The sequence below is a fragment of the Varanus komodoensis genome, unplaced genomic scaffold (genome assembly GCF_004798865.1).
Source record: "Varanus komodoensis strain SLA01 unplaced genomic scaffold, ASM479886v1 scaffold28, whole genome shotgun sequence".
Classification (NCBI taxonomy): domain Eukaryota; kingdom Metazoa; phylum Chordata; class Lepidosauria; order Squamata; family Varanidae; genus Varanus; species Varanus komodoensis.
In genome coordinates, this window is record NW_025335727.1 from 1752397 (window position 1) to 1813344 (window position 60948).

Sequence of the window (60948 nt, forward strand, 5' to 3'; positions counted from 1 at the left end):
ATTTCTTTTCAGCAAAGCTTGTTACATGTAAAATATATAGGGATATAGATCATACTTGCATTTAGGATTATGAATTTCCTTAACTCTCATGTCAATATGTGGGATATACGAAACTGCGAAGCAGGATCTGGCTTTATTTAGGCCACTGATATTGCCAGAACTTCTGCAAGGTCTCAGGAAGAGAACGGTTATTTCTAACACTGGTTGCCCAGGATCCTTTTAAAATGGCACCTACTTTGGCATGCAAAACATCTGTGCCCCCCCCCCACCAGTGCTGGCCCCTGTCTTTCTAGGCTCCTCTCCTTTCTTTCCAGGAGGAGACAGAAAGAACTTAGCGGGGGAAGTTCCAAAGCTAATTTGCTATTTTTGGAACATGCATATTTCTTTGCCTTTCCAAAATCTTACTCTGCTGCTAACAAAACTTTCTCAAATTCCCTGGTACCTGAGATAAGAAGATGCTGTTTACTGGCAAGCCAACAAACCTGTTTGAAGTAGCTCCAGGAGGGATGTGAATGGTCTAAAGCAGGGGGCCTCAAACATTTTGAACAGGGAGCCAGCTGAAAGGCTGCAGTGACCGTCGCGGGCCGGTGAGGTGGGGTGCCTGGGGGCACATGCGAGGCGCCATCAGGCGTGCGCAAGGCAGCATCGGGCATGCACGGCAGTGGCTCGCTCACTTGGAGATCTCGCAGCGAGTCCAAAACCATCTCCGAGCAGGCAAGCCACCACCTCCGTGCCTGTGCTGTGGGAGGCAGGTGGTGGCGGCTTGCTCGCTCAGAGACCATCTCCGGACGAGCGAGCCACCACCTCCCCGCCCTCGCAGCAAGCACGTGCATGGGCGGCAAACAGCGGTGTGGGCCGGATCCGTCCCGCGGGCCGCAGTTTGAGGACCCATGGTTTAAAGGCACATTTTCAGCCATCAGGACACAGAGACAAGCGGTCCTTCCGTGCCTGCAGTTCACTGACTGCCCACTGTGATGGCTGAGCAGCCAGCTATGGCTGCACAAGCTGCACTCAAGCTGAGCAACAGCGCCACCCTGAGAGCAGCTGCAGGACTGCAACCACACATTTTGGGGACAAACTTCCTGAGGCTGCAGTCATGAAGGGAGTAAAATAAAACATTGAAAACCTACTTTCCAGAATTGCCCATTTGAGCTGTGGGGAGGAGGGGGGAGAGCGAGAGGCTTGTATGGAGAAAGGGGGAAATGTGAATAACATTTGCATAAGTGTCAAGCTGAGAACCATTTCTCCTTAATCCCCCTTTCCTACACTTGTCAGTTACACTCACGCTGGAGAGTTCAAAGATGTTTTAGCGGATGAATAATTTACAGGAAAATGTGTTTTGTGTAACTCTCAGATTTCACTTCACCTTCGACAGAACATTTGGGGTGCATTTACTAATTTAAGATTTGACAGGTGGTTCTCCAACGCAACCCAGTCTTTAGCAGAGTTTTGGTTTTGCTGAGCGAGGGCAGGCGTGCCTTGCAAAGACAGGCGGGGCCTTTGCACCAAGTATCCCCTGTTCTGCTGCGTCACACTTCCCCCTCAGTCTCTTGTGTCTGCCTGTGGAACAGGACTCATCAGGCAGATTAGAAATACGGCAGATAAATAAATAACACAAATGTGATTTAGGAATGGCGAACTGGACATCCGAAAGGCTTGGGGCCCCAAGGAATGTCCCAGTTTGCTTGGTCCCCCAGTTCAGCTTCTAAGATACAGTTCAGCAAAGGTGGTCAATCACCAATTGTCAAGAATAGGAAAGACTAAAGCAGAGAAGACGATGCCGGAAAAGACAATCATGCTAGGAAAAGTCGAAGGCTGAAGAAGAAAAGGAAGCCTACACAGAAGATGGATAAACTCCGTAAAAGTAGCCACAGCCTTGAGTCTACAAAGGCTGAGCAGGGCTGTCACGGATGGGACATTTTGGAGGGCTTTCGAATTCATGCAGGCACCATAAGGCAGAGATGACTTGACAACACAGAACAGCAACACAAATAGAGAGCTGCATTATGAAAAGGGGGACAAGGCCACACACAGATTTGCATGTGCTAACTCACATGTCTAGAAATACCTACTATAATTTAAATAAAAACACAACAGGACTGCAACCGGAATGCCCTGTCCTGGTGCTAAGGACTGAAGGACATCTTCAGGCTCCCTCTTCATATGAATCGGTATCTTTTAAACCAGACTTGGACTGGACTGGCCTTCACATAGAGCAGCCTTTGCCAACTGGATGACCTCCAGGTGTTTCTGACTTTGACATCCGCCGGCTCCAGCCAACCTCACTGATAGTCCAGAGACAGTGAGCTGTAATCCTAATCTATATCTGGAGGGTTTAGAAGGCTGAAACAGAGGGCTGTTTTCTAAAACAGGACGCTTGGACACCATAAGAGGGAACCCCAAGATGTGGGCTGTAAGCATGCAGGGAAAAACAAAGTTTAAATATCCTTCTGTGTGTGTTTAATATATGCACATGGGTTTGTAAGCATTACATGCAACTTAACAACAATTATACATAAGCTTCAGCAAAAACATACCAAATATCCAAATAAGTATCTATTTCAAATTGGCATCTATAGGATGACAGCAATTATCCTTCCAATGTTGTAATATTGGTCTTTTAAGTTATCTTTTAAGGGTGTAGAGAACTGGGTTTCCCTTCCATTTGTTTGTGTCCGAGAAGGAGGTAATGCATGTATGCCAGTAATAATAAAGACTTTTCCAGTATAAAACCATTATATCTTCCTTCCAAAAAGAAGCACCTACTGGATGCTGTCCAAAACCTATGTTTTAAAAAAGCATTAGCTGCATCGCACAACTAGCAATTAGCTGAGAATTAGACAACCCGTCATTAAGGAATATTTGTGGTGTCCAACAGATGCAAAAGAAAAGTATTTGCTGGATTTTGGGTGTGCAAACTGAGCAAAACTGCTCCAGGTTTGAGCCTGTTGCAATACATAAAGAACGCACGATCTCTTTTGTGTTGGGACTGACCCATCTCGTGAGAAATGCGCTTCCCACAGCCAGGTGTCCCTGTGAGGAGCACAAGCAGGTGCCATGGGGCTAGCCACTCTTGTTCGCCCCTCCATCTGGTATATGCTGCACTGGAACAGCCAAGCAGCCATGCTTACAACAAAGCAGATGTCCTCCATAAAAAGATGCTGCAGAATATGCACGCCGAGTACAGAAATCTGACAAGGATGCACATCCCAACGAAGGAGTGGACCACCATCTCTGGTTTGGCCTTGGGTGGCAGCTTCTCTTCTTCATAGCCTGTCACTTGTCGAGTGCTAGGACCTTAATCCAAGGGATTAACCCAAGCTTCCTTGCCACAGCAGTGACTGGACTTCACTCTTCCTAGGTCAAGAGGAACTACCCGTGCTGGCTGGCTGATGGGCAAGGTCTGGGTTCATGGTCCAACCCTGATTTTCTTTCTCCCTTAAACCAATTGTCTCAGACAAACCAACTCCAAAGTCTTGAACTGTGATATGCAACCCAGGAATATATTTGAAGCAGTATGACGGGAAGAACTTTATTTTTCATGTTAAACTTTCACATGCTTTTCTTAAACAGATTGCAAAATGATAGCAGAGGGTGGAAATAAAACACTGCATCAAAAGAACATAAGCCAGAAGCAATTTCCAGAAGGGGTAGTAGCCATGTTAGTCCATTGCAGCAAAAACAACGAGTCTCACAGCATCTTAAAGATGAACATATAAAATGGCAACCAATTTTCATCTCTAAAAATGAGCTCTTTCTAAATTGCAACCGTAATGGAAAAATCCATTCCTGGGTGAAATATGTCAGGGCAAGCACTGGCTTTTTCCAAGAGCTATCCAGTCTTTCTCGGAGCGAGGTAGCAGCTCATCCTTTCTAGCAGAATGCAATTCTCCAGTGAATTTCCGTAGACTGGCAAAGATTTCTGATTCACTCTCGTTTAACAATACCAAGCAACAAAATTATTATGCCTAGTCCCAGGTTGATATTATACTGCTGAAATGAATAGAGCTTGCGACAAAAGTGTTTGGGCGAAAGGTCGTAAGCGGAGCTCCTTCCTGGTACTGAAATTTATTTCTTGTGCTTTAATTCTGCCTGTCTTTCACACCAGGCTTTGGTTGGTGGATCTCAGGGTCTGGTGAAAATAAAAATGCACACACAGAAAGGAGATTCTGCAAGCCAGAATTCTGCCCATCCCTGCTTCGTGTCCTTGCAGATGGCAAGGGCCAGAATTGCTTCTCTGAAGTCATGCAGCAGCTGTAAGTTATGGCTGTGTGATCTCTGGTGGAGAATGGAGACGCAAGCCCCTAACAGCAATCCTGAGACAAACTGGGCATCCCCTACGTGGTGAACCGTCGGCAGAATTTCAATGGAAGCATAAAGGGGTTTGTTTCAGGAAATATTTATAAGGAAGTCCTAGAATTAAGTCCCTGTTCACGAATCAGCCAAGCATACCCAGTCTGAACCTATGAATATGGACACACGCAGGAGGGCAATTCTCAAGAAATTCCTACAATTTTCCAAAGCTGAGGTCACGTTCAAAAGTGTGCAATTGTGCAAGCAATAAATCTATGCACAGGCACATTTTTGCACAACTGTAAATCTACGTTCTCCCCCCTCCCCAATTCCGCACGAACATTCTTTAAACTATGGGGGAAAGTACACATTTTAAGTGCACACTTTTTAAAAATGTGCATTTCCCCCAGCCAGGGGACAGATTGGCTTGATAGGTTTAGGGTCAGATTCTGGCGAACCAGACCAAAGTTTCTCGCAGTTGACTAGGTGGCTCTGATGGCTCTCAGCCAGATGCTTCTAGAAACCCAGGAAGAAACCTAAAGAAAACTGCCCCTCGCTTCTTGTTTGCCAACAACTCTGGGGATTCAGCAGCCTCTGAAGATGAGATTTGACCAAGCTGTTGGAACAGTCACAAATACCATAGAGCCTTTTTACACCTAGTTGGAAAGCAAGCACAGACCTCCTTGTGGCGTCCTTTAAATTACAGAGACTGTCCACCCCAGCTCTTTGACTAGGCAACCTGGTGAAGCGTTAATCCACCTGCAGCCTTGGTAGCTCTGTGATAAGAATTCGATATGGTGTGGCTAGGTTTCCTCGAATGCAGGGGTGGAGACCTGTGCAGGTTTCCTTGGCATTACCAAGGGAAAGCTTTCCCTTAAGCAAACTATTTCTTTGCACGCATGTGCAGCCCCTGACAGACACTCCATGCAGCCAGCAAGATCAGGAAGTTGGGGATCTCTCTGCTGATCAGCCAGTGTAGGGGTCAAACTCTCTGGGTCTTGTTTTTCAGGCACAACTTTGGAGGAGGAAGCACTGAATGTGCAGTCAAAAATATGGACCCTAAGATAAAGCTGCAAACTATGTAAGAGCTACAGGCAATTGGATCTTATTACAGTCATAAGAGGAACATGTGAATTAGTTGATTCACTTCTATATCTAATCTATTCTTTTCCAAGGACTGAGCATTGGCAAGGAGACTTAAGAAGTCAATTATAACCTGATGAAATAATGATAACATTCCTATTAAAATACATGTATTCAGAGAGAGCGAGCGAGCGAGAGAGCGAGAGAGCGAGCACCTAAAAACTGCTCAGCACTGACTATTAAGGACAGAAGTACAGGTTAGGGCTGAAACAGGAACAACAGATGAACAGAGGAATGTGGTGTTGCCCAATATTAAGACACAGTCGGCACTGTCATGATATCATCACGTGTTTTCGCATTTCCAGCTTCTACATAGTTGTGTAGCAGAGGCAGGGAGATGCAGGCGATCACAATGTAAGTAAATATGCCTAATGATTAAAGAGGAAAGGAGAGAAAAGCTGCTCTGAAATTCTGTATCATCAGGTGAGGTATACATTCATGAAGTATTTTTACTGAGCCACAGGGGGTCAACTTAATACCTTCCCCAACTAGGTGCCCTCCAGGTGTTTCAGACTATACCTCCCACTAGCTAGGCTGGCTGAGGCTAATGGCAACCGAAGTTCCAAACATCTGGAAGGCACCACGTTGGGCAAAATTCATTTAGAGATCTCTCAGGCATCTCTCCCCCACATTCTCCCAACACTTCCGAGGTGAAATGAACCTTTGTGCTCATGCTTTGATGTGTCACTCCAAAAAATAATGTTGAATATCAATAGCTTATTAACGCATGCCACCTTATAACTGGAAAAGCAGTGACAGCTTTCCTTGAGGGAGGGACAAAATGTTGCATATGGGATTGATTGATTGATTTAAAACTTTTATATCCTGTCCACTACTGAAGTCTCAGGACAATCTTAGAATAAATAGGGTGGGACACAGCATCCAAATTAATTGCTATACAATAAAACCCCACATTAAAATCATACTCAAACCTTAGAATACTGGGAAAATAAAAAGGTTTTGACCTGGGCTGAAAGGAATAATGTGTTGGCACCAAGCAAACCTCTCTGGGGAGCGTGTTCCATAAATGGAGCACCACCACAGAGAAGGCCCTTCTCTGGGTAGCCACGCTCCTAATCTCCTTCAGGGAGGGCTCCCAAAGAAAGACCTCTGGCCTCTGACAGGGGGAGAGCAGGTATATAAGGAAGGAGACATTCCTTCAGATATCCAGGTATGTTGTTGTTTCCTACTGGGCAATCCACTCAGCTCGGTAATTTTATCCCACATCAGCTGTGCATTATTATCAAATGTATGTGCATCGTCCTATGAGCCAGAAACTTTTCCTTTTTAAAAATATGACATAATTAAAAATACAGAGTTAAGAACATAAGAATCATACCAGACCAGAGTAAGGGTCCATCTAGTCCAGCACCCTTCAGCCCATGTTCCACAGCAACTAGCCATTTTACATTTCCAGGGTATCACAAACAATAAAAAGCCCAATTTATTCCATACAGAGACTGAAAGAATGACTCAAACAGAGAAAAAAATGCCACAGAGTGTTTGGGGGGGGGGGTTGGAAGTAGTTAATAACGCTAGGAGCAGAACTCTGGAATACTTCTCCCCACCCCAAAAATCAAGTCCGACTTTGTATATTTAAGACAAAGGCCTGTTTGGCGGATTTGACAGATGGCAAGAGGCTTTCAGAAAGAGGCTTGCATATTTCAGGTTTCCTGAGTGAACATACCGCTTGCTAATATGACAGGTTACAAACATCAGAAGACTTTGCTGTTAATTAGCCATTTGACAAATACCACATCCCAGAATCATAAATACCTTTCTGTGGCACTTGGGTGACCTCTGGTGGCCAAACAATGCTTCTCTCCTCCCCACCTTGCTTCTCACACCACGGTTTTTTGGGGGGAAAGCATTAGAATGAATTAAGCGAGAACAGTTTTCAAACTGGAAGGCCAGAAGGCATCCTGGATCCAATGCTTAAGAAGAGTGATATGCAGGATGAGAGTCCACAAGGACGTCTGTGATTCCAGGTACCTTCTGAGGTGCCACGCAGGGTGGAAATTTCCCTCCCACGAGCTTGAGAATGGCATCTCCCGGGTCCAATGGGTTGCTTTTCTGCACACTCGGTCACACTAGGACATGTAATCTCTGGTTACAGGACACCCTTCTAGCCCCCAGGGACTACCTAGCCCCAGGTGGTGCAAGTACACCTCTGTCATGCAAGTTCTGGTCTTCTCTGAGGGGAAAGGGAGAAAGCAGGCAAAGAGAAGGTAAAAGGTACAAAGCAACCATCACGGGCCCAAGTGACCGTGGAAAGGATGGGGCAAGAAACAGCATTGCTTCCCCAGCGTTTCAGCGTACACGTGGCTGCTTCTCACCCATACTTTGGACCAACTGGTGATCCCAGAAGACACAGCTGCAGGGTAAACCTTTGCACACCAATACCCTTTGCTCAAAAGGCAACAGCAAGAACAAAGCGAGAAGACGAATGATCCCTTGATGTGTTCGTTACATTCTGTGATTGCTTTATTGCAGCGGCATAAGATGCTCTTTAAATCTACTGCCTTTTTTGGGAGCAAAGTATCCGAGAGAAGGCCTCACCAAGAATGCTGAGCTTCCTTTACCGAAATGGCAAAGCTGTACACACACCACTCTCAAGAGAGAAATCTAGACATTTTACTGCCTGGAGCAAAGAGCAAGTTGGGTTCTCCCCGCCCTCCCAACACACACATGCAAGCAGACACACGCTTTACTCTCCCATCCTTCTGTAGCTCTTCGGGAGCTGGAACGGTATTTTGTCACACTTCTCTAAAATCTTAAAAATGTAAGAGCTGTACTGGATCAGACCAAAGTCTGCCTGCAGCCGTGTCCTCTATCCCAGGCTCCCCCAGCCTTGTGCCTTCAGGAAACCCAGAACTCCCAGTCAACGGCCCTGCTGGATGGGAATTCTGGGAGTTGTGGTCCAAATGCCTCTGAAGGCCACCTGGCTGGGGAAGGCTGCTCTGTCCCATGGTGGCCAACCAGAAGCAGGATGTGAGAGTCAGGGACCACTTCCACTGTTGCTCCCAGTGACTGGAAAGCACAGACATGGCTCCTCTGATCCCGAAAGTAGGATAGAGCCATTGTAACTGGTAGCGAGAGCCTTATCCTTGCAAAGCCAACTGAACTGATGAACAACACGTGACATCTTGTTGAAGTGAATTCCATCATTTCATTAAGACATGCTGCTTGTTCTCTGTCCTGAATCTCCCACCCAGCAGTTGTGTGGGGTGATCCTGGGTCATTCCCAGAATGAAGCGGCAGGACCATCCTCTTCAGCAGCTGGTAGACAGAAGCGCACCTGTGACGCTGGAGGCAATACGGAGCCCTCATGGCCAATGAAGACAAAGAAGATGAGGAAATGCCATTACTGGCCATCAGAAGACTCCCCAGCAGGCTAGCAACTCTAGAAATGGGGAACATTATGGTGGTCGAGGGTTGTCTGCCCGGACTTTGCAAGAGCTGAGCTGAGCTAAGCTGAGCTGTGAAGGACAGAACACATAGGGAATCATAGTGTTGGCGAGAGCCAGAGATGACTTGCCAGCAAGTGACATGTCTGAGCTGGTCTAACAGGAACATACTGTAAGTCAGTTGTCTACAAGCATGTACACCCACGGATACACATGGCCTTGCACACTGCGTGGAGAGAGGCGCATCACATGGAAATGTCTACCTCGCATGGAACTCCTCAGCGGGAAAGGGTGCATTTCAGTCTGGAAGCCGCATCCCACTTTCCTGGAAGAGACGTGCAACCGAGTTGGAGAATGGAGCTGAGCCACAGCAGTCCAGATGTTGGACATTCATGAACCAAATCAGACTTTATTTGAACAGAATTGCCACAACTCAAAATGATCTACAAATCCAATATATCTATTAAAAAAAACAGTAGCATGGTGGCGGTTATGAAACAAGGCCCACTAGAAGGAAAACAAGATGCGACTGCATTGTGTCCCAGTGGGTATGTACACTTGTGGGCCTGTTACTTTTTCAGTCAAAATGCTGTTTAATTCCACCAACCCCCTTGGAAAATAGGTAAGAACTTTATTCCCACTGCACCTGCAACTCTCAGATTATTTGGTCAGCTTGACCTGAAGAAAGAGATGTCATTTGTTAAAGTTATTTCCCCTTTCAGGTCTTGCCTTCTTTCCTTTTATATGTAAAACAGTATTTGCATTTGTTTTACTCCTATTTTTAAAAAAGTACTTTTCTTTTACATCTTTCTGAGATTAATCACAAGGATGCAAACCCACATACATACTGAGAACTCAAAACAACTGACAGTACATTTGTTCTATTTTTAAAAAGTCATAAGTCAGAGGCCCAATTTCTGTATAAACTGCAGGCCTGCGGATCTCGTATGGCAACCTGCCCAGGCCTGCAAAGCACAAGAGCAGCACTGGAGGGGAGTATTTAAGTATCTAGCAGACAGCAGTATGTGGCCAGTGGAAGGTATTCTGTCTGGCCCACAAGCTGTAGAAACCCTACTCAACTGGCTGGCAAACAAATATCATTCTTCCCTTTTTAGCCATGTTGTCCAACTCTCTAGAAGAGTACCCATCAGTTGTCTTTTTAACAGTGCTTTTAATTTTTTTGTTGTCAAGCCATGTTTTAAGATTTTCATTTGCCCCCATGGTTTGCTGGAGATGCCAGGTATTAATTGAATCAAATGACATTAAATACGAGTATACTGCTTCAGAAGGATAACACGATCACATCAAATAGATATAGAAAAGGGCACCAGAAACTTCCTAGAGGTTGAAACAAGCGTCAGGCTGCATTCTTTTCTTGCTTACCTCCGGCTCCTTGTTTACCTCTGGCTCGAACGGCAGTGGTGAGAAATGGCAGCAGATGCCACGACATGCATGCTTCCTGATGCACTGCAAATCGAGCAAGCAATGAAGGGGACGGGGAGCAAGAGCAACTGTTGACAATGGCAGTGCGCAACTCGAGTCACTGAAGGAGGGGATCCATGGAGGGTGCCTTGAGCAAGCTCACGCCAAAACTTGCAGTCGGCACCAGATACTTGGAAACTTGGACCCGACTGGCCACACCAAAAGATGCAGGATGCCAATTAAGGGATGGATTTTAAGTACTAGAAGCATAAAATGCTGGATTATGAACTTCGGCCTACTCCAAGAAAGAACGATTGTGGAAAGACGAAGCAGACCTGGTCTCAGTGAAGACCTGGATACATTCACTGGTTGTTGATCTTTATCATTAACAGCATTCTCTCCTGCTCTTTGGCACTTCCATCAGTTCAGAAGTCTTGTCATTTCAGATGGACCCACAAACTCATGCAAATTCTCTGCATCCTTACAAATTGAAACCATCTGAATAGATGCTCACTACACAATCCTCAATTTACAGAACGCAAAAATAGCAGCACTTTTGAGGTCCTGAAGTGCTCTCTTGCCTCTTGGAGTTTGAGTTAGGAGAATTTAGAATCAAATTGTCAAGAGATGTGATAGCGAGATATTGCAGTGGTGGGGCAGTCTAACTTCTAACAAGAACTGCAACCCATCCATTCTGTGTCTTTGCTTCTCTTAAGACCAGCAAGACATCCCCACATGCTGATAAAAGGACACAGAAGACTGACAGATGGGCACTAGTTTCCTTGTGCAGAATTTGGAAGGTTAGAAGTTAATGGCAACAGTTTGCTCTGCAGATGATAGAAACTAACCCGCTTGAGCGATTGCAGAGGCACTGTGCAGGGAAATTCTAACTCTTTAGCCAACTTACGGAAACTCACCCATGATTTCCCCTGTGTGCAGCTGTCCAAATTGCTCTGATGGATGAAAAAGAGGTAAGCAATGTAGTGCTACCCTGACCTATTGGAAAAGATGGACCAGATGGCTCAAGTTCAGTAATGTGTTAAGAGGATGCTGCAAAGCAAAGCTCCAAGCTCAAACTTCAAGGACAAGCCTGTGCAGCTTACGGAAAGAGTTACATGAATGCCACAACTCCCTACAAGTATAAAATGTGAGACAGAGTGCCTGCATGTGGCTCCCAGAGAATTCCAGCATTTGATGCCTTTAAAATCAAGTTTCTAAACCTCATGGGTGCAACAATGTTTCAAGGTATCTAAGCAATACCTGAATAAATCCCAAACATCCATGAAGATTGAAATGGTCCAAAGAGTGCAGTACTTCTTGATTTGCACAATTTATATCATCTATACTGGATGAATCATCTATATAGTTTCAGTTGCAACTATCCAAACCTCCTTCAGTTGCCTCTGACAAAGAAACCCTGTATTTCTCTCCAATTAAACAAATTCAAGGCCCTTTAGATTGCTGATGCCACAGACAACCTGTAATCCATTACCTATTCAAACAGAATCAAGTATGGAGAAGCCTCAGATGCTGTATCCGAGTAATTGCTACAGACCAACAGGCAAGAGAATGGCCAGTAGGCCAGAACAAATGCTTATTTTTCTGGGACAGCTTGGAGACCAACAGATGCTTCCATATATAATTCATTGTTCTAACCCTGAATCTTTCAGTCCCATTGCAGAGATATGTGCAGAATTACGTGCTCAAAAGAGTGATTTTCTGGGAAAATGTGGGGATGCAGGCTCCTCAGTTGGTTTGCAGCTCTTACTCAAAATGTGAAACTTTGGGAAAATGCATGTACGAGCATCTCTCCATGTGCTTCTCATTTTAACTGGGGAGAGAAAGCCTCAGGCCTCCAGAGTCTGGGAAACATCGCTCTATCCAGCCTTCCCCATCCAGTCGTATGGGACTGCAGTTCCCATAATTCCCTGGCAGCATGGCTATTTCTCAGTGTAGAATTTGGACTGCCTGGGAGAAAGATTTTGTTTTCTTTTTAAAGCAGGGTGGGACAGTGCATAGCATGCTGGGTGACACAAATTCAAATCCACACGCAACTGTAATGCCCACTGGGTAACTTTTAGATATCCTCAGCGATACACTGTAAGGACAAACTTGGAGGAAGGGAGTAATTTTAGGGGGGAAGTAGCTTACTTATAAATATGCAAGCTTCCCATGTGCAGATGAGTTCTTGCTGACTTCGAGTGGAAAAAGCAAGAAAAAACAATAGTTCTACTCCAACTTCAGGGGTTTTTTCCCCCTCTCCAGACTACATGGACTATAGTAACACAAATTCATGCGATGACATGCAGGGCCAAGATTCTTCTAGACTGTTCCTTACAAAATCCATTAATCTTCAGCACAATCAAATGCAACTCGTCTTTTACTGCTGATCGTCATTATATATACATAGCAATTACTGTTTCTGGCAAAGCCTTGAGTTGCCTCTTCATGATTTTGTATTTCAATCATCTGGTTTTTCAGCACTCACCCTCTGTAAGAAATATTTCACAAGTGCACACAATTTCTCCTCCAAGACTGGCTTAAAACACAAAAAACAAAGAAACAATGAATGCAACGAAGACAAGAGTGTTACTGGTCCAAGGCTTGCATGATGAATTGCTAGAAGGCAGCATCGGCAAGAAACCTTTCCTACTTTGCCAGAGGTGTGGAAGCCACATGTGCTTAAACAGCCTGTTCAGCAGGTAACAAGTAAAGCTAAAAAATGAGATAGGCATTACCATAAGCTTGTAAAATATTTTTGCAGGAACTTATCTAATGGAATCTTGTGTGTCTGTAGGACATTGCATATTGTTAGCAATTATATTTGCATAAAATGCTGGGAAACAGCAGTTCTGTATTTGCCTGCCCAGAAGTAAACACCATGGAATTTAGAGGTGGTCCCAAGCGAATGGAGATAGGAGTGCAGCTTAAATTCTACTATTTTCCACTGAAACCAAAGCAGAGACAGTATGTGCGAGTTATGCAGAGGTGTTGTAGCCATTCTGAATATGGCGGAGCCACCTGTTCAGCTTGACAGAACATGCATTGCAGTCAAACGAAGCAGTGCTATGACCATTAAACAACTAAGGGGCCACCACAGCAGTGCAGCCAAGCTTCATTCCGTCTCTGAATTCCCTTTATATACATATATTATAAAAGGGGAATTCGGGAGTTCTAAGCCAAATATGACCAGGCAAAGCAATTTGAATGCCAGTGCTCTCACTGTGCCAATGTGACTCTTTCCAGATATCTTTGATCACATCTCCCATCATCCCTGACCCCTGGCTAAGGGCTGATGGGAGTTGCAGACTAAAACATCTGGAAGGAGCCTGGTCTGGGAAGGCTGCTATAGGAGCTGCCAGGATACGGAATATATCACTCTCCTGCAGACTCCTAAAAGCATCAGTCACCATACCTGATCAGTCAGAGATGGGCAGAGGCCTGTCCTCCCCTGCAGAGGAAGGCAGGATGCACTCCAACGGAGCAAAGCTCAGGGAACCCAGGTTCCATTTGGATGCCAGGAAGCACTTCCTGACAGTCAGGACCCCGAGGGTGTGGAATGGGCTTCCCCGGGAGGTGGCTGAGGCCCCACTGGTGAGGGTGTTCAAGGATAGGCTGGACATGCACATGGTGGGCAAGTCGTGAGCAGAGCCGGCTGGAGCCAGGGGTCAGATTAGATGGCCCAGGAGGCCCCTGATGACTTGCTCTGTTTCTCTGTTACCAACTTTCTGTCCAAGTTTGGTCTGGAGGTTTCACAACTGAGATGACCACAGGTGTGCCAGATAAAGCAACTGTGCTGTTTGGCAGCTAAGTCAGCATCCCAGAAATCCAGCTTCTTAACACAGAATGCAGAACCAAGTTACCAGATCTTACCATTCTTATTCCTCACCATATCCCTCTTCTGTGCTCATTAGCAATACAGTATCTGCCAACCCTCTCGAAGGACCTAACTCTAAGGCCCATTTTTCCTAGAACATCTGAACAGAAGATCATGCATTCCAATCATGCAAGGGAACTTTAACCATATTTGCAAGAGTTGTTTCAAGAATACAGAATTGCCGCTGGGAGAAGTGGTCAAATTTGTTCTAAGCTTGGTGACAAGCAGGCCATGGAGAAAGCGAAGAGTTGGCAAAACCAAATGTACGATGCTCTGCACATCCAACCAAAAATGCTGCACCTGGGCACTGACTGGCAACACACAAGCATAAAAGGAAGAAAAGGGGGCCAGAGGAAGCAGAAGAAGGCAGAGGGTCTCCGGTGGACCTGGATGGCCTACGAATCACGCGGAGAACAGGACTACAAGAAGTTTCCAGAGCAAACCTATGAGCAACACCACCAAATCAAATGAGCATCTCCATGTTTTATTAGCACTAAAGAGTCTCTTGTACAAGGGATTGCTTCTGAATTGTAGGAAGATGGCAATCTAGTAGCTTTTAAAAAAAAATGCAACAACCGACTCGAATGGATTTCCACAAACTAAATATACTGGGCAGTTTCCAACACATCTTTCTTCCAAATTTAATGGGACCTGGGAACAAAAGAGCAGGGAGGAAGAACTAGTCTGGTTTTCAGAAAAAGGGCTTCTAGCTTCTCTCATTATGGCATTGGGTTTCTTTGTACATTCAAAACATTATTGCATCAGAAAAAAATGGATCATGCACATTTTATGTTTTCAGACAAAAAGTTTAACCTGTATTATTCTTGTCATTTCTAGCTACGGTTCAAAGGTGCACCAATTCTACAGTTTTATACTTCTCTCTTTTAGTCGCATGCTTTGCCTATGCACATGCGTTAGATAATAAATATTAAATACAGGAAAGAACATTAGAAAAAAAAAACAACTGACATCGGGAATATTTTGTGGCAGGTCCATGGGATAAGGAGCATGTCAGAAAAAAGTTTGAGGTAATTATGTTGGCCACACCGCTCCACCAAGACTTGTTTGAAATTCACGGAAGTTTTTCAGAAAATTCAAGTACACAAATACCAGCTGGGGCTCTTCAAAAATGCCAAAAGCAGTAGCTCTTCTTCGTCTTCCTCCTCCTCCTCCTCTTCCTCCTCCCCCGTTTGTATTAGTCTATTAGCCGGCATTCACAGAGCTCCTTGTAAATCCTTTTTCGCACTCTAGGCATGTCTTCCTGGGAGAACTGAAAAGGCTGGTCTAAGGCGAGGCACTTGCAGTACTGTGGGAAAATATGGAGAGAGCGAGGGAGTAAGTCTTAGGAAACAGCACGAGAAAATATAGCAAGCAGATTCTAAAAAGGAAGAGAGTCAGCTTCTTTTTCTAAGTTGCGTCCTTACCTGGAGCACAAATACTCCACAGTCACTGTCATTTTTCTGTTGTGGAATGCACTAGAAGGAATTAAACAGAACACAGTTTAACACAGGCATACACTGGAAATGCTTGCCTGGGCAGAGGCGGGGAGATCCGCTTTCTGTCATTCCTCATTTCCGCAAACCACACCCAGCATGGGGATGCCAGTGCCTCAGAGGACAAATGCTGGAGAAGAGCCACCAACTGACGCCCTCCCGAGTCGCTAGGGCAGGGCAACAGCGGAGGTGTCCCCAGCCAGGTGCCCTGCAGGTGCTCTGGATCACAGCTCCCAGGAATTCTGACCACTGGCCATGCTAGCTGGGACTGATAGGAGTCAGAGTGTGAAGCAACTGGAGGGGGCCATGCTGGGGAAGGTCAACCCAGAGCCATGCCGACACCATTCACCCACAGCTCAGGGATGAAGGGGCATGGTCCAGTCTTGGTTCTCTTGTTAAAAGTTTCTCAGGTTGCCAGTGATGTGAATTTCCCTGCTTGGGCCCTGGGACCCCTGGGCATAAGTGCGCCCCCCACCCCCGAATACAACTCCTGGCAATTTGGTCAGGATCACGAGCCCTGTTTGTTCCTCTCCAGAGCAGGATCCCTGACAGCCCACCACACAGCTGCTTGGCTTGCTCCAAGAGGCCCGATTCTGCCGGGAAGCAAGGTGAGCATGCCCTACGTCCCAGTTTCCCAGCAGAATCACGACTTTTCCAGCATTCCTGCCGGCAGCAAGGAGTGGTGCGGCCCTTGCCGGGTTCTGGAGTGGCCGATGCAGCCCACCCAACCCTCTGCACTTGCCCACTCAAGTGCTGAAGCCTGGACAGCTGCTGCCAGTCAGACCAGAGAATACCCTGACAGACGATTCAGAAACCATTTGGCTTGCTCTACTACTGCAACTGGTTTAAGGTTGTGAAGTCGATGTTCTATTTCAGTGGTGGGTGGAAGGTAGGCACTCAGTCCGAGCATCCCTAATCAGGCAGGGGCTTCTGGGAGTTGAAATCCGAAACATCATGAGATCTATCTTTATTCTATTTTATTTGGTATGTTATACATCATGGCTATAATTTCTGTTTGTGAACAATCCAGAGAACTTGGGCAGTACAAAAGATTTTGAATCACAGCTCTACCATGCAGAGATTTACAAAGGGTTCCGACACCCACCTTCCCCTGCAAGCAGCATTTGTGTGAAGCCTGTTCAAGAGATAACCTCTTAGAAGAGACTTAATGCATTTCCCAGGTGATCTGGCAGTAATCAACAAGGGTACCCAAAAGCTGCTTTTCTAGATGACCTATCTGGGTTCTCACTGCTCAATTCCCATCTAGAGGAACAGTCCTAGGAAAAATGTGGGGCGAGAACAGCCCAAACGTTTGTTTGTTTATTTCCACACATGTTTATAGGCCACCTATAACTGCCGAGGCCTTCCTAGGCGGCTGCTTATGAAAGGCACAGGTGTGGTGGTCCTGCTCCTGGGATAGCAGAGGAATGCAGAGGGGTGGTCACGGAGCGGCCACTGCAGACTAGGGCCTTGGGGTGAAGTGCGCACCCACCTCTGGACTAGAGATCCAGTCACCATTTCCAAGGCAAAACATTTTAAATTTCACTTGGAAAGTGGAGAGCGAAGCTGTTTAACAAAGAACAGACTGCAGCAGGATTAAGCAGCTCATTTTCGAGGAAACTGTTCCTCTGAAGTCACCCGAGCTGAAAACCATCATGACAGACTGGGTCAAGTCACACAGCATACCGCAAGGGCTCTGTATTCAAAGGGCTGCTCAGATCCTTGTTTGAATGAGGCCAAGTAATTTAACACAAATACATATTTTATAACAGGACACAAATTACATCTCCCAACCGAATACCAGATTTTTAATGACCTCGGCAGGATAGTTTCTTCTCAATTATTTAAAGTAAATATTTGAAGACGGCTATCTGCTTTGCACAAGAACGATTTATTTTGCGCCCACACAGAAGTGCATGCACGCACACGAGCCAAACGTGCCAGCTCAGAAAATGTGTTTCTCGGTGGTGTCGCAAGGAATACAGATTGCTGCTGCTCACTGCCTTATCAGATTCAGAAAGCCACAAAGGCATCCAAAGGGGTAGTTCCTTTGGCTTGCTAGCCAATCATTCCTATGATAGCAACTGTTGTTTACTAGGAAGGGCCGGGTGATTCCATTTTGTTCAAGAGACACCATCCCGCTCAGGAAATTACAGGAGCTGCAGGTCTTTCCAGGCTAACATTCTGTTCCCTCAGCAGCCAACTAGATGCACGTACAAAGCTGACAAGCCGGACGTGAGAGGAACAGCCCCTCCCTGCCTCTTTTGCCCCTTAACTGGTACAGAGGAGCCTGCTAGAGTGGAGACGATATATAGCCACCATGACCAGCAGCAGCTACTAGCCTTGTCCCCTCAGCATTTATTGTACCCACCTTTAAAGCCATCCAGATTGCTGGCCATCACTACATCCTGCAGGAATGCATTCCATAGTTTAGCTATGCACCACTATTTATCCATCCCAGCACTCCCACTGTTCGTCTTCATGGTTTCTAGGACTATTAGGGCGAGAGAAACATGACTATCCATTTTTCTCCACACCACACCCAGATGCATACCCCTTTATTATCTCCCCTCTCGTTCTCTCTGAGAAGCAAAACATTCCCAGATGCTGTAAGCATTTCTCATCCCCCTGAACATTTTAGTGGCCCTTTTCTGCCAATACGGCCCAATCTGGGATATGTTTCATCATAACAGCCATGTACTGAGTCAACAGTCCCAGGATCCCTGTCACGGTCAGCCATGACCAGCTCGGCCCCCATCAACATGTAAACGAAATCAGGAATGTCTGCCCCTTTGGACATCATTTTTCACACTTACAGTGAACTGCACCTGCCATTTTAATGCTCATTCCTCCAGTCTGGGAGGATCCCCTTGGACCTCTTTGCTGCCACTATTTGCTTTAGTCACCCTTAGTAATTTGGTGTTGTTAGCAAACTTGGACACCTCACTGTTCAGCCCAAGCCCAGATCATTATGAGCAAGGTCAAAACCACCGGTCCGAGCACAGGTTCCTCAGAGAAGCCAGTGTTTACCTCCTCCTTGGCAAGAACCCCTGAAGCCTGCAGCAAGTGCCCGAGAGACCAACAAAAACCTCATCAGCACCAACTTAATCTCCAGCTCAACTGCCACAAGTGTTCCAGGCAGCCGTGCTGGGAAGAAAAGAGAAATGCTGGCCGCCGAGTGAACAATGCACACTTTCAATAGCCACTCCATCACACTTGTCAGACTGAAGGGCGGCTGTGGAGATGGCGCGCCATCGGGAGCGCTAGCTCCTACGAGCAGCTCGGAGGCTGTTTCTTCTGCTAAGTCTCAGTCTGCAACCCGATTAAGGCTCCTCAAGCACCTGCAGCCAATTTCGGTTCTCCAGCAAGGGCAGCGATGGCACCACTTGACAGCCCGGCTTGGCAGAAAATTCCCCATCAGTAGCCTTTCCACTGGGCCGCACTCAAGGCCCCTCCAAGGGCTGAGCCAGGACCAGCTGCCCTTTCTTCCTCCTGCCACCCACCCCAAATGTCCACAGTGACCCCCAAACAGTGTTTTGTGAGTGGCAGAAGAAAACACCCTGATTTGGTGCTGAAGTGGCATATGCCAGAATCCCAACATCACTCCCAGTCTGTCATGGGATTCAAAGAACCTGGCAAGGCAGGGAACTGATTCTCAGCAGGAGGAGATCAGCAAAATGCCCACATTTGCCTTGATGTTAGCCAATTCTCTCCAAAATTTTTGCATATTATAATTTTTAGAGCCAACGTTTATAAATGTGGAGGACTGAAATCAAATGAACTCCGTTTATTTTTCAATGTATACTTGAAAAAAAGTGAAAGGGTTGGCCCGAAATGTTCTGGCACGGGGGCACAGAAAGACAAAGAGGGGCACCAACAGACCCACGTCGCCTCTAAGCCCACTGGTTTTATCTTCCAGTTTCTGCCAGCGTAAAAGTCGCCAGGCATTTCTAAGGATGAGTTATCGCCCAGACCTCACACTACCCTCCTTCTCCCTGCTAGGGCTACACACTTATCAAGTGGGTAGGAGAAGAGAAATAGCAGATCACGCTTGTATAACAATAAACCTCCAAGACAATTCATTGTGAGCGGGAAGCCACAGGGAAACTGTCTAATGTTCAATGGCCCATTTTATATCTTCAAAGCTATTACAGGATATGGTTATGCAAGTCACAAATTTCCTTGTTTGCACTTCACACAAGTTGTTCTCTTTTATTACTGCCGGACTATGTTTAGCTGTAAGCACCTGCTGCACTGGTGCAGTGTGGCAGTTCTTTTGACAACTCTACAGGGGAAGCCATCCCTTCGATGTAGCGCCTGCAGCTTTCCCAATGAAATAAACATCTACTGGTTGTCTGGTTGTCTTGTACACCAGCCTTCCCCAACACGGAACCCTACGGACATCCCAGCATCCCCCAGGCAGTCACGCTGGTGAACCCAGTTCCATGGGAGTTAGGCCATAATGAATCAAGCGCTAGACCAGCTGATTCCTACTTCACTCTGACTGTGGCACTTGGGGGCAGGACAAGACACTCTATCTCTCTCTCAGCACAATGTTTACGTCATATAAAGGCTCATGAATCACCGTGCATGTATGTTAAAAGGACCAAGACAGTTCAATCCTTTCCTAGAAAGGAGAAAAAGAAAGGGGGAAAAAAGAATTTCCATTACCCACTATTTTGCAAGTACCATTTGCATTTGGAAACTTGTATCTCATGGAAGCTATCAAATGTACTTTCACATCAAAAATAAAACTGGTCCCAAGACTGACCAAACAAGAAGAATTAAGCTGCGGGCATTCAGAAAATGATTTATGAACCCATTTAGGCTGCAACCTCATGCTAAGTCAGCCTGACAAAAAGCCTTCTACAACTCCCAGCATTCTGGGGCCAGCCAAGATGGGCCGCAGAATTCTAGGAGTTGTGGGACTTTTTGTCTAAACATGCATAGGACAGCGTCTTTAGTACCTCTAAAGCACACAAGGAGAGAGGACCAGCAAGGACACACATTTATGGAAGAATAGAGACACAGACACAGAGCGGGGCGGAAGGGGCCTCCCGGGCCATCTAGTCTGCCCCCCGGCTCCAGCCAGCTCCGCTCACGACATGCCCACCATGTGCCTGTCCAGCCTGTCCTTGAACACCCTCCAGGTGATCCAGGTGATGCTTCTTGACGTCTACTCTGCTTTCTGTGCATGGCTCTGGAATGGTCCTCAGGCTTACGAGTAACGGCCACAGCGACAGCTCCATAACAGCTGAACTCCTGGGAAACCAGGCCCGTCACTGCACGTTTGCGTGTGGACACAGGAGGCGTCACTGCACTGCCGCCAACGAGCAGAGCTGGTGCCCAGCCTACCCACCGCAGCCCCACGGCTTCCCCAGGAATTTACCACAAGCTCTTTACACAGGTATCAGGTGCCTCAAAAGCTCCCGGCGCTTTCTGGGGGAGGGGGGATAGCTGGAAGTCAGCATGGAGAGATGAAGTTCTACTCTAATGTTTTTATACTGGTATGTTTGTAAAACAGAATTAAAAAGAGACCAAGGGCTCCTACCTTTGTAACAGCAGTCTGCCAACCCTGAAGGAAATCGGGATGATTTTTCTCTCTAGCTTCTGTCAGCAAGTATTTCCGTATGTTCTTTACAAAGCGAGGTAGGAAAGGGAAAATAAGAATTGAATCTGTTAGTATTCTTCTATGAAAATTTAACTAAGTGCTCCCCTGCCAACGATACCTAACCAGAGCCACGGGGTGGACTAGAAAGAGTATTTGGCTTGGACTGGGGAAACCTGGGAATTGATTCCCTCAATGGCCCTGACTTGAACAGGAGACTTATTTATGAAGTCTCTCCTTTCATAATGAAATTTATGAAGCACGTTCAGCAGGCCCCAAACAAGTCACTACCATGTTTCCCCGAAAACAAGACCTATTCCGAAAATAAGACCTAGTACTATTTTTGGTACTTGCTAAAATATATGACCTACCCCGAAAATAAGACCTAGCTGTGTTTATTCCCAGGGCCAGTGGGGAACATAAAGAGCCTTTTTAAACTTTATTTTTTAACTGAACTTTAACTTAATGCACTGTGTGGAGGAAACACGCTTATGCAGCTCTGCTCCCTGCGCTCCATGCGGAGGGAGCGGAGCCACACAAGCCGATGCTTCCCCTATAGCGCCGGCTCCTGTCACAGGCGGAGTGATACCAAATGTACTTGTATTCATGCTGTTGTACATGCATAAGTGTGGATTGTTGTACACATTTAAAAATAAAATAAAAAATAAGACCTAGTGCGTTTTTGTGAGTCAAAAAAAAAATTAAGACAGTGTCTTATTTTCAGGAAACACGGCAGCTCTCACTGTGGTCTATCTGATGGCACTGACGCAAAGACAAAAATCAAACAAGCCACCTAACACACTGCTCCAAGGTTTTTACAGAAAGGAAGAGATCCATGTGGGACAGACAGAAGGCTCAGAATGCTTGAGAGACATAGAGGATGGAATTACAAAAAATAGAGAGAATGGGTGCTTTTAGAGGAGTATGGTTTGGATAAGGTAAGGATGTGGGGCATGAATTAGGACAAGTTTGGTGATGGCTGAGGGAAGAAAAGCAAACTATTTCTGGGCTATGGCTGAAACACAGGGGCTAAGGAAGTGGAAAAACTGATTGCACTGATCATACAAAATGTGCGGTAGGACAAAAAAATCAGAGTTTAATGATATAAAGTTGGGGTTAGCAGTTGCTGATGGGCTGGTAAGAAGGCCAAAGAAGCAAGTGTCCTGTCTTAAAGGCAAGCTGTGGGACATGGAAACTCCAGCTGTAAAGTTCCTGGCCTAGGATCCTGGAATGCCTCGCTGCAGTCTAATTCACAGAAATTCTAGTCAAAATTGTGGCAAGTTTCCACACCAGCAAACCTAATGCACTCTCCTTTTCGCAAAGAGGACCAGAAACATGTAACTTAGGATAACCAAACTATTACTGAAAATGATCAGAGCCCTAAGAAAGGAGGGGACAAAGCCTCAAGTCTTGTTTTAGGAAAGACAGACGTTTTATTAGAATAGCTTACCTCAACACAGAACTTAAAATGAATGCCTTGAGAGTCATAAAATGAAATAATTCGGTTAGGGAGATTCACAGTAATTAGGGACCAGTGAACTTCCAGATGGATCGGAATTAACAAGAGGGTCTTTTTGAAAAGGTCCACCTGACAAGGAAACAAGAATATCCATCACCAAAAGTGTTCGTAACTACATAGTTATAGTATGATAACATGTAATACAGAACTAACTCAAGAATTCCTAAGAAGAAAGGAATTCTTGAGTCTAAAAACATTTACATTCAAGGTCTAAAAACATTTCTTTCTGTACACCTTTGAGGTATTTTGCCCCTCCAATAAGTGGAGAACCTAGGCTGTCAAAGCACTCCAACTCGCATCAGCTCTAGCTACCAAGCCAATGGTCAGGGATAATGGCGGCTGAAGTCTAACAAAATCTGGAAAGCCACAGCCTCCTCACCCCTGCCCTATACTATTTTATCATTTGGCTATTAGAAGAGAAGGGCTAGTAATGGAGTAGGCGTGGACAGCCATGTTGTGGCTTGCAAAAGCTGGAGCAAAGGCACCCGAGTTCACATCCGCACTCACCCATGAGGCTCCCTGGGAAAACTCAGGACAGTCACCAAGCCCAACTCTGCAGGGCTGTTGCATTTATAACAAAAGAAAACACACACACACACACACACACACACACACACATACCCCTACCAGCCAGTGTGGAGAACCCCTGGGGCTCTTTAGGAAGAGGACAAGATCCACAAAGTGGTAAAACAGGGACTGGGGCAGAGTCTCATTTCTGGGAGGGGCCCTCAAGACAGCAGTGGCTGCAAGTCAAACACTGTGGACAGCAATTCGAGGGGCAGGCCCAGGGGGAAGCAAGCCCTCTCACCACTGCAGTGGGCAGGTCTCAGGCAGCATCGCCTCGCATCCCAAGGAAAGCACCTTTTGCGAAAGGCAGTTGCTGCTTCAAGCACCCTTCAGGATGTGAGCAGCACCCACTGTGCTTTCCGTGCCACTCGGACTCTAGAGGTAGGAGTGCACCTGGCCAACCAAAAGGCCAGCGATATAGGGAGGGAGGGAGGGAGGGAGGGAGGGGGCCGCAGATGATACAGGAGCAATGAGCCTAGACCAAGAGAGGCAAGGAAGAGGCTCTTCAGAGGAAACGTGAAGTGTTAAGAGTTGAAAGTGAAGGGCAGAAATGTGCCAGGCAGAAACATTAGCCTAACAGAAGGCCCATAACTAGGGGTATGAGAACCATAGGCATGTGAACACCAGAAAGCAAGCTTCTGCCAATTACAGAGGCAGTAGCAAAGGAACTGAAGGAAAGCCAAGTACACCCTGACAAGTGCTTGAGTAGCAAAAGCAGGACCACCACCTCCACACACACACTTAATTTATCAAATCTGTAAACCATTCCACATCTTAGAGATTCCTAAGCTGTAAATATTAGGAAAGGGGAGAACCAAAATACAAAAGAATAAAACCTTTTAAAACCAAATTAAACAGTAACACTGTGCTTCACCTTTTACTCAAGAATGAAGCAATTAAATAAAATTGTGCTTAGCAGGCATGGAGGGGTAGTGCCCACCTCACATCAACTGGCCCAGAATGACTAAGATGAAGGCCAGACTGTAAACTGGCCTCATGATCACCGGGAGTACCCCAGTGGGCGACTTCAGTGACCAGGGGACTAAGGGAAAAGAGACAGGCTCTAAAACACGTTACTCCCAAGTTGTTCAGGACTTTATGTAAAGCTGCAGTAGCCTCAAACCAGGTAGCAGAAATGAAGCCAATGCCTACGGAAAGGGGACGCCCCCCCCCCCCCCACTACAGCCAAGTTGCTACGTTCTGCACTAGCCTTAAGGACAGCCCCATACAGAGCATGTGGCAGCGATCCTGTCCTGAGGCGCTAGTGCCTGTGCCACTGCGGCCGAGCTATCCCTGCCCCATCCTTCAAAGCTCCAACATGAGGAGTCTGTGTCCCCTTTGTGCTGCACTCGCATCAAGGATGGGGAACTGCGAGCCCAATCTGGCCTGCGGAGGTTCCCCATCCAGTCTGCGGAGCCAAAAAATGCAGCAGCAAACAGAGGTGACAGCGAAGTAGCTCAGGTGTGGTCCTTAAGGCACTGTTATAGCCTGAGGACATTTCCTCTGTCAAGAACAGCATTCCAGTCAGCTCCAGTTCTACCACTAATTAGTCTTGGCCTACACAGAAACAATTAATTTTCAGATGCAGGTGGGAGAAAAAAATTAATGCTTCCCCAGATAAATCAACTAAAAATAACAGCACATCAGGGTGAAAGGTTCCGGCTCAGCCCACGTTCTATGTTGCTTTTCAAAGCTTCCTGCTAGAAGGTAACTAATTCCCCTCTACCTGGTCTACCACCTCATTCCCAACTCAGTTTTCCCCTTGTGTAGGCCAGGTCTTAAGACCATCACTTTGGTTTCCATTTTCCTTCTCAGATGCAGTTTATTTAATGCCATGTGCTTATTAAAAGAGAAGCTTCCATTTATTTAGAAAGAAACCCAACAGAATGGCTACTGCCCTACATCCCTTCATGCTAAATTATTCAAAATCAATATTTTTGACAGGAAGCTACAAGATGGTGTTGGGTTTTAAGCACGAAATTAGCATTTCTAAAAGACAGCCTTCAACACATGAGCACATACACTGGTGCACCAATCAAATGCCAATGAAATAGTGCTGGTCTGCATCTAATCCACTAGCGAAGACCTGGAAGGCATATGGAGAGATGGAAACAGCCCCGGGCAACTGATGAGGATGGCAGCTTAATGGATAGGACAAACTTGTTTTGCAAGGCAGGCTGCATGTGTTTAATACTTAATGCTGTGTGCAGAACTGCCACAGAATGTGAAGTAGATTCCTGGGTTCCAGTCATCTAGATTACGATTTTATACAAAATAACAATTACACTAAACCCAAAGCTCACTGTATCCTTGTCCGTATGTCCAAACATGTTACCAGAACAGGTAAGATTGACTGGGTTCACACAACACAACAAGCTACGCTCAAGATTGAACATTTGCGCAAGTAGTCTTTGGGCCATAAATTCTTGAGTTGCGTTAGCCTAACCATGGTTTGTTAACTAGTCAAATGCTTTGTTAATCAGAACAATCTACAGTTCACAACTCAACCACCAGCCATGGGTTTTCTGTGTGATCTGTTAAAAACATGTAGAACAGTTGGGTTTATGCAACATAACAATCCATGATTCACTAACAACCTTGAGCATGAATTGTGTCATGTGAATCCAGCCATTAGGTTAGATAGGAGATTCGGCACTCCAAACACCCCTGGCTTATCCTACATGCCTTTCCAGCCACGGTGTGTAAAGAGAACTCTGAAATAAGATGAATTAGGACCTAGTGATGGCTGAGATCTGGTTCATACATTTGTATGGCTGGCAGTCTAATTCATATTTTGGGAGGAGCATTGTTGCCCCCTTCCCCAGGCACATCACACGGTGGGCCATTTTTTCAACAGCCTGCTTTGCTGGATCTTTGTCCAAGAGAGAGGCTGCAGGAGCCAGGACAGAGCGCAAACATCTGCTTCTCCAGATGTTTAACCTACAGCTCCCATGAGCCCTAGACAACATGGGCAAGGGTGAGGGATGGTGCAAAGTGCTGACTGAGAAGCCTAGAGGGCCACATGTTGCCCAGTCCTGACCTAACGTCATTATGCCCTTGGGCTCTCATGAGGGTGGTGGAAAATCATGAGTGTGCCTCTTCACCACACAAAACAGGAACGCTGGCACTAGAAAGTTTGCGCACTGGGCCTAAAAAGCTGAAGGCAATGAGGCAAGACTTCACCAACTGGCACCTCCCCATGCCCCCCAAATGGGCACAGAGGCACAACAATCTTATTTCCCTACCACACTGTTGATCTCCCCTAAGCTCTCCTCCCTTTGAAGTCCCCTAGCCAAGTTCTTTGTGAATGTGGTTCCTGGAAGCAAAACTAAACGAGGCAAATAAGCTAAGCTACCCAACTTATTTTGTGCTCCAAATTGTCCTTGAATGCACGTGGCTCTGTGTTCAGCTTAGGAGCCCTTTTTAAACCTGGGCAGAATTTTCTTTCTTAGCAGACAGCAGAGATTCTTTATGGTACCAGTATGGGCAAAGAGGCAATATGCTTTCAGCAGAATTGCACTGGACAGCCTACATTCGTGTCCTGCATTGGTCTACCTTCCTGACTGGTGCTTGCAGTAACGAAGATGCTTAGCATGCCGAAAGTTATCCACTGAGCTCAGCAGTATTTGTGATGGCACTGACCTACACCTTAAAATGAAGCATCTGTTTTCATTTTTTAGTTAAATGGAACAAATATGGCCCTCCAAATAAGAAAGCATAGCATCTATATATAGAAACCCTCTTGTGAAAGTTAGATGGGCTTAATCAGTGTCAGCTAGGACAAAGATAAAAGAATCAGAATCGGATCTGGAAGACTTGCATTGATAGTTTTAAAAGGATTTGAACACAAAAGTAAAACTAGACATTTTGACAGGTGCAAAACTGTCCAGTAAGAGTAAGAGCTCTGCTGCTCCTCCTCCTCCGCAACATCAAGGGATATCCAGCACCTGGTGTGGTTTATTCCTCTGCCTCTATCTCCGGCCCATGGCGTTGGCTGCTTGTAGTACTGTGACATCATCCTGTATTTGGTATGTTATGCATTCAGTATCCCCTGATGTTACGCATGAAAATGAGATCAGGGCTAGAGTTTTCAGTAGGATCCCAGTTCCTATTCAACCACCTAGAGACATCCTTGCTTAAGTACCATCAGCAAGTTGCCTCCCCACCCCCCCGTCTGTGGGCGTGCTCACCTCATGACAGAGACTGAGGCCCTTTCCCTGCTCATCAAAGCAAGTGAGAACAAACATCGCTGCAATGAGGAAAGGGAAGAGGAAAAGCCCACATAAACCAGTACAGTACAAGGGCTAAATCAGTGGGCCAGAATGTAGTTCAGGGCGAGGAGAAAATAGCCCTTCTATTACTTGCGGGAAGGATAGCATTTAGCATTTGCCAGTGTTCTGAGAGCTTCACATGCATTATCTTTGTGTCATCAATACAACCACCTTCGAAGGAAAGCTAACATTTTCTTTGCATCGCAGAGGAGGCTCAGATGCAGAAACTTGGGCAAGACAATCTAGTATCTTCATGCAGAGATTCTAAACTGGTGCTTCTCAAGCGGTGGCTTGATCTTAGTCAACAGGTCCCAGAAACCATACTGAGCATAAACTGACGCTGAAGGAGAAAGCAAGAGCAACTTTATCGCCAATGTAAAAATCAAAAACTCCTACTCTGGGATAAAAAGAAGAAAGCACATGCATCCTAAAGTTTAATTAAAATCCAGTCGGGTGAAACGGGTGATTGCAGCTGAACTCCAAATGCTACATATAAAGCATGAACAAAACAAAAACAGAGCTCTTCTCTGCAAGCTAAGTAACAAAATCCAATTTACTTTCCCATTCCAAGCAGCAGAAAGGAAACATTTAAATTTATGAAGCCCTGTTTTAAACCAATACTTACAAAAGAGGATTTATTTTTATCCCCAGAGGAACTTGAAAAGGGTTGGCCCACACAAACTGCTGAGATCACAGAAGAACTACGAGACAGTGGAGCTCAAAATGTTGGGAACGCAGGCACAAGAGCAATGCAGGATGAACGGTTTTAAGACAAGGTGACAGAAATAACCGATTCAGATCCGCAAAGGGAAAAGATGATTTACCTCACCTAATACTTTGTGTGTTCCTAAGCAGTGGTGCAGATCTGACCACTAAACCATGTTAATTTACAATTAAAGTATTTTTATATCATTTTATTCTTACAGCCAGGCTTTGCATCTTTGCCACACAGAATATATTTTGTAGGGTTTCCTTTCTTTCTTCTTTACCTGTTCAGAGATCTCACAACTCAAGGTCCTTTTTGAATTTAACTGTATCAATACAGAAACCTGCAAACTGGAAAATGCTGTCTTTTGGGTTTTTTTCCAGCATTGCTCTTCTTCATGGAAGGCCACAACCTTGGCTTCCCAAAAAGGAGCAAACAAACATGATATGCCCATAACCAATAGGATGAAGCAAGGAGAGCCAAGTTGCTGGGCAGACCAGAGCAGTTTAATTTTATGAGATGAAAATAAGATGCCTGTGTCTCGTAGGCAGACTGAAAATATTTACAAGTGCAAGCTGAAACATACTGCAGGTGATATGATCCTGTTCAGAGATCCAGCCAGCCATTCTTCCAGACTCCATTCCAAGTTTTCTATCCTGCTAAAAATTCTCAGACTTCATTAAAATGTTTTGGGATTGCCCCCCGCCCACAGCTATTTCCCCTTAAAGATTCTGTACTCCTGTAAGACCTGGGGTATCCCCCAAGATGCACTGATATCTCCCCTCATATGTACTCATGGCGCGCTTTGACTACGTGGTGCTATCTAATCCTCACTTGAACAACGGGCTTACTTAACAAAGAACATATTTGAGAAATGGTCAAACTGGTTTTCCATTTTTTAAAGCTGCCTTTAAGTTAATATGTTTGGCAGGAGACAATGGATCAGAGATTAACTGAGATTAGCAATTAAGTGCTAAAGTGCTCATGTTCAGATTTTCATAGTAAGGAAGGGTGCCATCCTATGCAGGTCTAGATAGAAAAAAAGCCTACGACTGCCAGCATGCCCCAGCCAGGACTGTGTCTTAACTTATTCATTGACAGTATTTTAGAACTGGCATGTAAAAAAACAAAATCTTTTACTTTTAAAGATGACGCATTTTTATATTTTCTTTTTCGTTAAACTATGTATTAGCAAGATGACTAATCCGATGTTTTTAAGCTGCACTTTGGTTCTGTTTGAGGCCTCTCTGCAAACAAAGACCATTTCAGCATTCAGATCTAAGGGAACACCTGGGAGAGGGGAAAAAACAATACTGCAGACTTGGAAACCAAATGCTTTCCCGCACAGCTCCATGCATAAGTCAGGGGGTTGGGCTTTGTTTGGTTTTACCTGCAAAAACCTCAACAGGTGGAGCTGCACATTCTCGGCCTTCTCCTTAAAGGCGATTAAAGCGTCCTTTTCCTTTTGGCACATGCATGCGCACATTCATCACATTAAATCTAGCAACTCAAAATTTCCCTTTAGCAGAGAGATTTTCTAGTCTTCACATTAGGTTGTTAGGAATTGTCACTCCATGATTTGGGCTGGGTAAGAAATTTTGAATGATTTTTTATTTCCTGTACCAGGAAACACTTTGCTCTCAAAATGCACGTGCTAAGTTTAGAACGCTGTTTGCACAAAAATAAAAATAGGCAGCCTGCTTACCTGCAACTGTGGTTCTTTGAGTGATGATCTGTGCATTCACACATATAGGCTCTGTGCCTACATGGAGCCTCAGTTTGGGAAACCAAACCCCTTCCCCATCATCCAAATCCATGTGTACCTAAACAGGATCCTGCCCATCCCCACCCCCCAAGTGAGCAATTTCTGAAGCGATTGGGATAATTATGATTGGGATTATGATTGGAATTCCATAATATTGATGCCAAAACAGCAACACTGATGAAAAAAAATGTCATCAAAGTGTCATTGACTGACACTGACACCAGTCCTAACCCTAACCCTTCACTAGGAATGTGCCTCAGATTTGGCTAAAGACTAAAGTCCAGGCCAAATCAGGTCCCATCGGAGCATTTCTGGTGCTTCCTGAGCTGAAGTGACCAGACCCGAAACAGGACCATGCACAAGGCTTCATTCACAATTCAACTTCAGAAAGGCAGCTAAAAACAGAAATGCTGCTCTCATTTCTCTAAATGTCAATGGAGTAGAAGAGGAGTTGAATTACCAACAGGTGTACCTGCTAATCATAAGAGCTGCTTTGCACTCCAATCACTGTACTTTGTGGGAGGTCAAGGGTGAGAGAGGGCGATGGAAATTCTTCCAACAATATTAGGCTTCACTACAAAAAAAGTCTTGAAGTTGGTTTCCAGTCATCATACTCCCCCCCCCCCCGCTCACCTCAGCACTTAGGCACCCACCCCCAACTCTTTCTAGTGTGCCATTTTTATACAAATTGACTTTAAAAAATCACAAGGGTAAGAAAAGGGGAAATTAATCCCTTACATCCTGCCTGCTCAGTTTGAGGAACTCCTTTCCATATATTTTTTCAATCATTCTGAAACCTTGCAGTTTTTGTACTTGGGACCACCTTAGGCTTATATCATTTTTCAGAATACGGAAATACAGAGTAATGTATGTTGGAGTGAAAAATCCCAACTTCAAGGATACACTGATGGGATTTGAACTAGAAGCACATAAAATAAGGAATCTTGGGGTGGTGTGGACAGCTCGATGAAAAGGCTGGCTTAGTGCTCAGCTGCTCCGAAGAAGGCAAACTCCATGCTAGACATAATTAGGAATGGAATAGAAAACAGAACTGCCAAAATCTTACTTCCCTTCTACAAATCTTTTGTATGACCACACTTGGGATACTGTGCTCAGTTCTGGGCACCTTACCTGAAAAAGCACATTTCTTAGATGGGAAAGGTCCAGAGAAGGGCAACAAAAATGATCAGGGGGTTGGGGCACCTTCTCTCTGAGGAGCAGCTACAACGGGGATTGCTCAGATTAGAAAGAAGGTGAGCTAGGGGAGACATGATAGAGGGATCTGAAATTACTTATGGTGTGCAGAAAGCGGAAAGAGAGACATTTTTCTCCCTCTACCATAGCATTCAGACCGGCGGTCATCTCAAGAGACTGACTGGTGGGAGGTTTCAGGCACATAAAAGGAAGCACTTCAAGCAAAGTAGAGTCAAACGATGGTATTCACTGCCACAGGAAGTGGTGATGGCCACTAATCTGGATAGCTTTAAAAAGGGATTGGACAGATTCATGAGGGAGGCGGCTATCAGTGGCTACTGGCCTTGCAGGTGATGTCTGCCTTCTCTAATAGAGGCAGCGTGCCCGCATGTACCAGCTGCTGTAGAGGTGGAGGTCTTGCATTTATCCTGCTTGAGGGCTCCTATGGGCAGCTGGTTGGCCACTGTGTGTCTGGACTGCTGGACTGGATGGATGTGCTTTTTTCCCTCTTCTTGGATACTTTTAAACTGTACATGCTGCCTTTGCCCATAAACCAGGGGTCCTCAAACTTTTTAAAAGGGGGTCAGTTCACTGTCCCTCAGACTGTTGGGGGGCTGGACTATAGTTTGAAAAAAATGAACGAATTCCTATGCACACTGCATACTAAAAATTAATTACAATTAAAATAAATTTTAAAATTTAAATTAAAATAAATTTTAAAATTAATGAAAATTAACTAAATTAAAAAAAAATTAATGTTTGCTCTACTTGCTTGGGCTGCAGCAGAAGGCCAAGATGAGGTGGGGAGGAGCATGTCCATACTCAAGGGACGTAGCTACAATGTCCGCAATCGTGCTGGGGGTGGGGAGACGGGCGCGATCGCGCTTGCGCAGGGAAGGCGGGCTCGATCACGGCACTCCCCCCCCCCCCCGAGCAGGACCGCAATCGCACCCGTCTTCCCTGCATGCGCATGCCTGCAATCGCGGCCATCTCCACCCCTCCCAGTGCACTCATGCAGGGAAGGCGGGCGCAACTGCAGCCACCTCCCACCTAGCATGATCACAGTCATCCACACCCCCAGCAAGACCACGATCGTGCCCATCTTCCCTGCACAAGTGGGACCGCGATTGCGGCCATTTCCCCACGGAGTACGCCTGTGCCAGCTCAGAGCTTTTGCACTTGCTCGGAGACTGTTTTCTCCAAGCGAATCCAAAACCTCCGAGGCGGGCCGGATGAATGGGCATGGCGGGCTGTGCCATAAACCCTTGTCAGCTACTCATTTGGAATCTGGCAGGCTTGATCCTCTCAAAAGGGAAGCTATGTCTGAAAATGCCACCCAATTATGCCAAGGAATTAAACAAGCTGTTGGCAGCTTCCCAAAATAAGAATATCAAATTACAAACTTATTGCTTCCGAAATGTGGCAGGTGTAATATCCTCCTAAAGGCCTACAAAATTTCACCTGCCTCTGATTTATAGCCTTTGCTTGTTTCCCATGGTCAAAGGTATAACACCTCAGCTTTCTGGCTCTCAGCTTGAGTTCAGTACCCAAGTTGGGGGCAGAATGCTCCAGAATTGGTTTGAGCAGAATCAGATCATTTCCAAAATGCCAAACGGGTCCAAGTGGAACTTTGCAGGCACCGCAACTTTCCTAGCAAGTGAGTCTGTGGTTTTCTGCACGCCAGATGTGTTTTATCAGTGAACAGTTGCCTCCTCCAATCCCATCTAACCTACAAAAGAGGCATTACATGAATCAAGCGTGTTGACTCATTTTGTTTATTTTATACAGGTTGCAGAACTCACTTGTGCCTGGTGCTGATGGATATGAGAAAGGGAGCGTTAGCTGTGAAAGAAAGCGGGAAAGAGGTGTTGTGGCAACATGTTACTTTAGGGAGAGAGGATGTGGCTAGGACTTGCAATTTACCCCATAGTTCTCAGCATCTCACAACCATTCTACTTTTTAAGAAGCAATCCTATGTCTTTGTAATTCTCATTTAAAGGTGTGCCTTTTTAAAAACGCTCCATTACTAATGATGGCACTCATTTCAAACACATTCTTCAAAAGGGCCTGGTATTTCTCACCTGCAAAGGGTTTTCAGTGTTATCATGTAGGAGCGTACCTTTTTAGTCCACCGTTTCACCCCGTTATATCCTTTGGTTACCAGCTGTCTATGAAAAAAACTGTTGAAGAAATGGACCTGCAAAGACAAAGCAGTCAGTGAGTCAATTGATCAGGCATAATTAGTGCCTTCTGCACTAAATGGGAGTGCTGGCTGAATGCAGGTCAGGATCTCGACAGCAAAGCCAGCATGCAAGGAAAAAGGGGCAATGTGCGGCCGCGGGGGCCACAAAGCCTGCACACCACCCCCATGTGCTCTGGAGCAGAGCTTATGCATGAGTAAAAATCCTCCGCCAGCAGAATCCCTACTTGGGATCTCCTCCCTCACCCAGGAATGCGCGTCCTCACGGCAGCCTTCCAATTTTTTGTTAGCAAGACGTACCTCTACTCCCCCTCTTTCCCAATGCTATTTAGCTACCTTCACATAATAACAGGAAAAATGGAGAAAGGACACTGACCTTGTCAGGAACTGCATCCATTATTAGCTCACCATACATGTTGATAATCTGAAAGAGTTTAAACGAGTAACCGCATTAAAGAGTGAACTCGCTTATTTTTAGATGGCTCCCCCACAGAGAGAGATGTGAAGCGCGATGTTCCCAAACATCCTTTCTGTGGGTTCCACTATGAGCCAAAGGGTGCACGCGCGGCAGCACGAGAACGAGGCTCTGCTCATCCCAGTCCTGCACAAGAGCAAGTGGGAATCGCCAAGTGTCGCATTTTATCCATCATGTTTCCTTCTCACTGGTTTTCCTTCTGCAAGGAGCCCAGGGCAGCTCACACGGCCCTCCTCCTCTCCCTTCTATCCTCAGAGCAGCACTGTGAGGCTGAGGGTCAGTGACTGGTCCAAGGTCGCCCAGGGAGTTTCACAGCCTTAGCTGGAACTACAACCTGGGTTTTCTACCACACCAGCAAATGAAGGACCAGGCAATTTCTTTTTCCATAATTTGAGTTGGATTGTTGACACGTGCTACCAGCAAGGAAGCCATGAAATTATGCTAGATGCTCAAGCCCTACGCATCCCAGTCATGGGAAGAGTCCCTCAGCAACCCCTCTGGCTTCAGAGAGCTCTGTAGACATGACCCACACATACACCATGACATTTTATGCAAATGTGAAGGCCAGAACACCTCCCACACAGACACTGGGCAAGTAGCTCAGTTCTCTTCCTGATGCCACACTGCTCTTCCATAGAAACGAGGCACGTTCACAGCCCATGAAGGTCAGCCTAAATACAAATAAGAGCTTAAACAAGGCCTCCCCAAATGGCAGCTGATCCCCAGTGTGTGTGTGTGTGTGTGTGTGTGTGTGTGTGTCCCTCCCCTCCTATTCTTTCAGAAAGCATACTCTAGGAGTCAAATCATATGAAGAGTTAGTGGAAATAAAATAACTGGAGCTTGTTGCAGGGGTAGAAAATACCTAATCCTTCTTTACTAAAACAATTTAACTTCACATGAAATTTCTAAGCCAGCATACTTCAGTGGACAGAGCACTGGGACTTGAACCCTTGTGTTCTTCTCCTGAGCTTCTCAGAGTTAAGACAGGCACAGAGTGAGCTCAGATAGCAAGATTCAAAGAAACAATAGCCTAATCAGGTCTTCCATACTCAATGAAACTGAATGCATTTGTCCATATCTGGAAAGATTCACAGATTTTCAAGCCAGCATACCCAGGCATTTTATATGCAACAAGCAAGGGAGGTTGCTTTTGTGAGTTTATCACAGAAGATTTGAAACATTACTTACAGGTCTACTGCAGAACAAATGTACTGCACTCCCCTTGAAACAAAAATTATTTGCAATCCAAAAAGAGGCTACTATTTTGCAGTGAATATAGATTTCCACAAATAACCGGCACAACTGCTTAGACAACTCACCAGCACAAAATTGTTTTTTCTTTCCTAAACAGAACAAGTTCTCAGTTTAAGGCACCGGTGCTGATCAATGCTTAATGTAGCAAACAAGTATGAAAAGGAAGCTGTCTTTGTTATTTGCTTTAAAGTGTTGTCTTATTTTACTGGACCAACTGACTGTCTTTGCAAGCTTCTTTTTCTCATTCCACTGAATAAGGCTGTTGACTTAAAATATGTACTAATCCTAGCATGGATTACTTTCCATTCTTACTTTCCATTTTGAGTCTCAGTCTTGTTTACCTTCTAATTAAAAGATAGTCTCATATCCCGACATCATGATGACATAACTAATTATGGGCTTAAAGTGACCAGTGCAATAAACTAGAGCTGTCACCCATCTTTTAACTGGCAAACATCCAAATTAATTAACCCATCAGCAGAAAACAGAAGAAAACAATTTTATGCCAGTTGTGCAAGAATCCCAACTTCTTTTTTTAGAAGACATCAAGTTTTCAGCTCTGTGTCTCAAATTATCTCAATACCGAAAGTCACAAACAAGCTGGAAAAAGCCGCCTGAATTTATCAAGACTACCAACTGTCTTGATCTCAAATATATTAATCAATATTGCAATTAAATGTAGGATAAAGTGTAACCCTGCAAATATGGATAGGCAGCGCTGATGGTCACAAAGACAAGGCACCCATCTGTCCATGGCTTTCCCTATGTGGCTGTGAGGTGCATGCGCATCTAGATGCAGCCTCCCCGAGGCTCCTGCGATGGGGCGGCATTTAAGTTGTTTAAATAAATAAATGATTGATTTCTAAGCAGCATACAACGCATAAAAGGCAACTCAATTCCTGCCCGCAGGTCCAGTCTAATAGTCAGGATGCTAAAGAAAAAGCAAATGGGGAGGCAAGGAGAAAGGAAGCACATCCAAGTAACAGTTCTCAAAGCGACACATTCAGCAGTGGCGTCTGATCTGGACAAGCGACCCTCCCTGCATCCCAGTCCTTCCAGCAGCCTTTCACCCACTTGCTGAAAGCAAGGCCAGAGTGTGCGTCCCATCATTTCTGCACTCCCAGGACCACAGGCAGCTGGAGCAGAGAGGGTTCTGCGGTGCGTTTTCATTTTTCACACAAAGAGCCATCAGGAGAGAGGAAACAACACTGAACACAGATGAAATACATCAGCATACCTTTCTAGCTAATCCTGCATAGTTTTGCCTTGGGTTTGCACCCTTTTGCTTTCTTTTTGCAATCGAAAACATCCCTCCAAGAATATAGACCACTGGTGGACACACATTTGAAGGCCCCATTCAAAGGAAATCATGTTTTTCTAAGAAGATATCCTAGGGGCATGATCCTATGCTAGTTTAGGCAGGAAAGAAGGTCTATAGCTTCCAGCATTTTCCACACCGATAGTAAACCACCTGCTGTATTCCGCACACTTGCAGTCTCATGTTTAGGCTACTGTAAGGCCCTCCACACGGGGCTCCCCTTGTCCCTTGCCAGGAAGTGGCGCTACTGCAGCGTGGAACTTCTAAATGTACACATCCTGCCTGCTAAAAGCACTGCACTGGCTGCTTCGTAGCTACCAAGCTTCAAGGTTTTGTCACTGGCATACAAAGCCTTGGGACCAGAACACCCAGCTGACAGTCTTCCTGTATATATACCATTGCAGAGATCTTCTACGAATGTCTTAAGGCTCGCTCCACAATACATGTCACTAGGAAGTGGTCAGTAAGTGGGCCTGCTCAGAGGTGGCAGCTGTTCTGTGCAGCACACTCCCATGTGTGAGCCAAAGGCTCCAAACAGTGGGAAGTTGTGTACAGCACTTGAAAACACACAGGCTCCTCCCAACCAAGTGAGACTCTCTTACCATCCCCATTCTTACAGTCTTGATGTAATGTTTGGAAACTTTCTTAACGGCTTCTATTATTTTTATTATTTTACTCTTATTTTTGTATTACATTGTATTTAAATGTCAACCAGCCATGCTCTACTTGAAGGCCTCTGTTTCTGCTTAAACTTGCACAGGATTGCCCCTGTAGGGACTATTAAGCAGTATCCAAGTACATTATGAATAAATGAATAATCACTCATCTATGGTAAATACTGGTTTTTTTCAAGCTCTTGGCAGCCTCCTGTCTAAGAGCTACTAATAAAAATTGCCCAGGGTCCTTTCGGAGAAGATAATTATGATTTTTCTCACAATATTAGCAGTGCTGTTAGACAGCTGAGTTGCACAAACGGGCTAGAGTTTTTCAGCTGTGACTTTCCAGAAAGTTTGAGCATGTGAACACAACTTGGTCAGTGATCCTCTGACACTGGAGTCTCTCAAGCACACCAGAGATTTTAACTTATTTTGCACTATTTGTCTGATTTAACCAAGTGCCATCAATGTGCTTTACCTGTGTTCTTCCTCAGTGTCACCAGAGTGCTTTTTAATTCGACATGTCTGTCTGGAATAATGAGAAAAAGGCTGATCTAGAAAGGGAATTAAGTGAGGAAGTTCAGGGAATCAAAACTGTTCCCTTCTGGTTCCAATGTTTTCATGAAGGAATTGCAGTTTTGTCTGAGTTTTAATTGGAAAAATACAGAAGCAGCTTGGGGTTAACAATAACAGCAAGAACTGCAGCGATACCCATAGAAGGGGCAGACATAGGAAACCAGTTGTGCTGCCTGCTTGAACTCAAACAAATCTCAATATGACTTGAGATTAAAAATCCAAACCCCATGTCATTTCAGCATCAGTATGTTTCTCATCATGTGCAGCTTCTCTGTCCCATCAGTAAACTTCTCCAATAACATTTAACATTTTTAGAAATCCAAATTGGAGGTAACTATTGTGAGAATATGGAATGAAAAAACAAGTGTTTTTATCCAGCATTATTTTCACTGCATACATGTGTGCATTGTTAATAATTTTTATTTATTTATTAAAACATTTTTATGCCACCCCATTCGCCGAAGCCTCGGGGCGGCTTACATCACTAATAATCTGATGAACGCAGTGTTAGACTGGGGACCCAAGAGGTCCACCTTCTACTTCCCACTCAGCTGTAAAGCTGAGTGGCTCTCAGCCAGAGGTTCTCAATCCAACCTACTTCACATGGTTGTTTTTGTGAGGATAAACAGAGCTCCAGGAGGCACATTGGTTCCTCACAAGAGGAAAAAAGCAGGATATAGATGCAATGCGATAATATACATATTCATGATTAAAAATAGTAGATTAATCTGATCAAGCAACTAAGAGCAGGGATCCAAAATCTGCCTTGCGTTAACTGCCAGCTTCTTGCAAACTTTCCTTCCCTCCTGCACTGCAAAGCCCCGTCTGCACAAATGCAGGAATTTCTATCATTTGTGGAACAGGAAAGATTATTTTCAAGCCTCGGTGGAAGCAGGAGTTCAGGGAAGGAAACGTGGGCTGTTCTGCACCCTTTTCTCCAGATAATCACGGGCAGGACAATAGATTTGTGGATGCCTTCTAATTTATTTTCCCCAACTGAGCCCTATATTTTAAATGCATGTAAATACTTACAAAAGATGGAAGCAGTTGATGCTACCCTAGAAGAGGCATTGCTGCTATGGGGGAAGGAGGAGTACATCTTCTAGGATTATGTCCACCGTAAATACATATGTATCATCTAAGAAAACATGTTTCCACTTCCCTTCAGATTTGTTTTGACCCATATCCAAATCAATGCAGATTTTATCAGTTCAAACTCAGGCTCAGTCAACTAATTTTGTTAATCAGGTGACAGGTTTAGTATGTCCACAATCAAGCTGTGTAGGGAGTAGGTCTTTCCCACCCAAACAACACGCCTCATGCAGTACGTGCACAGAGTAGGAGACGAGTGATCCACCGCATTCTCTGGGTTAGATGGAGACAGATGAAGACAGAATAGAAGTTGGAAATGTAGCTTCCATATGGCTCGGAGAGAGTGAAAGAAACCAGAGATAAAGGTGGGATCTTGATATCTTCGATATAGGATAGTGATTGCTCTGAAAATGGAATCTGCTTGGGAAAAATCTTACCTGCATTTGCTAGACCATGAAAAATAAAGAAATGCCCAGATAGAAAGACAGTTACCCCCAAAAAATGTTTTTCACCAGAGTGGTGGTTTGAAGATGAAGTTCAATTAATAACCTTAGCAAGATTTATTTCAACCTAGAAAAGCCTCATATTGCAAAAGACTGTTACGAGATATCTGCAGCGGTTCTCTTCTAACCTCTACAATTCATTTTACACAATAATGCCATATGCAGCGGACAGGATACAAAAGCAGATTAATGCCTTCCATCTGCCTCCAAAGAAACCAACATTCCACAGAGCTATACTGATAATCAGGCAGGAGTTTCACAAAGGTGAGATTGAAAGCACCATTTTAGGCAGGTTTTAGAAGTCTGATTTTATTTTCTCTGAAAAAAGCAGAGCCTCAAATTGCTCTCACCTGGTCGTTTAGCCAATTCTGACCATCTAGCGTTGTCAGATCATCCATATCCAGCATGTGCTTATTATAGAAGACCCGGAAATTGCAAGTAGAAGATTTGGGATGCCGTGTCTGATACTTCATGATTTCCTTAGTGATGAATGGCTTTCTGGAACAAAATGAAGGCAGCCAAGGGGGAAAAACAGACAATGCTAAGTTATCAAAGCACATTTGAGACACAGCTGTGAAGCAGAAGAAGCAAGTGGAATCTCAAGTATGAACAGGCAGAGCTAAACATTATAGAGAGAATTACTAACCTATGAGAAAAATCTTCATTAAAGACTTCCTTTAATTTTCCCATAACATCCTTCTCGCAAAGTGGAATTAAGCTGCCGTATTTCTTCATTACTTCATCTAGGAATCCTTTAATGAAAATATTGCTTTGTAAAAAAAAAACCAAAAGATAAACTTAAGAGTATCAGTCCCACAAGAACGAGCTAACAAATTTCTACAAATGAGTTTACGCAACCCCCTTCAAGGAAGGAAGAGAACTTTCCAAAGTTATCATTCAAGGCTAACCAACAAGCAACACAGTGCAAGGACAGTACCAGACTCGGATCTGGGTTCAAATGAGCTCCAGAATAGATTGATGGCCTTGAGCCATGAAGGACCAACAGCTACTCCAGTCCCTCCTAAAGCACTAGAATCATGCACAGGGCACCTGAAGATGTCTAGAGTGTATTTAAAAGGCAATCCAGAGCCCTAACAAGACCTGGAATCTAACGAGTTGATAAAGGCAGCGTTTTAATTGGTGAGCTAGAAAAAAGTGCTTCTAGATATAGGGTGTCCTGCAGCTCTAGTGGAATTAATTTGGGGCACACCCAACCACAGTGCCTCTTGAACTGCACCTTTCTAGGTGGATGCAAAGGACTTTAATCAGCATATCATCAGTTCTGTGGTTTGGGAAGAAGGGCATCTAACATCTGGATAAAACTGGGATTATATATCTGCACAACAGAAATGGGCAAGGAATACACAGTGAACACAATAAGCAGATGTTCAAGTAATGGCAATCTGACTGCATTTCCCTAAAAATACCTTATTATGAAAGACCAACTGAGGCTAATTGTAGTGAGGTGGAAAGGAATCAGAAAGAATTAACCTGAATGCAAAAACAACCTTTTGATGTCTGCATATGATATTTCTTATAATTGCTATACTGATGAACCTACATTTCACCAACTAAATTACAGCCACTAAAATGTACACTAAATTCATTTGAAACATTCTTAGGTCAAGTTAGTTCATACTGTACTTAAGAACATTTTCAGAATCATGTTACACACATATTAAGTGTTTTATACCAGTGTTTGCCAGCACCATTTACACTATGGAATTTTTCTACCATGGAATGCTAGAAGCCAAGAACTTCATCACTGACATGCCTTCCAAATTGTGCCAGCAGGTGCCTGGTGATATTCAAAGGCTAACGCAAAGTTGACGCATCCCAGAAGCTAGTGGCTTCCCAGCTGGCTCTTTGCAAGCACAAATGTACCCAAGGTCAATCAGAGCTTTGAAGCATGCATGAGCTAAGCACATTCATGCCACAACAAACATCTCCAGAACACGAACATACCATGTGATCAGCTCTGGAATGATCCAGGAGGGACAAACAAATCTGTCAGTTTTGCCTTCTCATTTCCCTAGCCTTAAATTGTTCTTTCCACATCAGCTAATGACAGCAAATGGGAAGGCACTTTCTTGCATATTTCTTGTAATCTATGCATTTTTATAAACAGCTCTGCCTCATTTCGGACATTATATTCCCTTAATATACACATTGTTGTTCCTTTTTTATCGGAAAACTTGAACTGCAAATTCCAGAAAAGTATGAATACCAGAGGATAACTGCTTCAGTTTGCATAACGGTTTGCAAAACGGCAACCAAATAAATGACTTCCCCAGCCCTAATCAGACGCCTGACGGCAGACATGGGTCTGAAAATCCCAGCTAACTATTCTCAAGCACAAAACGGCAAGTGAGGCAGAACAGAAGTGGCAGGAGCTCTTCCATCCTTCCTCTGGTCACTGCTTATCCCTCCTCAAGGTGGCAAAGGTGTGTCTGAGAGGGAAGTAATGACACATAAATTCTACAACAGGTATGCTGATCTGCAACTCCCATCATCCCTCCCCACTGGCTGTGATGGCTGGGACAGGAGGGAATCACATCTGAGAGGCACTAATTAAGGGCAACCGTTTTAGGGAAACAAGCAGTGGACACATACCATTAAGCAGTCCCATATTTCTCCCTTGCTAAACCTCACTGCCCCACATAACCAGGGCGAAATGAAGATTTATATTCTGAAACATGTGCTTGCCATCCAGTGCGGAGGAAAATGCCACATGTTTCACTGGTCCTCTGTGCAGAAAATACAGGGATGTGGGAACTATCTGCACTATGAAAGCTGGACCTGGTAAAGGGGAGGGGGATCCCTGCTTACTTGCAGAGCCCCTGCCTTGCATGCAGAAGGTCCAGATTCCATCCCCAGCAACTCCAGGTACAGCTGGGAGACTCCTGCCTGATCTCCTAAGGAGCCACTGCTGCGCTCCGCAAGCCAATGGCCTGGCTCCATGTAATGCTCCAATGACCAATCAAGTGTCACTGACTGCAAGAATACATGTACATACTTGGCACTTCCGCACTTTGCGCTACACCATTATCCTCCACGGCAAACAGCACTGCCTCCCACAACCATCAAGAGCACTGCTGGTCTTAAGGGGTACCTCAGGGCTGAACTGTGAAGGCAACAGACTACAAGAAAGTAGTGTTGGAAATATTTATAGCACATTCTCAATAAGTTTATGCAGAACAGACTTTTCTATTCTGGCATGTGCTGGGATAATACTGGCACTTCCCAGGCAACGGCAAGCTCATTAACAGTGCATACTGTATGTAAACATGATGCTGTAACCAAGCACCCCCCCACACACACACACACACTCTAGCTTGCTAGCCCACATCTGTCTTGGTAACAAAGACTGGCTGACAGAATGTTCTTTTGACAGATCTATTCTGATAGGGGACTTTCATGTTCATATGCCCGGAGGAATCCCATAAAGGTTGCCCCACAACTCTCAGTTACACTGATGCATTTTTCAATAACATGCATCACAGAGAGCTTCAGTTGTGGGGCAGTACAGACATGAAATTAATTAATTAATTGTATGCATCAGTGCAATTCAAACAGCTCTAAAAAGCAAACTTGTAGAGTAACAAAGAGGTCAGCCCATCTGTTTTCTAATCCACATCCATAATTACACACAGCCTCTTATTTCAGTACGGACATATACCATCAGGCCATGAATTCCAGAATTATTTAACCTAATATTTCCACAATAAAATAAGAGACTGAATGTATAATCAACATACGTTACAAGTGTAACTCTTTGAATGAAGTTGACCAAGATTTCTGGGGCCACAAGTAGTAGAGAAAAAATCATGAAGAGACTCCACTTCAAGGGGGGGGGGAGGGGAGGGCTACAAATGTAAAAATAAAAATAAACAAACTATCTTTTGATTTTGTTTTCTGTTATCAATTTCTCCAATTGCAATTTCTTCCTGTATTGAGCACTTCAGAAGATACTCCCTCGTCTTAATTTCATTGGAATTCTGTCTGCACGATTAATAAATGATAGGCCTGAACAATCTGTCAGGGTGGATTGATTTAAACCAAGGCAACTTAAATCACTGATTTAAATCAAGTTTCCCACTGAAACTTTTAAAATATATCTCCTAAACAATTGTACATGCTCATTTATACTTAAACAGAATATGACTTGAATTGTTTCATTTTTACAAGCAGGCCTTGTACCTTCATTTGTATACATTTCACATACTATCCTTTTTAGTTATAGAGGGCACATCTTTAAAATGTTCTCAGACAGCGCCTTTCGTACAACCAGCAGCCGTGAGAGTCTAAACAACGCAACCCTATTAATGTCTACTCAGTTTCAGAGTTGAACAGCGCTTTCTCCCAGGCAAAGAGTTACAGAACTGGAGCCAAAGTATCAACACTGGACAACTGTCTTCTCTTCTCCTTTCCATCATTGCTCCTTTCTGCTTCGCTCTACCTTGGCCCAGCGTTGCCTTCATAAAAGCAAAGGAGCAAACAAAAATGCAAGTCTTATAACTGATCTGTAGAAGCAAGGCTTGATCTTTACCAGGTAGCTAGATTTTTCATCAGGTGAAAATGGCATGAAGGTGTTTGGGTAGAGGGTAAATTATTCAAATTGAACAACTGAGGAGATTGGTTAGGAGAAATTTAGCTTTAAAAAATAAAACAACTTCTGGCTTTTGAAAAAAATCACCATATGTTATCCACTTCCCTTCTGTCTTTTTTGGGGGTGGAAGGGTAGCCATCTTAACTTCTCTGCCTTGCTTGGACAAGCGCCAAAACCACATAAACACAGAACTAGGATCCTATCAAGCCTGTCTTTTCCCCTGTGACGTAAGTCACCAAGACAGACTTCAAAAGCCCAGAACCTGCAAAAAGCAAGAGCTGGAAGTTAGGCTGGACAGAGCCATTTTCATGAGGTGAAAAACTAAGATGAGTGTCCATTCTTGACTGAATTTCTTAGCAATCTGTACATAAGTGTGACAGAGATATTAATTCATTTTTATAAGACTGCAATGGTAAAATTAGGTTGTTTAAGGTGACACGTAATTCTACGTTGGTTTTCAATAAGAAATGTAGTTATTTTATGAAAAAAAATCTAATTTCAAAAAATCCAATTTGAATTTCAAAAACAAATCCTATGTCTGAATTTTAAACATTCCAATTTTAGCCATGCCAATCAGAATAGAGCTCATTAGACACCATCCCACAGCCTTCTCCACTGCTCTTGCAATTCTAAGCAGGCGGGCAAAAACCAAGAATTTTTTGGCATTCATGGTGGACTGCGAAACGCAGCTTTGCAGGGTCACAAATGCTACAGACCAGTCATCAGGGAATGAGGACAGCCCAGCAGAACATCCCCAACATCTCAATTTCTATGAATGCAGTAAGAAGCAAAACATCTGAGCACCACACAAAGCAACTGTGACATTTTCATCAGAATTGAGAAGGCAGAATTCCTAACTTGGTCGGACAGGAAAGGAAAACCTGCAACATGCATGAAAGAAGTGTGTGTATCTACCACAGAGCCATGAGGCCAGCTGTTCATCACTGACGGAAGAAGCCCTCTGGCTGTTCCTTTTGCCACTCTTTTGGGCCCCTGATTTTTGTCCTGTGCTTCCTGTCAGAGGCTCATCAAGAGGGCTTTTACAGTAGGGGTGATCCAAGAGCTCTGCGCCAAATACGTCCGTGCTTAGGGGCCCTTCGACTTCCATCTGACTACGGCTGTCTTCATTCTGCGCCAGCTCCACAAGGACAGGTCCATTAGCAAAGGTGCCACTTGTGCCCAAATCCACCTTGGAGGGCTCGAGCACTAGGTCATCAGCCCCCATCGCCTGGTTTGATCCTTCTCTGTCTTGCCCTGAGACCGAGATTTCCTTCTCCATTACAGAGATGAAAATTTCATGAGGGCAGCCATCCAGTGCGGGCACTTCCTCCTTGTGCACAGCTTCCGCCCCAGCTAAAGCTCCTCCAAGCAGCTCCGGCATGCGGGTCTCAGCAACGCCATTTTGGTCTCTGGGCGCAAGGTCCTTGCAACGGATCTCCCTGTGCTGCAACAGCACACCCTCTGTAAGGCAGGCATCGGGCCGATGCGTCCGACTCTCCTCAATTAATGGTCCTGGCATGTGATTGTTCATATCTGACAAGCTGAGCAGATTCCAGGGAGATTTGCTTTTCAATTTCCAAGGAGGAAAAGGGGTCCCGGAGCCGCCTGCAAAGGCTCCTCGGTGGAAGTCCTCCTGCTGATCTCTAGCCACTCTGTCCACCCAGCTCAGCTTGCTTTTGCTCAACTTGCACGTTTTGCCCCTCCAAAACTTAGGATGAGATTTTGCAATTCTAATTCGAAACTTAATCACAGAAAGTTTCTTATACATCATAAATAAAGATCTGCTTTTGGAAATACACTGTTTAAATTTAGGCCTTCTCCTAGTAGTCAAGAATGCACAAGTTCCATTTCCATTTAGTCCCTGGCAGCAGCACTTCCTGTTAGAGTTATTTAGGATTATAATCTCATTGCTTTCACCATTATTGTTCTCTCCCCCATTCTGAGAGAGAGCATCTCTCTTCACTGGAAAGGCAGTAGTACTGGCCTCACTGCACCGCTGCTTGCCGTGACGACCCTTTGAGTCACTGCATTCATTCAGCAGTTCACTCTGAGCAGATGCCCCACAAGGCTCCTCTGGTGCTTTCAGTGGCCCCCCACTTTCACACCTAGGCAAAGGTTTTCCATGTATCTCTTGTGGGAAGCTGCAGTTTTCAACAGGTGCAATTTGCTGGGATTTTGCACGGAGGGACACTTCAGGAACCTGCTTGTTCAGGAGCCGAATGGCCTTCTTTCTGCATGGTTTCGCTGGTTTCAGGCTTGCAGCTGTACAAGTGCTCTGCCTCCCTCTTTTAAGAAGAGAAAAATGCTTCCTTTGGAAGCAGTATTGCCTCAGCCCCCGAAATCCCACTGTCCATTTTCGACAACCGGGCAGCAACCAACTTCTCCGTTGTAATTTTTTTCTATGTTCTTTCATTTTTCTGCTGCATTATGATCTCGAAGTGCAGCTGTAACAACAAAAGAAAAAGATTTACATTTCAGGAAACACCTGAATTTTACAGTTCACAATCCTCCAGCAACACAACCGTTTACAAGTGTTGCCTTCAGGAGGAGGTGGGTTTCCTGATGCCTGGGGATTTCTGGCTTCCTTCCTAATCCTTACAAGCCTTTTGACCAGACTAGAGCTAACCTCACCCCTTCCCTGCTTGTGCACTGCTGAACATTCAGTAAGAGCCCCTCTGCCTTATTCATTACAGCAGGGCTCAGGGTCCTGGGACCATCCAGACTACGCCACAGCTTCCATAATTACCAACCAACATGGTTAGGGGTGTTGGAAGTTGTAGCCCAACAACTGAAAAGCTGGACCACAAGTTCATTGCCCCTGAATTACAATATGTCCAATCACATAAATATCAGTTTTAACTGTAATTAATGCATTAATTTTCATTTCACAATCTTGTTGCCCCCCTCCCCACACAGCAAAGTAATCTGTACCGCCTTGGATCCATAAAATACTAGGTCAGTAGCCTCCATCACAAAACTATAAAAAATGAAAGCAGAACCCCTGTGGTTGAAATAAAAATATTAACACCAATCCACCAAAGCTCACATAAAAAGCAATGGGATTGGACTTCATCATTGTGCCATAATCCTCAATGTCTGAAACCAACAAGAGCCATTAAATCATTCAGCTATATGTTACAATGGACCAAATTCATCAGAAACTCCAACCCCCTTGAATGAGGCAGGATATTCTATAATTACATTCAGTCCCATCGCATGGTCTGAAGGCACATGAGGCAGCCAACTTCAAATCTAGATCTCATCCGTATATCATGAATGTCCTTTGGGGCATCCCATCTGTCCCCCCTCCCGAGCTCTATGATAGAAGAAATGTGGTACAAGAATGTAATAGATCAGCCTTCCCTTGTCTGCAGATTCCAGATGTTTGGGAGTACAATGCCCATTGGACGTTACCATCCCATAATTATTTCAGAGCAGAAGCTACTGCAGCAACAATAAAGTCTTGTGACACCTTAAAGACTGAAACATGAAACTGTAAGTTTCCATGGAGTTGATAAAACAACTTATGCCGAATAAACTCATTAAGCCTTTAAATTACCACAACACTCTTCCTCTTCTTCTTCTTTTAACAGACTAACAGAGCTTCCCTTCTGGAAACATCCCTGTCGCAATAAATTGGTGCAAAAACCCAGCTCATATGTGACGGTGGCAAATTGTTCCATGGCTATTTTGAATATTCAGTTCCCAATCAAGCCATCCAAGGTACCAACATGATATATAAACCCAGATGCTGTAGGCTAATGGTGGGTTAAGTAAGGGAGGCGGAGCAGAGAAAATGAAGTGAGCAAAGCAAAAACAGGAAACACAAAATGCCCCAACATGTATATATGAAGGAGGGGAGAAAAGCAGCAAGGCGGCACACAAAGAAGAACACACCCAAGCTAAATTGCAAGAAAACAGCACATATGCGTTCTAGATGTGGCTGGCGGAATCCCATCCCAGTTCCAGGAGCTTTTTCTCCCACATGGAGCATCCTGGAAAAAATGTCAAGCATGCTGTTAGCAGGAGTGCCAAAAAAGGGTGACATAATTTTCCAAGTACTTAGCTTAAAGAACATCACACTTCTGCCCATCATTAGGAAACAAAAAACAGAACTATCAGTTCTGGCAGGATGTTATAATTGCCATCTTCGCACCCATCTAATGAGTCCTTCCCTGTAGCCCAGATTGTTCATCGTCACCACTTTGTTCTACCTTGCCTGTAACTATCAAGAACCTTTGCAGAGCTTGCCCTTGGGTCTGCAGCCGAGCCTACTTCGGCAAGATATCTGTCCTGGTACCATGGCAACACACCAGGCGAAAGCCTGAACAAAGATGAAGGATTCATTCCTTAGATAAGTGAGAAATCAGTTTTTTTCCCCCCTGCAAAAGTCATCTTCATTAGTTAGAGTTGATCAGTGAATAATAGCTCATGAAAGTTGTCAGGTCCATACCCCAAGTGTTTTCAATACAAAACAAAACCAACAACAATGGAGGTAAAGGGTGCGAGAAAAGAGGAGGAAGACCAAGAAAAACCAAGGAAGTTAGAGAAAAGTAGGCTTAACTGGGGCTACAGATAGTGCAGGAAACACACTTTTAGGAAACTGCCTGTGCTGATTTGCAAAAAATGAGGATACACAGGAGTACTGGAATGCAGAGAGGTGGCTTGATGAACAGAAAAGATGGAAAATCCTTCTTTAGCAATCTCTGAGGTAAATCCATATGGATATTTGCAGATTGGCAATGCTTCTCAGAAAACACAGTTGCTTATTAAAGTGTAGAGGATAAGTGGCTTCACAACTTCAGGAAATCCTACAAGGTAGGATGTTTCGGGGTAAGGCACAGATTTGAGATGCAGGGAGCAGATAGAAATAGATGCAATATTTAATTTATCAAACTAAAAATGTCCCTCCTTTAATTTAGGTAGATGAAAGTTCTCTGTGACTGGCCTGCCCCCTAAAGAAGTGGGGATTAATCCTTTCCTCCCTGGTCTACTCCCCCACTGACCAAAACTATACAACTTAAAATTTAGTGGGCACATAGGAATGTCATTCTATGACATATTTGTGGGCTGTATCAAAGATAACCACTCCATCACTGCTGCCTGTGTTGTACCAGTGGATCCCAGCAGTAGCACAACCGCTGAAAAGAGCAGGCTGAAGAAGTAAATGTCAAACAGAGCAATCCTGTGCATGTCTACTCAGAAGCAAGCCTTAACAAGTTCAGCAGGACTTGCATCCGTGTGGGGGGGGGGGGGGGGTGGGGGTGCGCGCGCGCGCACAGGTACAAGACTGCAGCCTCAGTTTTATACCAGCAACTGTTAAAAGGGGTGGGGGGATCTGCAAGTAGAAACCATGATGTTTGTGGTATTTGAGCAGAAACAGTATGCCAAATTATTGAACACTGGCATTTTTTGGATAATGAGGCTTTTAAAAAAGTTTAGGCACAGGTTTAGACACAAGTCCTAGAACTCCCAGCATTCCCTTGCCATCGTGGGTGACTGGGGAGTGCTGGGAATTGTACAATTTTTTCTCCCTTTCTAAAGATACATAGATTGTGTCCTTACTGGTTTGCTATGCACCCTGTGCTCTGAAAACACCATTAATTAGAAGTCTTCCCTGAGGAACTGTAATACCATAAACTATGAAATGTAACAATCATTCTGGATCAGGCCAAAAGTCAATCAAGACCAGCCTGCTATTTCAGACAGCGGCAAAACCAGGTGCCACAAGCAGGATAGAGAAGGGATACAGCTCTCACTGTTGTGTGTCCACCCCCACCCCCCACTGATATTTATAAGCAGAGTATTTAGACAGTATGATGATAAATTGCTCCAGAACATAACTGAAGAGACCAGTTGGTTGCATTAGCAAACCACAATGGGACAGTAAGCCTCTTCCAGGATCAGGGTAAGCAATCCGGGTAAGCAACCAAGTCACCAGTTACACCAAACGACTGGGAAAAAGGTTAACTTCTCCTACATGGCAGCCTAGTTTCTACAATCTGGAATAGAGGCACTTTTTTAGATCCGAAGCAGAAAAATCTGTTCGTAACAGTGTGATCGATTCCAAACAAATTATCGGTCCTATTACACAGGTTTGAATAGCAGGGACAACTATATAAAAAGACTATTAAGTGCTTTAATGATGAGACTGAGGCTTGTCATACTTCAGAAACATCATGGAAAGGCTGGACTCACTGGAGAAGGCAATCAGGCTATGGATATGTGAAGACAGAAGAAGAGGAAGACCAAATATGAGATGGATGGACCCCAAAAAGGAAGCCACAGCCTTAAACTTAGGGCTGAGTAGGGCTGTCATGGATGGATATCTTGGAGGACTTTCACTCATGGGATTACCATAAGTGGGAGACAACTTGACAGCACATAGTAACCACAACAACATGTTTTAATGTTCAGTGCATTCAAAAGAGCAATTGTTTCAAAAGGTAGCCTGGACTACTCTTCCATCACAATACTAAACACTAAAAATAGAAAGAAAAAGAGATCAGAAGATATTTTGATTCATTTATTATGCTACATTAGAGATACCATGCTAGCCTAGCCTGTTTCACAACTTATCCACTCGCTTCCTTAGCTTTCCCATTTCTATGGGAACAAGAGACGCCTCACCCCCCCCCCATCACCAACAAAGGCCGTGCTTTGGATCCCGGATTACCATGTCAAGATTTCACATCATCAGCAATGCAGAGAGAATACGCTGCCGGCTGCCTAGGCAGAACAAGATGCTTCAGCCAAGTAATCAGACTTTGCACACACACAGGCAATTAACATTTCACCATTCCAAAATGCCTCAGCCTATACCAACAAAGAACTAAGATGGTGGCACAAACAGAACAGAAAGTTCAACTCATCAGCCTGTTTTCATTGTCTAGGGAACAGAGGACAAGCAGAAATGCTCATGCATGGAAACTTCCACACATTCCACAGGCAGCTGAAGAAGCATTCCCAGAGTTTTACCCACACTGTGAAGCTTTCATGCTTATATATAAAGTATACTTTTCACAAGGTGCAAAACATTAGGAGACTCTACTGACACCATTCATTGCAAATAATCTGTTAGTTTTATACCTTCAAAATTACATTTGTGATTTGTTTCTAGATGACTTGCGTCTGCTAGGCAGAACAGTTTTGCAAGCTAGACATTTTTTTTCCAGAACCAACATTTACTGACTGACCACATCATTGGCAAGTAACAAAAGCTAAACAGCCAAATTCTAAAAGCAGAAATGGGCAACTTACTCCGTGCCAGGAGGCACACTGGAAAAATGTGGCCAGAGGGCTGTAACTAATCTAAGCATTTTTGCTAGATGGAGTAGCATAATTACCATGAAAATGGGAAAGTATTGAAACAAGTCTACTTGCAGCAGAAATTTCTAGAGACAAACCACCATAATACAAAACAGGCTAAAGAGTGACCATATAGGATCCTTCCATCCCTAGCCCAGCCCTTCAACACGACTGCCCTTTTTCTACAATGGCTATTCAATAATTGAGTAGACAAAACCCAATTCATTTCAAAACAGTCAAACAGGCTGTGACATCAATATATTTTCAAAATGCATGTGGTGAAATAGGGTGGGAGGCTCTAAAAGCATTTTCTAGAGTTTGTTACCCAAACATGAAGCCAGCTTCTGGAAAATGACATCAGACTGTCACTTTGTTGTCTTCTCTCTTGCAGTGGGGAAGCCTGTTACTACTCCCTACTCTAAATCATTTTTCCGAATGACTGCCACTGATAAAAGAATCTGCACACTTTCCTATTGCAGTGAATTCTTGATCATAAGCCATGGGATCTTTCAGATTCTGGCTCCACAGTTGAAACTCCAGAGCCGGGAATCCACACTCAGCATTCCCACCCCTAAACACCTTGCAGGGAGCCTGAAGTGGACAACACTAGTCAATTCCCTGAGGTCCTAAGACCAACTTCGGAGAAGGGATGACAAGGATGTTCTGGGAAGTGGAAACAAGAGACTGGGTCTGCTAAGGTACCACAAATCCTGGCAATGCTCCAGGCTCCTTCTGTCTCCATCCAAGGCACCACTTCTAGCAGATCAAGATTAGCTGGCTAGCTGCTTTCCAAGCTGGCAGGGGCAGGCAAGCAAAGTTAGCCTCTGTGCTCCTTCTGCCCTGCACAAGATACTTGTTCCGAGATTTAGGCACTCCCACTGAATTGCACCCGAAGTTGTTTTGGAGGTATGATTTTTCCAGCAATGTCAGATTTACTCAGATTCCCATACAATACAACATGGCACTCATGGATGCTAAGTAGAAGCCAGTATCCAGATTGGTTCAATGGTTAAGAGCACGGGACTGGGACTCAGGTGACCCTGGTTTCTAGTACCTGCATGGCAATGGAACCAACTGGTTAACTTTGGCCCAGTCACAGACTCAGTCCAACATAACTTAAAGGGATAAGGCTGAGACCAGGAGAAGGAGAATGGAGCAAGCTGCTTTGAATGCATAATAAAAAAGTGGGATATAAATCAAATAAATCAATAACATAAGATTTATGCATTCTATTTATTAATTTAACTTACATTCTGCTATACTAGTCTGAAGATTCTCCAAACAGATTACAATATTTACAATAATAAAAACAACTTACAATAAAACAGAGAAATATGCAGCTGAGGCCAGAGATCAATAAGTTAAAATATATTAAAGGTTAAAACACTATAAATAATAATTTAAATCAATTATTAAAATATCTGGAGAAGAGGACTGTTTTCACCCACTGATCCATTTCTTCCCATCTCAGTGCCACACAGCTTTCTCTTGTACCACGTAAAACATGGTTATCAATGCACAAAATTCCAACAAATGCTTTAAATCAGCCCTTAGCACACCCTGTCCACTGTTCTTCCATGATGGTCCAAAGTGGAAGAGGCATTCCTTCTTCTACAGCTAGCAAAGAAACCAAGCAGGCTGGCAGAAGGATAGGATGAACTGCCCTTACTCTACCAACCACTTCCGTCACCTTCGTGACTTCCAAGCACTCACCAGCTCTGATTTCCCGACTGCCTCTGTCCACCAGGCAAGTCGTTAAATATGAGGCTGCTTTACAGCATTCAAGTGGCTTTTGCACTTGTGTACTGATCTTTTTCCTCCTACAAGAAGTCCAAGGCAGTATGCATAGGTGTTCTTTCTATTTTATCCTTAGAACATCCCTGTGAAGGAGGTTAGGCTGAGAGTTAATTATTACACTTAATGCAACTGCATTTATATCCCACCTTTCTTCTTCTTGTGACGAACTCAAGGCAACTTATGTAGCTCATGCTCACAACAACCACCCTGTGAGGTAGCTTAAGTTGACAGTCTCTGACTGGCTCAAAGTACCCAAATGAGCTTCATGAAAGAGTCGCAGTTCAGCACTCTAACCACTACATCACACTGGTTTTTAAGATTTAGTTTATAATCCCTTAAATATGCTGTAACCTAGATGTCATCCCAAAGTCAAAAGAACCTTACTTATATTGACCTGTCAGGTCTCAGATTATCAAGCCAAGAACAGTAGCAACTTGCATCAGCTTTGACCTCTTTTCTTTCCACAGCACATCCTCATGTACCACTATGTAAGTTTACAGTCCTCAACTGATGCAGTGAGCATGAATTTGAAACAGCTGTTTCAATGTCAACCAAGTTCGACTTCTACTCAAACAGCAATATTTCTACTAAATGGTAGAAATGAAGCTATTTTGTAAAGTTTACACATCTGCCTAAACACCTTGTGTTGACCAAAAATGCTTTTAATAGATCAAGAATTTTTTAGAAATCTTTTATGTAAAATCAGTATTTTTCCACCAAGGCTACAAACTAGTAAGGTGCCCTGGCATTATGCCTACATTATTACACACTATTTTAACTATTATAGCAAATTGGTCACATTCTTTTCTTAAGAAGCTTGCTCCAGTTATAATATCTTAACTTCTGAATTCACTACAGGTAGGTGTTTCATGCTGAAATATAATTGTTCACCCCTCTGTTCTAGTCCGAAATCATATCATACAGTACCAGTGTCCTCAGTGCAAATAATGAGCACCTTCAATGACCAGTTCTTCTGTTCAGGCTCCCTGCAGATGATAACAGAGCCAAATAATTTATGCTTATCACAGCGAACTCCAAATAAACTGGTTTGAACATGACAGCTTTGCTGGATCATAACAAAGGTCCATACTATCTGACATCCTGTTTCTCACACTGTCCAAACAATTATCCTTTGGGAAGCCTACAAACAGGATGTGAAGGCAAGAGCTTTCTCCCGTCACCACTCCTCAGTGACTTGCATCCGTTGATCCTAGATATAGCATGCAGTGGCCTTCATAGCTGGCCTTGAATTTGTCTAATCCCCTTTAAAGCCATCTAAGCTGATGGTCACCACAGCAACTTGTGGCAGAAAATTCCATAAATTAAATATTCTGTGTGAATAAGTACCACCGTTTGCCTGTCCTGCATCACCCACCATTATGCTTCCCTGAATGACTGAGTTCTTTGGTGAGGAAGAACACAGGTGTGGCTGCCAGCACTTTACAGAATGTGAGCACCACAAAAGCACTTGGCCTACTGCAACTGCTCTGAGCACTTTTGTTCTCTCCCATTCACAGGGCACCTGAGCTACAGAACAGGAGTCTTTGTCCTTGACAAAAACACACGAAGAAAGGGTTTCCAGCTAACCATCATTCATGAGCTTGATGAAAAGGGAAAGCAAGCAAGGGATTCAGTTTTACATATACATTTTGCCCTTCACTCCTCACCCTACAGAACTAGTATACACATCAGGTCTCTGCTGTGTACGAACTATATACCCTGTAGCCTGGATCTTCCTGACTGAACATGTTCATAATGTTCTCACCCCACCCTGTTCTTCAGAGCCCTCCTGAACACTCACCTTTTCTCTTAATCCACAATTTTAACAAACTTAATCCACATGCTCAGTGGAAATAATGTGAAGGTACGCATAAATGTATTACCTCATATCATTCCTGGTTCTTCTGCATCCCTCCCTCCTCATCTCCAACGTTAAATGTTTAAGCTGTAAGTTCTTTGGAGACAGGAATTTTATTAATAACTCTAAAAGGTAATTGGGAAGACTGCATGTCTCTTCTCCATCCCACCCCCTCTCTGTCTCACCATCCTTAACTATGCTTCCTCTTTCCACAGTGAAAAGTTACTCACCAGAGCCCAATCACCATTTAATTTCGTCCCCATTTTACACTCTCCTATGTGAAACTGCACCCTTCTATTTCCCAGAACACTCAGCTTTGCAATCATCTTGACTTCCTTCTCAAATCTCAGCACACACTTCCCCTAAGGGAAAGCCTCAATCCACCCATAGTGCTTCCCCAACTCTAAAGGAAGTCAATTAAAAGGCCACCTTTCAGTAAGAAAGGGTGGGAAGAGAACTTCTGAGTGATCTGACATAGACTGATGTCCAATTAATAGTGGCAATCCGATGACTCCCCATTCACTAAATTATACTGCTGAAATGAGGGAAGCTAGGGAGAGGAATGAGATAACTTGGGATGGCTTTCTATGAGACTATGAGCTCAATGCGGTGCTGGTACTCACGGCTATGTCCTAGGCAGAGGGTTGTTTTATTTAACCTCCCCCAGCACAGTGCACCCAAGAGGCGCTGGACTGCAACTCCCATCATGACCATAACGGCTGGGGATTATGGGAGCTGCACTTCACATCGGGTGGGGAGGCACCGGGTTGGAGGCTGCTTGCAATGCACAGAACATCCCGCAGGCCTGCAGGATCCTCTGCGGGAACCCTCCTTTTCCAGGCGGATCGCTCCCCGAACAGGCCAGACTCCATAGTGGCACCCGCTAGAAGCCCCCCAGACAGACACAGGCACACTCAGGAGGGGGCGGGAGCTTCAACTAGGCCAGGAAGCTGCCACGGCCACCCCATCGCCCCCTCGCAGCCAGCTCGGCCGCCCGCTGAGGAGCTGGGAGAAAGGAAGGGAAACAAAACGGGGACCCCGCCCCCTCCGCCGCCGCCCCCCCCCACCCGGCCCGTACCTTTGTCGCTCGGTGCATCCCGGCCGCACGGAGGGGCCTCCTCCTCGGTTGCCTCCCCTCTCCTGCCCCCTCCCCTGCGCGATCGCGACGGCGCCCGGCAGCCACTCGGCAACACCTCACGTGGTGCGGGCTCCCACAACCTACACGACAACGACCGGCCCAGGCCTCGTACGTCATTACCCAGCGTCAAGGGCTCCAAAGCGACGAGAGAGGTGGGGGAAAGAGAGCGGGAAGCCGCTTTTGGGCGAGGCGTGCTGCGCATGCGTCGCGTGGAACTTCGCGGCGCAGTAAGGAAAGGAGAAGTTCCGCCATCTTCGGGATGCGTGAAGAGCCTGTGCGCATGCCCCGGTCTGAATTGAAGGACGGGCCGGCGGGACGAGCTCTTCCTAGTGCGCATGCGTGATTGATCTCTGGTTGCTAGGAGAAGCGAGCTCGCGTTTCTCTTTGGACGTTGGGAACGAACGCATGAAGGCTTCACTTCACGTGTTCATACCGATCGTCTGAAGGCGACTACAGAACGTTCATTCAGACCCAGAAGTCTTGCTTGCTAGGTGTAACCCATTATACATTATTTCTCAATTGCAAAACTATTTTCTTTCTCATTTATTCTACATTTAAATAGCACTTTTGAGGACACAAATTCATTCAAGGGGCTTACAAGGAACGTGGAAAGAATGCATTCCAGATGTTAAAAGTAAATATTATAAATAACTAGATAAATCTGACAACCCCAACAAGAGCACTTCTGGTAGCAAATGAAGTGAATGTGCAAAGAGGAGCAAATTCAGGCACATACATGTTGGGAAGCAGATGCCTTGCCTTAGTGGGAAATCCATGACAACTGTTCACTGAGGACATGCTTTGGATGGTCATCTTGCAGGTTCTCCCACAAACACACCCCATGGAAAGTATTCTGGAATAGGAAGAGTTTGGAAGCTGCAACCATAGCAATGGATTCAGTGTTAGCTGGAAAGTCTGTACTGTTTCACCCTACACACACCCTTGTCTGCAGAGACCACAAACTTAAATAAAAACGCAGACAGACACACATTCAAAGAATGAAAGTATCCCCCCTACTTTTTTCTAGAGCATGGCATACATTTGAATGTAAGGTGTGTTCAGCGACTGTGAGATTATGTGTGGCAAATCTGAACCAGAGTGAAAAGAAAAAATCTGGCAGGTTCCCTCCAGTTAAACCAACTAGAATGTCTTATGGGCTTTCCCAAACTGTTGGTTGATTGATCTGTTGCCCTCCAGATGTTTCAGATGGCACTTCTCGTCACTTCCTGGACCTTCATGCTGGTCGGGCCGATCACAGTTGTGGGGCAGAAAGGAGAATATGGAGGCCACCTTGGACTCCTTGAAGGAAAGGTGGAGTAGAAATGTAACATTTAAGGACATAAGAAAAACCAGGCTGAAGCAGACCAAATTAAATCAGATCACTCCGTACAGGCGGTGGCAAAACAGCCTCAAGCAGGATGGGTGCAAGACCCCTGCCCAAGCTCCTTGCAGCTGGTGCGTACAGGCAGGCCACCTCTATAAGAAGAAGCACATGGTCCACAAGACCAGTAGCCCCTGATAGCCTCCTCCTCCAGGAATCTGTCCAAGCCCCCTTTAAAGTCATCAAATTGCTGGCCATCCCCACATCCCATGGCAGTAAATTCCATAGTTTGACTATGTTGCGTGAAGAACTTCCGTTATCTGTCCTAAACATCCCTCCTATTTATTTATTTATTTATTTATTTATTTATTTATTTATTTATTTATTTATTTTTGGATTTATATCCTGCCTTTTTCCTACAAAGGGCTCAAGGCAGCTTACATCTCCTCCTCCATCTTATCCCCACAACAACAACCCTGTGAGGTAGGTTGGGCTGAGAGTCTGTGACTGGCCCAAAGTCACCCAGTTGGCTCCATGGCTGAGCGGGGACTAGAACCCAGGTCGTCTGAGTCCCAGTCCCATGCTCTTCACCACTACACCACACTGGCTCTCCCTATCAGCTTCATGGGATGAGTCTGGTTCGAAAACTCCTGTTAAAACAGCAGACATGGGAACCCCCATCAAGCCATGAGTCAACACGAGGCATCCCTGAATGCTGTCCTAACCTGGCCCAGAAAGATGGCAAAGTTGGCACCAGGCGGGCCTCAGTGAGATCACGCCACAATCAAGGGGCCACAACTGAGAGTAAACACACACATACAGGCATCTGGAAGCTGCGCTAGGTTGTTGTACGCGTCAGTGTGGTCTGTGTCGTAAGCCGCACTTTAAACATTCAGTTTACTGACGCTAGCCCAGAGGCGGCGTTAGAAGACTACCTACCAGGGCTGCTGTGCACCTTCTTGGTGACAACACCGGGGCTGAAGAACACCCCCCCCCCCAGACTCTTACCTGGCACCTTCTTTATGCTCCTTTGGCCCCAGATGAAGAAGGCTTTTTCCATTCACACACCTTCCATTCTTGCAACTTGAGGGCACCATCCTATGCCCTGAAGCTTATGTGCACCCTGCACTTGCATCTCACACCAATATTTTCTCCAAGAGGTCATGCTGGGCTGTCTAGATTTAGTGCTCAGGAGGGAAGGAAGCCAGGGTGCCGGCTGAAAGGAGCACCAGTCTGTGACCCCAGCCTTCTCCAGTCCCATTTCCCCTCTTGCAGGCCTAGCTGCAACCTTAGCGGTATGTGGGAGACCGGCAAATATCTTTCCATACCAGCTGTGAAGAGTGCATCAGGCACGCCGCCTTTGGATTGTGCCCTTAGCGTGCTTTTTAATCTGAGCTGCCAAATGTTCTAGGCTGTCTTTTGGAAGGCCGTGTACTCTGGATTTGTATTGCTTGTTATCCTTACTTTGCATTTTCTGGGGGAGGGGTGGGCTATGTTTTTCTCTTGAAAACCACCCAGAGAATATGGGTGGATGGGCAAACATAGACTCTAAAGTGACCAAAAGGCAACAAATCTGTTGGAAAAAGAGCTTGTGCTCCTTTGCAGGTAGAGAAACTGCCACTGAAGCAACATGTCAGGAAGGCTTGTTTAGAAAAGGATGGCATTCATGATGCATCCAAACATGCTTATCCTCCTCTGTTTTTATTATCTCCCTGAACAGGCTGATGGATCTGCTGAAATAGGAGCTCAGTCTTCTGTGCAGTGTTAAGCAATTAACATATATAAAAATACCAATGAAATAAGTTTTGCAGCCTTGTACCGAAAGCAGGGAAGCGGTAAGAGAACGACATGACTCTGGTGCCCTCAGCTGGATGCTTCATGTTACCGCTTTCACTTTTGTGTAGAATGGAAAAAAGAAGTACAGGCACATTTTTTAGAACTGGTCCATCTTTCAGGCAACGGCAAAAATGAATGGCCAGCCGCAGAAATCCTGAAGGATAATAAACCCACGTTCAAATGAAAAGTCATCCCAGCATTAGTAGCAATATTAGCATGATGAAACAGAAGTTCTGCTCCTTCTATTTTAGATTAACCGCATCAATCTTGAGTCAATGTTGGCCTCCCGTTTGGATTCTTACACATGCAATCTGACCTTTTAGAGTATTATTATTCCATTAGGAAAACCCATGGCATCAGGCTGAATCTTGCTGCGGAATACGAGTGGCAGCCTTTCCATCAGACCGCAATGAAGAGGGAGAGAAAGGAGGCCGGGCTATTCCATCACCTAGCGCTCTCCTGCAACTACAGCTAAGCTGGCAGCCTTTCCATCTGGAATGATTTCCATCCCAGCTGTTTTTATTAAAATGATGGTTTCAAAAATGGGAAAAAGCTCTTTTCCTCCTCCCTTGCCCTCCACTTTTCCTTCTGTGCCAGGTCTTTTCTTTTTGAATGCCCCCCTCAGAGCCCTTTTGACTCACAGCGGGCAATCATGCTTCCTCTAAATAGGCGAGAAATTGGAAGGACTGTCTTTTATAAAGCATTTGCAGGAATCAGTCCCAGAACAGTTGGCTCCCTGTGAGCTAAAGCCATACCTGTATCCCCACAGGATCCCAGTAAACGTGCAGAAGGGCATCGCAGTAGGTTGTCCTTTATTCCTGCTGTGGGAATTCCTTTATTCGGGGTGGGGATTTCAGGGAGGTGCCTGAGGTGGGGAAAGGCTCTCTTGCCCTTGGCTGGACTTCAGCCCAAGATGCAGCCATGTTATTCCTGGCTCTGACCCTTGTGATCCTGCAGGAGAAACCCACACGTTTGGTCCCTTCCGTGGCTTGTGTCTGCTGCCCCCTCACCCATCCCCTTTGCAAATGAGACGCTGAAGCCGTGGGAGCACAGACACTGGGCAAGGCACACGCCCCGGCAATCCCTTGACCTGATCTGTCTGCATGAGCTGCGTTTATCCTGGAGCACAGAATCTAGGGGGTTGCTTCAGTGGAGGGTGCTGTGACAGCCCTGCACATATCTGCAAACTTCTCAATGGCAAGGCAATCTGCAGTGGCACTCAGGAGAGCAGTGACTGGAGAATAAACCTCATCTATATGGAAATATGATGTTGTTAAGGGAAGATCTTGCGTGGCACTAACTTCCATTGAGCACAGGGATGGGGAACGTCTCCTGGCCACCAGGTCCCCAGCGCAACCCATGAAGCTTCTCCTCCTGGTATCACTCCCACTTCGGTTTGCTATGCAGCAGTCATAGCTGCTAGGGAAACCCAAGTTGGAGATATGATCAGGGGACATTGAGCAGCTGACAAGGGAAAAGGACTCCGGTGATAAGAGGGAAATAATGGGCAGCAGGGGGACCACTGTCGATGCCACCCCAGCCCCTACTGGGTGTCCCAGGAATCCATCTGGCTTCAAGGGCGGAATGGTTTTCCACTCTTGGAAGTAGGAAGATGCAAGTTGGCAGGATTCAACAGGTGGAGAGAATTTTTAAAAGCTTTCAAACACCTACTGGAAGAATGGCACATATTCCTGCATTTGGGATATTACAAAGGATCCTTCCAGCCTCCGTACAGAACCCCA

The 60948-nt window shown here is 45.0% G+C and overlaps 1 protein-coding gene across 4 annotated transcripts; it reads right to left on the reverse strand.

Moving 5' to 3' along the window:
- Nucleotides 1-14605: 14605 nt before the first annotated feature.
- On the reverse strand, nt 14606-56198 carry SENP5 (SUMO specific peptidase 5). Of its 4 annotated transcripts, XM_044434420.1 has the most exons (10): nt 55990-56197; nt 44864-46392; nt 39986-40091; nt 39690-39837; nt 33842-33889; nt 33385-33462; nt 22694-22831; nt 21187-21270; nt 15567-15617; nt 14606-15448 (listed from the first exon to the last, which is right to left on the reverse strand). In XM_044434420.1, the coding sequence occupies exons 2-10, from the start codon at nt 46359-46361 to the stop codon at nt 15338-15340; spliced, it is 2262 nt and encodes a 753-aa protein (XP_044290355.1). In that variant the 5' UTR covers nt 46362-46392; nt 55990-56197; the 3' UTR covers nt 14606-15337. The 4 variants fall into 4 exon arrangements, 3 of the variants coding, with proteins under 3 accessions (XP_044290355.1, XP_044290356.1, XP_044290358.1); XM_044434421.1 differs by lacking the exon at nt 22694-22831 and having other exon boundaries at nt 55990-56196; XR_006415136.1 differs by lacking the exons at nt 14606-15448; nt 15567-15617 and having other exon boundaries at nt 33347-33462.
- Between the last annotated feature and the right edge of the window lie 4750 nt (nt 56199-60948).

Excerpts from the sequence above, each read along its gene's own strand:
- SENP5 (XM_044434420.1), bottom strand. The coding sequence starts at position 46,361 with ATGAAAGAACATAGAAAAAAATTACAACGGAGAAGTTGGTTGCTGCCC. Across the intron at positions 33,463-33,841 it reads TGGATGCAGTTCCTGACAAG|GTCCATTTCTTCAACAGTTT; the intron begins GTCAGTGTCCTT and ends TTGTCTTTGCAG. Across the intron at positions 15,449-15,566 it reads GTGGAGTATTTGTGCTCCAG|TACTGCAAGTGCCTCGCCTT; the intron begins GTAAGGACGCAA and ends ATTTTCCCACAG.